Source organism: Protomyctophum parallelum, assembly GCF_964188405.1.
Source record: "Protomyctophum parallelum genome assembly, chromosome: 12".
In the NCBI taxonomy this organism is placed as follows: domain Eukaryota; kingdom Metazoa; phylum Chordata; class Actinopteri; order Myctophiformes; family Myctophidae; genus Protomyctophum; species Protomyctophum parallelum.
The window spans coordinates 9,821,501-9,893,589 of NC_139712.1; the positions used below are offsets into that span (position 1 = coordinate 9,821,501).

General features: G+C 44.2%; 3 protein-coding genes across 3 annotated transcripts in view; 2 read left to right on the forward strand and 1 right to left on the reverse strand.

Moving 5' to 3' along the window:
• fbxo45 (F-box protein 45) overlaps positions 1-7,450 on the reverse strand; it is a 17,502-nt gene extending 10,052 nt beyond the window's left edge. Inside the window, exons 1-2 of the mRNA XM_083778630.1 lie at positions 6,992-7,450; positions 3,877-4,151 (exon numbers count right to left, since the gene is read on the reverse strand). Coding sequence (XP_083634756.1) covers positions 3,877-4,151; positions 6,992-7,280 — 564 coding nt within the window. The 5' untranslated portion in view covers positions 7,281-7,450. The remainder of the gene's footprint in view (positions 1-3,876; positions 4,152-6,991) is intronic.
• Positions 7,451-12,938: 5,488 nt separating this feature from the next.
• Positions 12,939-40,438, forward strand: fam168b (family with sequence similarity 168 member B). The gene is made up of 7 exons (XM_083778633.1): positions 12,939-13,171; positions 18,581-18,676; positions 20,030-20,101; positions 25,256-25,401; positions 29,392-29,662; positions 36,456-36,583; positions 40,221-40,438. Exons 2-6 carry the CDS (start codon positions 18,607-18,609, stop codon positions 36,566-36,568), a joined length of 672 nt encoding a protein of 223 aa, XP_083634759.1. The 5' UTR covers positions 12,939-13,171; positions 18,581-18,606; the 3' UTR covers positions 36,569-36,583; positions 40,221-40,438.
• Positions 40,439-53,240: 12,802 nt separating this feature from the next.
• nrros (negative regulator of reactive oxygen species) lies at positions 53,241-66,786 on the forward strand (the record flags this gene model as incomplete). Its single annotated transcript, XM_083777614.1, has 8 exons — positions 53,241-53,402; positions 54,958-55,111; positions 56,545-56,805; positions 57,747-57,950; positions 60,376-60,542; positions 61,020-61,226; positions 64,042-64,391; positions 65,753-66,786. The coding sequence occupies exons 2-8, from the start codon at positions 55,004-55,006 to the stop codon at positions 66,784-66,786; spliced, it is 2,331 nt and encodes a 776-aa protein (XP_083633740.1). The 5' UTR covers positions 53,241-53,402; positions 54,958-55,003.
• Between the last annotated feature and the right edge of the window lie 5,303 nt (positions 66,787-72,089).

The window sequence follows — 72,089 nt, forward strand, 5'->3', positions numbered from 1 at the left end:
CTTACCAGTACCCTAGTCTATTCATTCATGTATCTCAAAAACCTGTTATGAAGAAACACAGTTTTGATAAAAAACACATCCAATGACATAGTTTTCCGGACTTGGTGCCTATGATATGTATAGAAATGTAGACTTGAATGTTTACTGTATTATATAAAAAAAAAAATTGGGTTCTTACCATCTACCGTTACAGAGTAAATCACAGTTGAAACTCGCTTAGTCAGAACATAAACCTCAGAATAGTGTAAAAAAATGACATGTATCTCGGATTGAAATAGTGCATTTTTATTTATTCTGACTACCAACATAATAAAATTATAATACATATATTACAGAAAATAAATAGGCCTACAGCCTAAAACAATTTAAAAAGAGGCTCAAACAGGAATTATTGCATAGATATAACCTGGAATGAGCGGGGAGCTGAGCCTTGTTTATGCCATGTATAGTGTTGGACTAAGGTATAACATTGTAGCGTTGTCTGTTTGTCTTTTTTCCACTCCTTGTTTTGTTTTTTCTCGTTGTCTGTTGTTTTTTGTTTGTTTAATTTTCTATTCTTCTATAAATGTCATTTGTTTGTTTTGTTTATATGTTGATTGTTATGCATATCTTCAACAGTATTTTGGAATACGTTGAGATAAGGATAGGCACTAATAAGCTTTAAGCTTCTGCCTATGCCTTTTCGATCACAAAAGAAAAAGTAAACTGTTTTTGTGTAATGTCTCCCTCTCAAAAGATCGAAATAAACTATTCATTCTACATACAAAACAGTTACGCCTCCCCCAGTGTCCCCAAACCACTGCAGTCCAGTTCTTGACGGTGTGTACTGTGTAGGCTAAATAGAAAACACAACTGCCCCCTGAAATGAATTAATGTATCTGGTTCAGTGTCGGAGAAGTCTTTTTCTTCTTCATCGTCATCATCAGCATCATCATCATCATCATGGTCCTCGGTCGTCCTCGTCCTCGCGGCTCGCCTGATGTATATACAAATAAAGACACATTTAGCTGTAGTCAGTGCTCGCTACTATATATGTCCATTACATGGTGTTTTTTACCCGGCGATCAAATACATTTATTGTGCTGCCGTGGGCCGATGCTACAAATAGCTAATAGTAATGCTAACTAATTAGCAGCTACATGGTCGGTTTGGGCTAATACCGACCCTTATATATTCTCCGATGACTGCTAGCGATCAAATGATTTTATTGTGCCGAGTCGTCGCTACAAATGGATGATTGTATAATTAGTATCACGTATGTATGTAACCATTTGTGCAGTGTTTGTTTTTTTAACTTTGCAGAGCTTCTGGAGCGCAGGCCGCAGCCTGTAACGCTAGCTACGCTCCAGAGGCTCGGCAAAGAAAAAAAAACACATTAGCTCAGCGGCCTGCCTTACCCCAGCGGCGCGGCAAACAGCCATTAGAAACTATAATACACACTGAATAGATATAGCATATAATGTTTCAGACAATAAGATTCTTACCATAGAAAAATCTGGTCACCCGTCCAGATCGTAGTACGGTGTCATCGCTCGAGCCAGGCCGGGAAGAGCGAACTCAGAAAGCCCGCAAGCAGCTGGCTTGCTCCCCATGCAGGCCAGGCATGCAGATCCCCAGGGGGCGGGCACGTTTTATAGCCAAGATGTGCGCGCGTGTTACGTGACACGGGATTTCTGGGTATTGCAGTTGGAATTTCAACAAAGGGACTTCACACAGCGATGCGGAGGTTATTAATATATCGATATTAATCAAGAAACAGAATCACGGGTTTTCCAGTGATTGCCCATTTACGGAACGCTATTACTTCACGGGTTTTCCCGTGATTGCTCTTCTAAGGGTTAAAGAGGATATTTCCAGAGCTGGGTCCCGCGCTGTTTTGAAGTGGCTACAAGTCAGACGGGGCAAACTACATCAGCGGCCGGGGGAGGGACCTTTGTTGGTAGAACAGATCTACAAGCTAACAACGTGTCACCAAGCAACACGTTGTTAGCTTGTAGATCTGTTCTATTTGTATGCGCAGTTGCGCACACATGGAAGATACCAAGTACACTCGCCACACAGGGTAAACTTTATATAGATAGGAGTAAAACACTATATGAAAAACAAAATAATCAAAACCTTTTTTAAATACAAAATTCAGCAAAATAAAGTTGTACAACCTCCCCCAAGCCAAAATAAAAATAAACATATCCCCCCCTCAGGCTCAAAAAATAGTTTAATGACCCCCCCCTTTTTTGCACCATACCAACCTTTGATAAATAACGATCAGTCCCTAAATCATGACAGTTTTCTGAAAAACCTATTTCTATTTCTATGTCAGTGGTGCTCAAACGTTTTCCATGTCAAGGACCCCAAACATTATAATGTAACACCGATGGCAGCGGAAACCATGCAAGGCTCCAACCTGCACATCAGGAGCAATCAGGGGGTTCAGTGTCTTGCTCAAGGACACTTCGACGCTAACTCTTCGGGAGCCCGGGTTCGAACTGGGAACCTTGTGGTTACCATCCGTTCACTCTACCGCTGAGCCACTGCCTCCCCACCTTGCTCTTGTAGATAGATAGGCATGTTACACAGACACGATTCCAGATCTTTAACCCATTTAGATTAGCTTTCTGAAAAACCCTCATGTTTCTATATCAGTCGTTCGTTAGAAACGTTCGCTCTGAAAGAATATATATTCAAAACTATAACACTGAAACATTCCAGGTGACTAAAACGCGACTAAAACGAAATGAATACCATTCAAGAGACTACGACTAAAACAAAAAAAAATCTAAATTTGCTGCCCTAAAAACAACACAACACTTTTTAATGTTTTTTTTTTATCCCACGATTTTGTAACCCATTTTTCACCCCTGTGTCAATCATCTAATGTGATCCTGGGCTCTACACACCCTCCGCCAACCTAGTCCCCATATATGGGGGACAAGGGGAGAGCAACGGACTTGAACTCATGCTTCCTTCATGCCTGAGTGTCCAAGTTGCTCCTTTACACCTGACAGGGGGGAGTTTCCCTGGTTGGACGTATAGCGCGTGGAAGGAACACGTTATTCCAACCAGTTCCTTTCCCCTCCATCAGGCGCCACGGGCTGGCCAGGGGGAGGCAGTTTAGTGACCAGGATTACTGCATGTTTTTTGTGAGGGTACCTACCCTAAAGGGGACGCGGGGAGAACATGCAAACTCCACACAGAAAGGCCCTTTCGCCAACCCCTGCCTTCGGGTATGGGCACTGATGACGCGGAGGAGGAAACACGCCACAAGCACCCACAGCGTCCCGAGCGGGAATCGAATCCAGGACCTTCTAGCTGTGAGGCGACAGCAGTGTTGTTTTCGTCGACTAAAACTAAGACGAAAAATGTTCGTCGACCACCTTTTTCCACTGACGAAAACTAATGGAAACTAAATGAAAACTAAGCTATGTTGACTAAAACTAAGACTAAATATACTGACAATTTCGTCGACAAATAGAAACTAGACTAAAATGTTAGGAAGGGACTAGTGGACAAGAGATCCAGTATAAGTCATTTTACACTTGGTTGCATGCTGAACGCGTCGCAGCTTGTAGATCGGCTATTTTCAGCAAGTGTAAAAACACTCATTACGACGGCATCAAGACCCGCCAAAACACATTTTAGTCGACTAAATCAACTGTAGATTTAGTCGACTAAAATCTCATGACATTTAGTCGACTAAAACTAGACTAACACTAAGACATTTCCAGGTGACTAAAACGTGACTAAAACTGAAAACCATTCAAGAGACTATGACTAAAACGAAGAAAATCTAAATTTCCTGCCCTAAAAACACCACTGACCACAACACACACACACACACACACACACACACACACACACACACACACACACACACACCTTGCTCTTGTACGTGGGCAGGTTGCACAGGATGTCGGAGCGCAGCGCCTCGTCGCTGAGCTGCCGGGCGATCAGGCCGCGCCACACCTCGCTGTTCTCGTCGGCCAGCACGGCGTTCCAGTGCCAGCACACCAGGGAGCACGGCCGCAGCGCCTCCAGCTCCAGGTAGGAGAAGATGTGCTCCAGGACGCGGCAGGGCAGACGGCCCGCCACCGCACTGCAGAGCCCCCCGGGATGGGGGCTGCTGCTGCTGCTGCCACCACTGCCTGAGGCACCTGATGATGCACAGGGTGGGTGGAAACAGTTAGTTAACTAACCGCACAACAGACCCCAGGATGGGGGCTGCAGCCACCGCCAGAGGCACCTCCTGATGCAGGGGTTTGGGTGGAAACAGTTAGTTAAGTTAGTTAACTAACCGCACAGACCCCAGGATGGGGGCTGCAGCCACCGCCAGAGGCACCTGATGCAGGAAACAGTTAGTTAAGTTAGTTAACTAACCGCACAGACCCCAGGATGGGGGCTGCAGCCACCGCCAGAGGCACCTGATGCAGGAAACAGTTAGTTAAGTTAGTTAACTAACCGCACAGACCCCAGGATGGGGGCTGCAGCCACTGCCAGAGGCACCTGATGCAGGAAACAGTTAGTTAGTTAGTTAACTAACCGCACAGACCCCAGGATGGGGGCTGCAGCCACCGCCAGGGGCACCTGATGGAGGAAACAGTTAGTTAGTTAGTTAACTAACCGCACAGACCCCAGGATGGGGGCTGCAGCCACCGCCAGAGGCACCTGATGCAGGAAACTGTTAGTTAGTTAGTTAACTAACCGCACAGACCCCGGGATGGGGGCTGCAGCCACCGCCAGGGGCACCTGATACAGGGGTTTGGGTGGAAACAGTTAGTTAACCCATTCTGACCCGAGATCAGATTCTAAGAATGTCTTCTACATACATCCCGACAGTTTTCAGAAAAAGCTATGTTTCTATGTCAGTCGTTCTTCGATTGTTCCAAAAATAGCAGACCTACAAGCTCGTAGCGCGCCACTCGGTGGCGCGCTATGAGCTTGTAGATCTGCTATTTTTCAATAGCTAAAGCATAACATGATGCGAACACCAAAAGGGGTTACCGCCCCCAATTTGGGTTAAGTTAGTTACAACTACCCCTAACCCGCCACCCCACCCCAGGGGTGGAACGTGTTTTGATTGATTGATTGATTGATTGAAGCATTTATTAACCCATTTTAGACCCGAGGACGATTGTACAAAATGTCTTCACAGTTTTATGAAAATCCTTATGTTTCTGTGTCAGTGGTTCTCAAATATTTTCATGTCAAAAGACCCCGAAAAAGATATGAAATTGACCGCCGACCCCCATCTGAAAATATGTTGTTCCAGGGACCACCCCCAGAAGCAAAGATTTGAGTTAAAAACGTTCGCTCTGAAATATATATTCAAAGATTTGTGCCACACTTTAACGATTTTTCAAAAGAATAGCAGATCTACAAGCTCATAGCGTGGCACAGAGTGCCGCGGCTATGAGCTTGTAGATCACAGAGTGCTACGAGCTTATAGATCTGCTATTTTTTAATAATATCTTGAAAATGTGAATATATAAATATATATTCTTTCAGAGCGAGTTTTTTAACTCAAATCTTTTGAAAACTTGTGAAATGGGACATTATGTACAATAAAGTACTTTATACGTTTGGTACATTTTGATGCCAATACTTAATGTAATTTTGCAATCTGGACTTTTACTTGTAATTGATCGATCGATTGATTTAATGAATTAATTAACAGTATTAACAGTTTATGCAGAATGGGTACAGTTCAAGGAAAACACAGGTCAATACAAACACAAAACTAAAAGCAGAAAAAGCACTATTAAATAGAAGACTTGTTTACATGAGGGTCCTCCATTTTCAATCGATCAGTGACAGAGTATTTCTATGTCGCAGTATTGATAAAGTGATCGGCACTCTTATCATACAATATCATCTCATTCCGACCAATCACAATTCGCATCCTCACCTTTCGTCTTCAATGTTTGTGTTTACACAAACGCTCAAAGCTGGCCATTGTTTACACACACACACACACACACACACACACACACACACACACACACACACACACACACACACACACACACACACACCAGTGTTGTTTTCGTCAACTAAAACTAAGACGAAAAATGTTCGTCGACTACCTTTTTCCACTGACTAAAACGAAATAAAAACGAAATAAAAACAAATCTATGATGACTAAAACTAAGACTAAATATACTGACAATTTCGTCGACAAATAAAAACTAGACTAAAATGTTAGGAAGGGACTAGTGGACAAGAGATCCAGTTTTATGCTGGGTTGCATGCGCGTTGCGAGATTGTAGATCTGCTATTTTCAGCATGCAACCAAAGTGTAAAATATGTCATTACAACGACATCAAGGCCTGTCGAAACACATTTTAGTCGACTAAAATCATATTACATTTAGTCGACTAAAACTAGACTAAACACTAGAACATTCCAGGTGACTATAATGTGACTAAAACTAAGTGAAAACTATTCAAGAGACTACGACTAAAACTAAAATAGAAATTTGCTGCCAAAAACAACACTGAATGGCATTCAATGTTTTTGTTTACACACACACACACACACACACACACACACACACACACACACCCTCAAAGCTGTACACACATAGAAGGGACCCCTCAAAAACCCTTGTTTACACCAGCGGGTCCTCCAATTGTCAAGTATTTCTATAGATACATTGTAGATTTGCAGTATTGACATTTTGACTTATCCCATTCTGAACGGGAACCCATTTTGGTGTCGGCGTCATGTTACGCTTTAGCAGTTTAGCTATTGAAAAATAGCAGATCTACAAGCTCATAGCGCGCCACCGAGTGGCGCGCTACGAGCTTGTAGGTCTGCCATTTTTTGAAAAATCGAAGAAACGACTGACATTTTTATAGAATCTGATCTCAGGTCAGAATGGGTTCATCAAAGACCAGTGTGTGTCCAGTGGAAACCCTCGTATGAATCTGATCTCAGGTCAGAATAGGATAAGTAATGTGTGTGTATTTTGTAAATAAATCACTGAGTCACTGACCTGCTCCTGCCACCCCGCCCGCCGTCGCCACCACCGCAGCAGCAGAAGCCCCATAGGAGGAGGGGGGAGAGGAGTTGTTGCTGCAGCCGGCGGAGGGTGCGCCCATGCCGGCTTGGGCGTTGGAGGAGGACGCGGCACCACCTCCACCTCCTCCAGAACCTCCTCCAGAAGAACCTCCACATACCCCTGCTCCTCCACCTCCTCCTCCTCCTCCCGACATCTTGTGGTGTATTATGGATGACGCCAGCCGACAGAAGACGTTTTTCTTTTTCTTCGCCGCCCACACCATAAATGTTGTGACATCTACGAGGAGAAGAATGAGAAGGAGAGGAATGCGCGGATGTGTAACATTTTGGGTTTTTTTAATATAAATACATTTGGCTGGCCCCCCGTTTGGATTTTTAACGTGCAAAATAAACAGAGAGAGTGAGAGAGAGACTGAGAGAGAGAGAGAGAGAGAGAGAGAGAGAGAGAGAGGGAGGAGCCTCCCTGCCTAGTGGCGTGGCGTGCAGTTGCAATGATGGCTGAAGAGAGATGGCGCTGGTTGGTGGTGGTGTTGCCACATTGTGGGGAAGAATCAGCGGCCAGGGTCTATGAAAATTGGCTTTTTTTGGAAAATAGCAGATCTACAAAATTAAGAAATGGAAAATGTATATAAATCTGGTATGGGGGTCCCTGGCACAATATATATATATATATATATATATTTTTTTTAAATAGGTGGGATCCTTCTTTGGACAATTACATTAATCTGGGCTGGGGTGGATTCAATGTGTGCGAATCACTGGTTTTCTGATAAATTGAAAATGGAGTACCCCAATGGAAACATTATGTGCTTTCTTGGCTCTATGAGCGGTGCCTGACCTCTCCGATGACCAGCTATAGTGTCCCTGATGTTATAGTAGTAGCCTATATCTCTATGTAAAAATAATTCATCTTTTGGGTTCGACGTCGCCCGGCGATAGTGGGCGAACGTTGGGCGATAGCCAATGAAATTCAAGCGACGCTCGCCGTTGGTCTCTAGTCTAAGGTCTCCCGCTGTTAAAACGTATACTCGAGCATCGGCCGACACGTCGCCCCAATCGCCCGAAAAGATGAATTATTTTTATCTTTTCGGGTGGCGTTTCCCCGGGCCACATTTCGACCATCGACCGTTCGCCTGCTATCGCTGCCTGGTAGTCGCCGGGTCCCATAGACACTAGGGTCCCATAGACAGTAGGGTCCCATAGAGAGTAGGGTCCCATAGACAGTAGGGTCCCATAGACAGTAGGGTCCCATAGAGAGTAGGGTCCCATAGACAGTAGGGTCCCATAGACAAATAATGCACTTCCGGAAAATTCGTCTGGCTGTGGCCCGCGGTTATACTGTGATATCTCCCCCGGTGCATATAGGGATATCCCTTTGGTCTAGTGGTTAAATAGTAGTATATAGAACATTGATATGATGTTTTGTTTTCTCGTTTTTGTTGTTTTTGTTCTTTTTTTTGTCTTGTTCCTGTTAACTGTATTGTCCTGTCTGTCTTTGTTTTTGTTTTATGTTACGTTTGTTTGTTTTTGTTTTGTCTTCTTGTTTGTTTTTCTCCCTTCTGTTTGCTTTGTTGTATTATTTTACCTATGAAAGTCATTTATCTGTTAGAAGGGTATAGGCACTATAAGCTTAGGCTTCAGCCTACACCTTGTTGGTGAATGTTTCTTTTGAGACGCGTTGTGAGCTTGTAGATCTGCTATTTTCAGCATTCAACCAAGTGTAAAATGACTTATACTGGATCTCTTGTCCACTAGTCCCTTCCTAACATTTTAGTCTAGTTTTTATTTGTCGACGAAATTGTCAGTATATTTAGTCTTAGTTTTAGTCATCATAGCACATCATAGTCTTCATTTAGTTTCCATTTGTTTTTGTCAGTGAAAAAAGGTAGTCGACGAACATTTTTCGTCTTCATTTTAGTCGACGAAAACAACACTGCTCTACTCTCTACTTAAACATGTTGGGAGTTCGAATCCCGGGCGTTACACACATGTATCCTTTGCCTCTCCGTGTCTGTTTGAGTGTACAGAACCAGGGCAGCGGTGTTGGTTGGCACTGTTGAGCAGCCTATACAGGGCCGGGACAAATTAGCCATTGGGCCAGTGCCCCGTGGGGGCCGCAATCTGAGAATCCCATCGTCAAAATATTCAGGAAAACAGCGCCTCCCCTGTTGTCAACAGTCTGTCTTGAGAAACTAGTGGGGCCGTGGCCCTGCAGGGGCCCTTGGGTCTCAGGGGCCCTTCGGGGGAAACTGGACCGTGAGGTATACTATAGGTTTGACACCACTGAAAAGGGCTCCTGCATGGGGCCCTTCATTGGCTGTTGATTTTGTTAAATTTAGGTTAAAAAGTTGCCACGGGCGCTAAGGGGGCCCGGCGAATATTACCGGCCCAGGGGCCCTCGTAGGGGTTAATCCGTCCCTGCTACAGGGCAGCTGTGTGAAAAGAGGAGTTAACCCATTCTGACCTGAGATCAGATTCATACGAGGTTTCCGCCGGACACACACTGGTCTGATGAACCCATTCTGACCCGAGATCAGATTCTAAAAATGTCAGTAGTTCTTCGATTTTTTTCAAAAATAGCAGACCTACAAGCTCGTATCGCGCCACTCGGTGGCGCAATATGAGCTTGTAGATCTGCTATTTTTAAATAGCTAAAGCATAACATGATGCCAACACCAAAATGGGTGCCCAGTCAGAATGGCAATTACGGGCACTGTATTTGCCCGTAAACCTCAAGTTTAGCAGCATATACAGTTAATATATATATATACGGTAATATACAGGTGTGACGGTACAATTCGGGAGTTTACCGGAGTTTGTTGGAAAGTTTAACGGGAGTTTCCTGAAATAATACACATCCGTATTCCAGGCTTTTTTGCGCAGCAGGCCCATTCACACTGACCACTATAAACAGTACAGTACAGTACAGTACAGTACAGTACAGTACAGTACAGTACAGTACAGTACAGTACAGTACAGTACAGTACAGTACAGTACCCCCACACACACATGTACTTCTCTCACATCTCAAATTATTATTTTGGCAAAAATATGCTTTTTAACTTGTCATTTACTTTTATGGATACAATTAAGCATTTTAAACCCTAAATGGGCTATACACGTCTGCATTTTATAATAGTGTGTCTGCAATTTACAATTTACAATTTAGGCATTTAGCAGACGCTCTTAATCCAGAGCGACTTACATTAAGCAAGAACAAAAAAGCATGGGAATACATCACATAAAAGCATTTATCATGAAACATGCGTAAGCTAAGAAAGTAACAGTGGAATATCTATATAATGAAGCTATACATATAAACTATACATCTATACTACTATGCTATACATGTACTATGACGTGCTATGACTACATACAATGCAATTATAGTGCTGTCTATATAACATGCTATAAGTCTGTATCAAATGCTATCTAAGTCTACAGAAATGCTATCTAAGGGGGTGGGGTAAGTGCTATGGGCCATGATGGAGTCTGTCTGTGAGGGTTGCGCACGTGCACGCAAATGTGTGTGAATGTGCATGTGCGCACGCATGTGTGTTATGGGGCGCCAAACACACACGTCAAAAAGTAGCACTATACAACACTGCTCAGTTCACACGGGTGTGATTTTCGAGGAAATAAAAGTCCCCTCCCCCTATTTTTCCATAGGCTACTGTACACGTCCCCCCCCTTCTTTTTTCATTTCTTTAACTGTATGATGATTTCCTTTTTTTCATATACCGGTAATTGTATATTCGTAAGTCTTTAACCCATTTTGGGCGGGCACGCCTTTTGGTGTCAGCATCATGTTATGCTTTAGCTATTTAAAAATAGCAGATCTACAAGCTTGAAGGTCTGCTATTTTCTGAAAAATCGAAGAACGACTGACATTTTTAGAATCTGATCTCAGGTCAGAATGGGTCAATCAGACCAGTGTGTGTCCAGTGGAAACCTCGTATGAATCTGATCTCAGGTCAGAATGGGTTAAATGTTCAGATGAATTGAAAATGGAGGACCCTGAGTCTCTTTTTTCTGGTTTCATCATTTTTCTGGTTTCAGCAGATTTTGTGTTGACCTGCACTTTCATTTTTTAACTGTACCCATTCTACAGACTGTGAATACAATTTTCAATCAACCAATCAATCAATCAATCAATCAATCAATCAATCAATCAATCAATCAATCAATCAATCAATCAATCAATCAATCAATCAATCAATCAATCAATCAATCAATCAATCAATCAATTAAATCTTCTATTATCTATAGAGCAGTAATAGGTTGGAATGCACTACCAAAGTGTATAACCAATACAAATACAAAATTCATCTTTAAAATCAAGTTAAAAGAACACCTTATGTAAACCATACTGCAGTAACCCTGGGAAAATAATAATTCAAATGTATAATGTGTTGAAAGTGATTTTTTTGCTATGTTTTTCTTAGTTTTTTATTTCTCCTATGTTTTTTATTTCTTATTTTATATTTTATTTTACTATATGTTTTATTTTGAGTTATAGTGTTTGTAAACACTTGTAAGTATTGCCTTTGTTAAATGTTAAATGTTTGTCTGTGTCGGACCCCAGGAAGACTAGCTTTTGTCAAGGCAAAAGCTAATGGGGATCTTTATAAACAATCAAACAATATCAATCAATCAATCCTTGTATTGAACTTTGCATTCCTGTGCAATTTTATTCTACAAACTGATAACTTTAAAAAAAAAAACAATCAATCAATCAATTTAAAACAACATAAACAAACCCCATAAGAAAAAAAAAACACAACCCTACCAATTATAACAAGCAAGCAAAACAAAAACAAAGCCCAATGTCGCTTATAATAAGCAGACATGGCAACACTGGCTGAAAGGAAGCGATGCGTCAAGGTCCTGGAAGAACCATAGAGTCACATCATGGGAAGAATAATTATGGATGACGTTTTTTTTTTTTTTTTTTTTTTTTTCCGATATGAAACGAGCACAACATTTAGAGACGAACAAAATCTACACATAAAAAAACAGGAAATCATGTAAAAAAAGGAAAATGTATTAGTGCTTTTTCTGGTTTTATCCTCTTTAATAACAGATTTTGTAATATTGACCTGTATTTTCCTTTGAACTGTACCCAGGAAAACACGGACATTGCTGTTCTTTGGAGTGGTTGCAGTAAGCAGTGTTGTTTTTGGCAGCAAATTTTTATTTTAGTTTTAGTCATAGTCTTTTGAATAGTTTTAATTTAGTTTTAGTCACATTTTAGTCACCTGGAATGTGATAGTGTTAGTCTAGTTTTAGTCGACTAAATGGCATGAGATTTTAGTCGACTAAATCTACAGTTGATTTAGTCGACTAAAATGTATTTTGGTGGGCATTGATGCCCACCAAATGACTGTTTTTACACTTGCTGAAAATAGCCGATCTGCTATTTTCAGCATGCAACCAAGTGTAAAATGACTTATACTGGATCTCTTGTCCACTAGTCCCTTCCTAACATTTTAGCCTAGTTTCTATTTGTTGACGAAATTGTCAGTATATTTAGTCTTAGTTTTAGTCATCATAGCACAGTTTTCATTTAGTTTCTATTTAGTTTTCGTCAGTGGAAAAAGGTAGTCGACGAACATTTTTCGTCTTAGTTTTAGTCGACGAAAACAACACTTTGCACCACTCAAAAAAAGAAAGAAAAAAAAAATCACGACAATCACTTGCCGATCACGTGACTAAACAGGCGGAAGTGACGTCACGTGCACGGCTCCGCCTCCCTCCTCTCCCAGAGAGCAGCACAGACAGTCACAGACAGTAGATAGATAGAGAGAGTTCAGTCAGTTGGTTTAGCAGCAGCAGCACAGCATCCTTCCAATCCATCCATCCTTTACGCACACACTACACAACACAACACGCACAACGCAATCCACACACACACACACACACACACACACACACACACACACACACACACTGTCTTTCTGGAGTAGGAGGGAGGGAGGAGGCGCACACAACAAAACACTCCATCTTTTATTTTTTTTACACTTTCCTTTACAGATCGGCGGAGCCGTGCTATAACGGCCACAACACACACACACACACACACACACACACACACACACACACACACACACTCTCTGCTTCAATACAGAGCAGCCAGCAGGACACAAACTCAACGGTACGTGCTCTGTGTAGTGTGTGTAGTGTGTGTGATGTGTAGTGTGTGTGGACTGTGTGTGTGTTCTGTGTGTGTGTGTGTGTGTGTGTGTGTGTGTACTATGTTGTGTGTGTGTGTGTGTGTGTGTGTGTGTGTGTGTGTGTGTGTGTTTGCATTGTGTATGTCTCTCAGAGAGTGGAGGAAGGGGGAGGAGTGTGTGTTTTGTGTTATTGCAGCAGCATATTAGGGGAAGGGGGGGCTCGCGTGGGGGGGGGGGGGTGGTATTACAGCTTGGGCTGCATACATCCCATAGCCCGGAGGGGTGGTGGGTCGGTCGTCGTGTGCTTTGATTGGCTAGCACAGCTGGCTGCGCTTCCCTTGTAAAAGCAGTGGGGTTTTTCAACCAGTGGTCCAAGGGACCACCGGTGGTCCTTGATGGATGGGGGTTCCAATCCAGGTGGTCCCCATATACAGCTAAATGATGGAGAGTTGGTAACCAAATGGACCCTTATTAGATCTTTAACTAATAATAATAATAATGTAACTCAAGAGTTACATTATTGTTGAACATCTGGCATTACATAATTTAATAATGACAAGAAGTCTACACGACTATCTCTCCTATGGTACCAACGTCAATACGGCATGGAATTGTGGGTCTGAGAGACAGTGGGCTGTATTTTGCGTGTCTTAACCCATTCTGACCTGAGATCAGATTCATACCAGGTTTCCGCCGGACACACACTGGTCTGATGAACCCATTCTGACCTGAGATCAGATTCTAAAAAAATGTCAGTCGCTCTTCGATTTTTCAAAAATAGCAGACCTACAAGCTCGTATCGCGCCACTCGGTGGCGCGATACGCTTGTAGATCTGCTATTTTTCAATAGCTAAAGCATAACATGATGCTGACACCAAAATGGGTGCCCGGTCAGAATGGGTTAAAGGGATTGTGACATTTAAAAAAAAGGTTTTGGAATTGTTCTTGTTTTTTTTAGGTTTTCTAATCTCAATTGCACCCAAAAAACATGAACTTTTAACATTCAGTAGATTTTCTGTGATCTGGGGTTTTCTGGCTCAAACAGGTGCTCTGATTTGCCGGCAGTAAGTGACATCACTTACTGCAAATCCCATATATGTCAATGGGATTTGCCAGCAGATGTCACTGTTTCACTGTGTGGCCTGTTTTCATTGTAGCTCAAAAGGGTTCCAAAAAACCCCAAAGAAAACTTCAGACCACAGAAAATCCACTGAATGTTCAAAGTTCAGGTTTTTTGGGTGTAATTGAGGTCATAAAAACTAAAAGACACACACAAAAACTAAAAGAAAAAAGAATAATAAATGAAAATGAATGTCATAAAACCTTTAAGTACCAGGTCTTATTCCCTAACTTGAGTAAACTAGCAGACCTGGAGGCATGACCAATGCTCTTTGGCCACTCAGAATAGCCAAATGGCATTGATCACGCCTCCAGGTCTTTAGTTTACTCAAGTATAGGGAATAAGACCTGGTACTTATAAGACACGCAAAATACAGCCCTAAACCTCATCAAATGGTTCCTTGGCTCAAATACCCAATAAATAATAACGGGCCTTGATATGAAAAGGGTTGAAATTAAACCACTGCTGTAAAGATATTATTATTTAGCATTTTGCCCCAGAAGAAAAGGGGGTTTAGTTTTTTGACAGCAAATTCTGATTTAGTTGTAGTGTTTTTATTTATTTTATTTTAGGGGTGATATCCCAGAGTTGAGGGTTTGTGCCTACATGTATGTATGTATGTTTGTAGGCACATATATTGACACGGGTCAATATAGTTTTATTTATTCGCAATAAAAACATTATAGGTCTACAGAAAATAAATTATAAAAAAATATGTGCAGGGATCTCACCTAATGAACAAGTTTAGTCCTGAGAACTGCTTCCACAAATGTATTCTAAATCATGACAGTTTTCAGAGAATCCTATGTTTTTATGTCAGTGGTGCTCAAAGTTTTTCATATATATATATATATATATATATATATATATATATATATGCTGTTCCAGGGACCTCCTCCCAGAAGCAAAGATTTGAGTTAAAAACGTTCGCTCTGAAATAATATATATTTTCACGATTTTTCAAAAATAGCAGATCTACAAGCTTGTAGATCTGCTATTTTTCAATAGCTAAAAGTACAGTATAACACAATTGCTTAACCCATTCTGACCTGAGATCAGATTAAAAAAATGTCTATTACATCCTGACAGTTTCATTATTAACCCATTCTGACCTGAGATCAGATTTAAAAAAAATGTCAGTCGTTCTTCGATTTTTCAAAAATAGCAGACCTACAAGCTCGTAGCGCGCCACTCGGTGGCGCGCTATGAGCTTGTAGATCTGCTATTTTTCAATAGCTAAAGCATAACATGATGCCGACACAAAAATGGGTGCCCGGTCAGAATGGGTTAAAACACCAAAAGGGGTTCCTGTCTGTTCAGAATTGGCTTTTTAAACATATTAATCAAACCTTTGTATCAACTCAAGGCCAATCCAAACAAATGCATACAGACAGACAGTGGTGCCTGGGTGTATATCGGAGCAAAAGATCAGCAGTTGTCATGACGACCAATAGTCAAATCACAGCAGAGCGTTCCTCGTGGCAATGGGATGCTGCTGCTGCTGCTGTGACTGGCTGCCCCCCCCCCCCCCCCCCCGGCCTGTTGACAGTAGACAGACTGTACTGTCCCATCACCAATGATCAATGTCACGGACGTCGTAGCGTACGGCATGGCATGTCACTCACATGAGGCTGTATAGTCCTTTTATTGCTAATGCTATGATTCATAATGTATGCAATATACGGAATGATGCACAATAACACAAACGTCACCAGAGACGAGAGATGTGAAATCACCGTATCTTTAGCCCGCCTGAGCTATGGCTTAAAAGGCTTGTGTTGTGGTACAGACTATAGTCCAGCAATGATTTGTACTTGTAATAGGTTATTATATTAATAACCGTTTTTGACATCAAAGGTCTATTATATATATATTCAGCATTTGAGCCCTGCACGGACCACCATTTGATGACATTTAGCCTCTCAGACCCATCTGAGCCACGGAACCACCGTTTGATGACATTTAGCCTCTCGGACCCATTTGAGCCACGGAACCACCGTTTGATGACATTTAGCCTCTCGGACCCATTTGAGCCACGGAACCACCGTTTGATGACATTTAGCCTCTCGGACCCATTTGAGCCACGGAACCACCGTTTGATGACATTTAGCCTCTCGGACCCATTTGAGCCACGGAACCACCATTTGATGACATTTAGCCTCTCAGACCCATTTGAGCCACGGAACTACCGTTTGATTACATTTAGCCTCTCGGACCCATTTGTGCCACGGAACCACCGTTTGATGACATTTAGCCTCTCAGACCCATTTGAGCCACGGAACCACCGTTTGATGACATTTAGCCTCTCAGACCCATCTGAGCCACGGACCACCATTTGATGACATTTAGCCTCTCAGACCCATTTGAGCCACAGAACCACCGTTTGATGACATTTAGCCTCTCGGACCCATTTGAGCCACGGAACCACCGTTTGATGACATTTAGCCTCTCAGACCCATTTGAGCCACGGAACCACCGTTTGATTACATTTAGCCTCTCGGACCCATTTGAGCCACGGACCACCATTTGATGACATTTAGCCTCTCAGACCCATTTGAGCCACGGAACCACCGTTTGATGACATTTAGCCTCTCAGACCCATTTGAGCCACGGAACCACCGTTTGATGACATTTAGCCCCTCAGACCCATTTGAGCCACAGAACCACCGTTTGATGACATTTAGCCTCTCGGACCCATTTGAGCCACGGAACCACCATTTGATGACATTTAGCCCCTCAGACCCGCCAAGACTTGGAATGTTTTGTTGTCGTTAGTTAAGATTTTGTCCACAACTCCATTCTGTATTGATGTTGGTACCATTAGAGACTAGAGAGATAACAGGCAGACGTTGATCAAAAAATATACAGACCCCCTTTCCACCGGTTGGTTCCCAATGGGAACCGGTTCAGTTCTTTTCCACCGGTTGGTTCCCAATGGGAACCAGTTCAGTTCTTTTCCACCGGTTGGTTCCCAATGGGAACCAGTTCAGTTCTGTTCCACCGGTTGGTTCCCAATGGGAACCAGTTCAGTTCTGTTCCACTGGTTGGTTCCCAATGGGAACCGGTTCAGTTCTTTTGGGTTCTTAGTCCATGAGCCAGAGCTCCATAATTGGTGGGAAAAACTAGACCTATATTAAATTGTTTATAGGATCGATACAAGTACATTAATACATGATAACTCTTCCACAGTATAGTATCATATTTTCAATAATTTTGCATATTTTCCTACATAATGCCTCATTTGCATATTTAAAAATGTAAAAATGTATAATACAATAAATCATTGTCTTCTTGTAAGTACTCAATTTGGGAAATTTCATGGTGATAATATTAATAATCTAATATAGGTATGGTTTTGCCCACTCGATTCATTAACGTTTCAATTTTGGAGCTCTGGCTCATGGACTAAGAACCACAAAGAACTGAACCGGTTCCCATTGGGAACCAACCGGTGGAAAAGGGGCCTCTGTGTAGACTTGTGTGTAAATTAAGTAATGCAGATGTTAAACAAAGCTTGCTTCTGATTCTTTATGACTATTATTCCTCTGTATTTGATGTATTACCATGTGTTGTTCTTGCTTACTGTAAATCGCTCAGGATTACGAGCGTCTGATAAATGCTCATATTGTTAATTGTCCTGGAGGAAAAAACAACAACCTAGCAGCAGTCGTAGAAAATAAAACAGAGGTCCTGGTCAAATAGAAAACAGTTGATTTGCAGCTCCTAGTCATTTGCCAGAACTTTAACCCATTTTGACCTGGGCACGATTCTACAAAATGTCTTCTAAATGACAGTTTTCTGGAAAAAAAAACCTATGTTCCTATATCAGTGGGTGCTCAACCTTTTTCATGTCAAGGACCCCCAGAATTATCAGAATTTGGCCACGGACCCCCATCTAAAGATATGTTGTTCCAGGGACCCCCCCCCCAGAAGCAAAGATTTGAGTTAAAGGCGTTCGCTGTGAAAGAATATACATTTAAAGATTTGCGCCACATTTTCAAGATTTTAAAAAAATGGCAGACCTACAAGCTCGTAGCCCGCGCTATATGAGCTTGTAGATCTTCTATTTTTCAATAGCTAAAGTATAACGTAATGCTTAAAACGCCAAAAGGGGTTCCCACCCCCAAAATGGGTTAATGTAAGTAGTATGAAGTAGTGTAAGATTTCTGGATATTTAGAAAACATTAACCTCGATATATTATATAATACAATATTAATAATATATCTCATTTGTTCTGTTCTGTTCTGTTCTGTGCTCTTTTAACTGCAGCTTCTTGCGAGCGTGCCGACGCCATTATGAATCCTGCCTACAGCCCCACACCAACAGGGCTCCCCTATGCCAACCAGAAGGGTGCACTCTACCCAGGTACTGTGTGTGTGTGTGTGTGTGTGTGTGTGTGTGTGTGTGTGTGTGTGTGTGTGTGTGTGTGAGAGAAATGTCAAGCTTGGCTAGCCATTTAGAACTGTGTGCTCGTGTGTGAGAGAGAGAGAGAGATTCAGGGCTGTATTTTGCGTGTCTTAACCCATTTTGGGTGTTAGCATCATGTCGTGCTTTAGCTATTGAAAAATAGCAGATCTACAAGCTCATAGCGCGCCACCGAGTGGCGCGCTACGAGCTTGTAGGTCTGCTATTTTTGAAAAATCGAAGAGCGACTGACATTTTTAGAATCTGATCTCGGGTCAGAATGGGTTAAGTACCAGGTCTTATTCCCTAACTTGAGTAAACTAAAGACCTGGAGGCGTGATCAATGCTCTTTGGCCACTCATAGAATAGCCAAAGGGCATTGATCCACGCCTCCAGGTCTTTAGTTTACTCAAGTTATAGGTAATAAGACCTGGTACTTAAGACACGCAAAATACAGCCCTCAGTGTCATAATAGTTGAGGGAGGGCGAGGTGAATTTACCGTCCCATGGTCCGACCGGTCGACCCATGAGCCACTGGCCGACCCGGTCACCTCCCTCCTCCCGGAATCGTTTTCTGTTTTCGAACGACAAGCTGACAGTTTCCGTGCCGGGAATGGATTACTCCAGGTTAATGTCGCTGCCATATCGGACATACGCGCCTTTTGTTTTATGTGTTTAATCCGACGTAATGTAAAAAATCACACACGTGTGAACTGAGTGGTGCAATTCCCCCCCCCCTCTCTCTCTCTCACTCTCTCTCATTAGAGTCACTACCCCTCTCACTGTTTCTGGCGCCCCCTACTGCTATTATTAAGTCACATACTCATGCTCACACAGACAGACACACACACAAACAAACAAACAAGTACAAGGACATTGCAAGCTGGTTGTAGGAGTGGTTTGCACCACTCAAAAATAAATAGAAAATCCTTCTTCGCCGCGGAGATAGAGAGTAGATGCATTTGTTTTGACGATGAAACCGGAAATCGGCACATGCTGTGGGCTGCTAGGGCTTCTGGGAAATTGAGGCCAATGCAAACGAATGGGGTTCAACGCCTCATGGAGGAGGGTCCTGTGCTGCGTCTTCCGGGTGTACCAAGATGGCGGGTGGTGCGCTCGTTCATAACAAACAGAGGAAGCTTTTTTCGCGGATTAAAAGCCCAAATAATTCAGCGTATGCTCTAAAGGTAATACAACAATCTCGGCAGTGAAGGGGGGTTGATTAAAAGTCTGGTAAATCGTTTTCAGCAGTCAAACTGTTAAAACGGATGTGATTAATTAAATCATTGTCCATATTTTCTCCCTGGACTGCAGGGTTCCCCATGGGCTTTGCGCCGGCATACCCCGCCAACATGTACCCAGGGGCCAACCCGGCCTTCCCTACAGGTAAGCACCAGTGTTGTTTTCGTCGACTAAAACTAAGACGAAAGATGTTCGTCGACTACCTTTTTTCACTGACTAAAACTAAATAAAGACAAATCCATGATGACTAAAACTAAGACTAAATATACTGACAATTTCGTCAACAAATAAAAACTAGACTAAAATGTTAGGAAGGGACTAGTGGACAAGAGATCCAGTTTTATGCTGGGTTGCATGCTGAAAATAGCAGATATACAATCTCACAACGTGTCGCGCTGCGACGCGTTGTGAGATTGTATATCTTACATTACAACGACATCAAGGCCTGTCAAAACACATTCTAGTCGACTAAATCAACTGTAGATTTAGTCGACTAAAATCGTATGACATTTAGTCGACTAAAACTAGACTAAACACTAGAACATTCCAGGTGACTAAAATGTGACTAAAACTAAGTGAAACTATTCAAGAGACTATGACTGAAACTAAAATAGAAATTTGCTGCCAAGGGTAGAGTAGAGTTTATTCATTTTGGTCATTATAACAAATCAATACACAGTGCCTGCTTTTTTTTTGTTTTTGCAAAAGAAACATTGAACAAAAAGGTGTAGGCTGAAGCCTATAGGCTTATAGTGCCTACCCCTCTAACAGATAAATGGCTTTCATAGGTAAAATAATACAACAAAGCAAACAGAAGGGGGGGGGGGGGAACAAGAAAACAAAACAAAAACAAACAAACATAACATAAAACAAAGACAGACAGGACAATACTGTTAACAGGAAGAAGACAAAAAAAAAGAACAAAAACGACAAAACTAAACACAAAGCGAGAAAACAAAACATCATCATAAACACTTGCCTCCCTACACTGACTAAAACTAAGACGAAAAATGTTCGTCGACTACCTATTTCCACTGAAGAAAACTAAATGGAAACTAAATGAAAACTGTGCTATGGCGACTAAAGCTAAGACTAAATATACCGACAATTTCGTCAACAAATAAAAACTAGACTAAAATGTTAGGAAGGGACTAGTGGACAAGAGGTACTAGTGGACAAGAGGTCCAGTATATGTCATTTTACACTTGGTTGCATGCTGAAAATAGCAGATCTAGATGTAGATCGGCTATTTTCAGCAAGTGTAAAATAAGTCATTATGACGGCAACAAGGCCCGACTAAATCACCTGTAGATTTAGTCGACTAAAATCTTATGACATTTAGTCGCCTAAAACTAGACTAACACTAAGACATTCCAGGTGACTAAAATGTGACTAAAACTAAATGAAGTTTCAGTCCAAAGACTATGACTAAAACTAAAATAGAAATTTGCTGCCAAAAACAACACTGGTCTGTTGAGAACTCACCTTTTTAGACGGGCCTTTCCATAGCCTGGCCTGGTTAAATGTTGATTGCTTATTTTTTTAACCCATTCTGACCGGGCACCCATTTTGGTATTGGCATCATGTTATGCTTTAGCTATTGAAAAATAGCAGATCTACAAGCTCATATCGCGCCACCGAGTGGCGCGATACGAGCTTGTAGGTCTGCTATTTTTGAAAAATCGAAGAGCGACTGACATTTTTAGAATCTGATCTCGGGTCAGAATGGGTTCATCAGACCAGTGTGTGTCCGGCGGAAACCTCGTATGAATCTGATCTCGGGTCAGAATGGGTTAACTGTATTTTGTCTTACTTTATGAGTGATTTAGTTCTTGATTTGTCTTATTGACTTGTTTTACTTTTGTTGTTGTTAACCCATTTTTGTGCGGGAACCCCTTTTGGTGTTTTAACTAAGCATTATGTTATAATAATAATAATAATAAGCTTTATTTGTGTTTACTTTACTTTCACACAGGGTTGCAGTTCAAAGTGCTTCACAGGCAGGATATACATCAAATGCTTTACAGTTAGGTCAAAGGTCATATAGGTTATATCAAACACGATACAAGACAAGACCGTGAATGTGCATGACATCAGACATCGAGATAAAAATAGGCATGAGAAGGTCCAGCATTTAAGATATTTGTTAAATGGACACTTATACATATATGTTAATGACGTTTAGAAGCTTTAGAACACTTCTCCTGGGGGTCTTTATGTGTGTAATATGTGGTTTTAGATATTTTAGATTGTAGCAGTGAGCCCAGTGTCTCTGATGTCATGGACACTGGGCTCACTACCTTCCTGGACTACAATTCCCATAATTCTTTGGTGCACTGCTCCTCCTTGTGTATAGGGGGAGAGCTGTCTTACTGAGACAACATGTAGTCCAGGAAGGAAGTGAGCCCAGTGTCCATGACATCAGAGACACTGGGCTCACTGCTACAATCTAAAAGATCTAAAACCACATATTACACACATAAAGACCCCCAGGAAAGTGTTCTAAAGCTTCTAAACGTCATTAACATATATTTTTTTGCAAAAAGGGTGAAGTGTCCCTTTTAAGAGAAAAATATATAATCGAATAATAATAAAATACATTTATTTGAAGCCTCAATAAAGTGCTACGGCAGGGTGGAGATCGAAGGCTAATCTGAAGAGGTGTGTTTTTTTAGTTTGTGTTTGAATATGTTGGTGGATAAAACGAGAATGCTGCCTCTCCCTATTTTCTTTCGTGGTTTTTCTTTTCTTTTGTGGTTTAGTAAACCTGCTGTTGAGGATCTTTTTTTTTTTTTAATATATATATATATATTTTATCCCACGATTTTGTAACCCATTTTTCACCCCTGTGTCAATCATCTAATGTGATCCTGGGCTCTACACACCCTCCGCCAACCTAGTCCCCATATATGGGGGACAAAGGGGAGAGCAACGGACTTGAACTCATGCTTCCTTCATGCCTGAGTGTCCCAAGTTGCTCCTTTTACACCTGACAGGGGGGAGTTTCCCTGGTTGGATGTCGTAGCGCGTGGCAGGAACACGTTATTCCAACCAGTTCCTTTCCCCTCCATCAGGCGCCCCGGCTGGCCAGGGGGAGGCAGTTTAGAGACCAGGATTACTGCATGTTTTTTGTGAGGGTACCTACCCTAGGGGACACGGGGAGAACATGTGAGGGTACCTACCCTAGGGGACACGGGGAGAACATGCAAACTCCACTCCTGTTGAGTATCTTAGTGTTCTGGATGGAGTGTATGATGGTAGGAGATCTGTTATGTATGCAGGGCCTTGGCTGTTGAGTGCTTTGTAAACTATAAGTAGTACCTTTAAAATCTATTCTCTGGGAGACTGGAAGCCAGTGGAGGGTGTGTAATACTGGTGTGATGTGTTCTCTTTTCTTTGTTTTCGTTAATAATCTATAGCAGCAGAGTTTTGTATGAGTTGTAGTCTGTTTACAGTAAGGGCATTTTATCAGGTATTTGACTAATCTGGGAACTAAATCGGTACCAAGAAATGTCTTCACCAATGTGTTTCTAAATGTGTCTAATAACATGTACTAAAAGTTTGAAATTCAACTCCTGTGGGAAATTGAGTTATTAGCATAATATGTGACCATATACCCATAACATCCTATATAAGGCCAAAAAGTCCAAATTTAATCATTCTTTCAGTAGCATGTGACATATGAAACGAGGGGGTTTTCATGATTCTGAATCCATTCCAAGCATTAGTTTTGCACAAAAAACACTCCTTGGGAGGAAAACGGCCATAGCCGTCATCACAAACGTGATGAGGTCAGCACATTTGGTGCAAGTGGATATGGCCTAAATTAGCCCAAGGAGTGTTTTTTTGTGCAAAACGAATGCTTGGAATGGATTCAGAATCATGAAAACACCCTAGTTTTTTTTTATACGACTTTTTGGCCTTATATAGGATGTTATGGGTATGGTCACATATTATGCTAATAACTCAATTTCCCACAGGAGTTGAATTTCAAACTTTTAGTACATGTTATTAGACACATTTAGAAACACATTGGTGAAGACATTTCTTGTTAACGATTTAGTTCCCAGATTTTTCATAGATTTCTCTTACTATTATGGCCATTTTTGGTAATCCTGTGTTGCAGTCATCTAGGCGACTATAGTGACAAAAGCGTGGATGTTTTTTTTTTCAGCATCTGGTTGTGTTAGGAAGGGTAGTAACTTGGCTATATTTCTGAGATGGAAAAAAAATGCAATTTTGGTTATTTTTGTTGATGTGTGGGATGTGAAGTTGAGGTCTGAATCTATGATTACTCCGAGGCTGGTTACTTGTGGTTTAAACCCATTCTGACCGGGCACCCATTTTGGTGTCGGCATCATGTTATGCTTTAGCTATTGAAAAATAGCAGATCTACAAGCTCATATCGCGCCACCGAGTGGCGCGATACGAGCTTGTAGGTCTGCTATTTTTTTGAAAAATCGAAGAACGACTGACATTTTTAGAAACTGATCTCAGGTCAGAATGGGTTAATCAGACCAGTGTGTGTCCAGTGGAAACCTCGTGTGAATCTGATCTCAGGTCAGAATGGTTTAAACCCACGCTTGCTAGATGTCCTAGACAGAGTTCATCACCTGATCTCTTTTTAGCTTGGGGCCTACCAGTAGCACCTCTGTTTTATTTCCGTTTAGTTTGAATAGGTTTGTGCTCATCCACTCGGACGACTGCTATTGAAAAATAGCAGATCTACAAATCTCGTACGAGCCTGTAGGTCTGCGGCACAAATCTTTGAATATATATTCTTTCAGAGCGAATGTTTTATTTATTTATTTTGACGTCGTGGGGCCTAAATGGGTTACTTTGTGACTGTAATTGTCAGTGAAAGGTGCTCTATGAATAAACTTTACTTACTTACTTACTTCTCGACCGCGGTCGAAAAATGATGATGATCATTAACCCATTTTGGGTCGGAACCCCTTTTGGTGTCGGCATCATGTTACGCTTTAGCTATTTAAAAATAGCAGATCTACAAGCTCATAGCGCGCCACCGAGTGGCGCGCTACGAGCTTGTAGGTCTGCTATTTTTGAAAAGTCGACAGAACGACCGACTGACATAGAAACATAGCTTTTTGCAGAAAACCGTCAGGATGTAGAAGAACATTTTTTTGAATCGTTCCCAGGTCAAAATGGGTTAAATAGCGGCATGGGGACCCCCTGGAACTCCCTTAGGGGGGGGGGGGGGGGTTCCCGGGACCCCCACTTTAGGAGTGTACACTTATTTGATCTCTGCCCTCCCTCCCTCCCTCCCTCCCTGTGCAGGCTACGCTCCCGGCGCGCCCTTCAAGATGTCCTGCTCTCCCAACGCGGGGAACCTCCCCCCCTACGCCTCGTCCCCTAACCCCTACCAGACGGCCATCTACCCGCTGAGGAGCGCCTTCCCCCACCAACAGAACCCCTACGCCCAGGTCAGTACCCCTCTGAGGAGCGCCTTCCCCCACCAACAGAACCCCTACGCCCAGGTCAGTACCCCTCTGAGGAGTGCCTTCCCCCACCAACAGAACCCCTACGCCCAGGTCAGTACCCCTCTGAGGAGTGCCTTCCCCCACCAACAGAACCCCTACGCCCAGGTCAGTACCCTCCTGAGGAGCGCCTTCCCCCACCAACAGAACCCCTACGCCCAGGTCAGTACCCTCCTGAGGAGCGCCTTCCCCCACCAACAGAACCCCTACGCCCAGGTCAGTACCCTGCCGAGGAGCGCCTTCCCCCCACCAACAGAACCCCTACGCCCAGGTCAGTACACTCTGAGGAGCGCCTTCCCCCACCAACAGAACCCCTACGCCCAGGTCAGTACCCCCTCTGAGGAGCGCCTTCCCCCACCAACAGAACCCCTACGCCCAGGTCAGTACCCCTCTGAGGAGCGCCTTCCCCCACCAACAGAACCCCTACGCCCAGGTCAGTGTGTACACGGGCCGTACGTACGCGCACCGAGAAACGCCGCGAGAGTCGACGCTTTGATTAGTGTCGCGTAGCTATAGACCACGATTCCACAATTACAATTTACAATTTAGGCATTTAGCAGACGCTCTTAATCCAGAGCGACTTACATTAAGCAAGAACAAGAAAGCATGGGAATACATCACATAAAAAAGCATTTATCATGAAACATGCGTAAGCTAAGAACGTAACAGTGGAATATCTATATAATGAAACTATACATATATATACTACTATGCTATACATAATTATGTACTATGGCGTGCTATGACTACATACAATGCAATTATAGTGCTGTCTACACATAACCTGCTATAAGTCTGTATCAAATGCTATCTAAGTCTACAGAAATGCTATCTAAGGGGGTGGGGTAAGTGATATGGGCCGTGATGGAGTCTGAAAAGTTGGGTTTTCAGACTACGGCGGAAGATTGGGAGTGATGCTGCAGTTCTGACTGCAATGGGAAGTGCATTCCCACAGTTTTGGAGCCAGAAGGGAGAAGAGTTTGGGAACGTGTGGAGCGTTGTCGTCCCGGCGTTTTTAGTGAGGGTACTTCCAGCTTCCCCGCGTTGGCTGATCTGAGTGCGCGGGAGGGTTTGTAGGGTTCGATCATACTTGCAAGATATGGGGGAGCCATACCTTTGGTTGCTTTGAATGCCAGCATCAGAGTTTTGTATTCTGTGCGGGCAGCGACCGGGAGACAGTGGAGGGAGCGGAGCAGGGGGGAGACATGTGACAATGCTTTAAGGCGGGCCTTGATGCCGTCGTAATGGAGGATTTTACACATGCTGAAAATAGCCGATCTACAAGCTCACAACGCGTCGTACTGCGACGCGTTGCGAGTTACAGCATGCAACCAAGTGGAAAATTACTTTTTCTGGATCTCTTGTCCACTATAGTCCCTCCCTTCCTATAACATTTTAGTCTAGTTTTTATGTGTTGACGAAATTGTCAGTATATTTAGTCATCGTAGCTTAGTTTTCATTTATTTTCTATTTGGTTTTCCTCAGTGGAAAAGAAAATGTAGTCGACGAACATTTTTCGTCTTAGTTTTAGTCGACGGAAACACCACTGCAGTGTGCCTGCATGTATATAACCCTCTGTCTCTCTCTCTCTGTCTCTCTCTCTGTCTCTCTCTCTCTCTCTCTCTCTCTCTCTCTCTCTCTCTCTCTCTCTGTCTCTCTCTGTCTCAATTTTCATTTTTTCATTTCATTTTCAAAAGGCTTTATTGGCATGATAAATATGTTCTACATTGCCAAAGCGTACATACAACAAAACAAAAGTCAACAAACATCCCAACAATAATGAACAACAAGCAATACAGTTAACAATGAAAATAAATTAACAAACATAAACATGACAGCAACTTAATGACCCTGTTCAGACAGATATACCTGTCTCTGCTGTCCACTGTCTGTCCCTCAGACAGATATACCTGTCTCTACTGTCCACTGTCTGTCCCTCAGACAGATATACCTGTCTCTGCTGTCCACTGGCTGTCCCTCAGACAGATATACCTGTCTCTGCTGTCCACTGTCTGTCCCTCAGACAGATATACCTGTCTCTGCTGTCCACTGTCTGTCCCTCAGACAGATATACCTGTCTCTGCTGTCCACTGGCTGTCCCTCAGACAGATATACCTGTCTCTACTGTCCACTGTCTGTCCCTCAGACAGATATACCTGTCTCTGCTGTCCACTGTCTGTCCCTCAGACAGATATACCTGTCTCTGCTGTCCACTGTCTGTCCCTCAGACAGATATACCTGTCTCTGCTGTCCACTGGCTGTCCCTCAGACAGATATACCTGTCTCTGCTGTCCACTGTCTGTCCCTCAGACAGATATACCTGTCTCTGCTGTCCACTGTCTGTCCCTCAGACAGATATACCTGTCTCTTCTGTCCACTGTCTGTCCCTCAGACAGATATACCTGTCTCTTCTGTCCACTGTCTGTCCCTCAGACAGATATACCTGTCTCTACTGTCCACTGTCTGTCCCTCAGACAGATATACCTGTCTCTACTGTCCACTGTCTGTCCCTCAGACAGATATACCTGTCTCTACTGTCCACTGGCTGTCCCTCAGACAGATATACCTGTCTCTACTGTCCACTGGCTGTCCCTCAGACAGATATACCTGTCTCTTCTGTCCACTGTCTGTCCCTCAGACAGATATACCTGTCTCTTCTGTCCACTGGCTGTCCCTCAGACAGATATACCTGTCTCTTCTGTCCACTGTCTGTCCCTCAGTTGATGACAACTCCACACGTATTTTGCTGCCAAAACTGTGCATTTGGACTGTTCTCCCAGAACATAATTGGAGTGATGAGTTATTAGTAATGGTGGATTCAAATTCTTTATATTTTTCCTTAAATTTAGGGAAGAACGATTCTCTGTTGTCCTTATACTTGTCGCATTGTAATTGTAACACAAAGTGTAGCTCTGTCTCCAGCTCCCCTTGAGAGCAGAGTGAACACAGTCTGTCTTCTCTGGGCAGCCACTTCTGTCTGTGTCTGTGTCAGTTCTGTCTGTGTCTGCCTGTTTCTACTGCCAGGCGGTGGTCGCTGAGTCTGTACATAATAGTCAACATCTTCCTCAGTTTTGGATCAGTAACGGTGGTCGGGTCATTTGCCACTGTGTATTCTCGGGTTGAGGGCCAAATAGCATTCTGATTTACTTTGGGTCAGTGTTGTTCTTGGCAGCAAATTTCTATTTAAGTTTTAGTCGTTGTCTCTTGAATAGTTTTCACTTAGTTTTAGTCACATTTTAGCCGCCTGGAATGTTCTAGTGTTTAGTCCAGTTTTAGTCGACTACATGTCATACGATTTTAGTCGACTACATCTACAGTTGACTTAGTCGACTAAAATGTGTTTTGACAGGCCTTGATGTCGTTGTAATGACATATGTTACACTGTGGTTGCATGCTGAAAATAGCAGATATTCAATCTCACTGCGACGCGTTGTGAGATTGTAGATCTGCTATTTTCAGCATGCAACCCAGCATAAAACTGGATCTCTTGTCCACTATAGTCCCTTCCTAACATTTTAGTCTAGTTTTTATTTGTCGACGAAATTGTCAGTATATTTAGCCTTAGTTTTAGTCACCATAGATTCGTTTTTATTTAGTTTTAGTCAGTGAAAAAAGGTAGTCGACGAACATTCTTCGTCTTAGTTTTAGTCGACGAAAACGACGCTGCTTTGGGTTTTTGTTGTGTTTTTCCAATATGTCTCTCTCTCTCTCTCTCTCTCTCTCTCTCTCTCTCTCTCTCTCTCTCTCTCTCTCTCTCCCTCTCTCTCTCTCCAGGCCCTGCTAGCATCTATAGTATGATGATGATATGTCTCTCTCTCTCTCTCTCTCTCTCTCTCTCTCTCTCTCTCTCTCTCCAGGCCCTGCTAGCATCTATAGTATGATGATAATATGTCTCTCTCTCTCTCTCTCTCTCTCTCTCCCCCTCTCTATCTCCAGGCGCTGCTAGCGTCGCATCAACAGGCGGCGTACTTCACGCAGCCCCTCTACGCGGCCGCGGCGGCCGCCCCGCCCCCCCACGTCATCCACCACACGACGGTGGTGCAGCCCAACGGGATGCCCCACGGCGCCGCCGCCGTGCCCATGTATGCCCCCCCCCACCACCACCACCACCCCCACCACCCCCACCACCACCACATGCACCAGAGGGGGGGAGGGGGGGGCATCACCATGGGCATGGTGGCCGGGACCACCATGGCCATGTCCGCCGGTGAGTGGTACCTTTTTTTACTTTATTTGTTAGCATTGGTGTTAGCATCATGCTATGCTTTAGCTATTTGAAAAACAGCAGATCTACAAGCTCGTAGCGCGCCACCGAGTGGCGCGCTACGAGCTTGTAGGTCTGCTGTTTTTGAAAAATCATGAACATGTCACCATGGGCATGGTGGCCGGTGAGTGGCACCTTTTTTTTTTTTACTTTATTTGTTTATTTTGGACAAGGACAATGCATGTTAACCCATTCTGACCTGAGATCAGATTCATACGGAGGTTTCCACTGGACACACACTGGTCTGATGAACCCATTCTGACCTGAGATCAGATTCTAGAAAATGTCACAGTCGTTCTTCGATTTTTCAAAAAAATAGCAGACCTGTGAGCTTGTAGATCTGCTATTTTTCAACAGCTAAAGCACGACATGATGCTAACACCAAAATGGGTTCCCGTTCAGAATGGGTTAACCCATTCTGACCTGAGATCAGATTCATACGGAGGTTTCCACTGGACACACACTGGTCTGATGAACCCATTCTGACCTGAGATCAGATTCTAGAAAATGTCACAGTCGTTCTTCGATTTTTCAAAAAAATAGCAGACCTACAAGCTCGCAGCGCGCCACTCGGTGGCGCGCTGTGAGCTTGTAGATCTGCTATTTTTCAACAGCTAAAGCATAAGATGATGCTGACACCAAAATGGGTTCCCGTTCAGAATGGGTTAGACACATTTACTGCTACCATTCATTGAGAAATTAGGACCTAATTCACGCCAGCATTTTTTTTTTAATTTGAGCTCTTATTTTGAATAGCCGACATTTTGCCTCGACCGGAAGTGGGCTTATATCCCGGCCAGCTTTACGTTTGCCAAGGCAACCTTTGTTTACATGATCAATCTATGCCGTTGCAAATTTAGACCTTCACAGCGTCGGCTCTGTGCCGTCAAAGAAACGCTGTTTTGACCAAAAAATGCCATCTGGGAACAAGGAATAGGAGATACAGGCGATTGAAAGAAACGGATAGAATGGATTCTCATGGCGACGACGATCTAAGATGAACGATCCTGTGCTGTGCTAACAACACAGCTATAGCTAACCGGCTAACGTGAGTAGCATTATGGGTCGCTCGATCGAATGCACTATAAAAGCGCAATTGCCGAAGGGCTTCGGCAATGGCGGTGAACGTAAAAACACCGGATATAGCACAGTTGTTAATTTTCATCCGCAGTCCTCACAGGAAACACAAGACGGAAAAAACAGACAGTCAAAACAGTGGAATACATTTACATTTACATTAAGGGAACACGGCATGAAAAATAAATACACCTAAAATAACTAAAAGCACATGTTTGTGTTTGTCTTAGTTGAAGGATTCCCATCACCAGTTCAAACAAAGCCACTGGTCGAATCGACATGCCTTTCACCTCATTTCATCTTCGTCTTAGAAAATGGGCAATCGTAATGGACAGAATTAAAATTATGAAGATGGAAGAAATGGAGAGAGATTGACCCATTCTGAACGGGAACCCATTTTGGTGTTGGCATCACGTTGTGCTTTAGCTATTGAAAAATAGCAGATCTACAAGCTCGTAGCGCGCCACCGAGTGGCGCGCTACGAGCTTGTAGGTCTGCTATTTATTTTTTTATCGAAGAACGACTGACATTTTTAGAATCTGATCTCAGGTCAGAATGGGTTAATCAGACCAGTGTGTGTCCAGTGGAAACCTCGTATGAATCTGATCTCAGGTCAGAATGGTACAGTACAAAAATGGGGAGAACCTTTCAGTCGGCACCATGACCTGTATTGGCTGTGATATCGGAGGTAAATTGGAGAAATTGTAAACCAGCCTGTCTAGACAAACAAACACACACACACACACACACACACACACACACACTAAGGCTGTCCCCAAACATTCAAGGTTCGAATGTTCGCTCGTTAGGGTTGGCACTCGAATCTTAATTAATGGGCTTGAACCATTCGTTTTTTTTATTTAATTTTAATTAAAAAATATATATATTTATTAATTATTTTTTATTTTATTTTCCTTTTTTATTAACTTGAAAATATATCTCGGCGAGAATGCGATGTGAACGTGTAAAAAAAAGTAAGTTTCTAGTGCATTCCTGTCAGAAGTTATGATTTTTTAAAGAAATCTCTCCTTGTTCTGCTGTGCACATTAATTTGGTGATTGGAGACTGACGCATCTCTCTCTCTCTCTCTCTCACACACACACACACACACACACACACACACACACACACACACACACACACACACACACACACACACACACACACACACACACACGCCAGCATGATCGCTGATAGGGGGAACTGTTCTTACCAGTAGCAGCCATAATATATTAGCATATGCTCTCTAGCATGATAGCATCACAAAAGGAGTGAACTCTGATCATTGTTAAGCAAAACTGTCACGGAGGATCTGCTTTTTCCCTGTGCCCACTTCTTCTGAAGCCGCATTCATACACAGGTGGAACAAATTAACGAGGAACAGCTAACGAGCAACGCGCAGATCAGCTGTTTTCGTGGTGTGTGTGTGTGTTGTGAGAGACGAGAGAGATTTATAAAGAGCGGGGGAGACGCGCTGATATCTCAATGGTTATTTTTTTCATTAATTAGAAAAGTGTGTGTGTGTGTGTGTGTGTGTGTGTGTGTGTGTGTGTGTGTGTGTGTGTGTGTGTGTGTGTGTGTGTGTGTGTGTGTGTGTGTGTGTGTGTGTGTGTGTGTGTGTGTGTGTGTGTGTGTGTGTTGGAAGGGACGAGAGAAGAGCGGGGGAGACGCGCTGTGCGCTCTGATCCAGACGGTTATTTTTTAATTAATTAAAAACAAATGGTCCGAATGTTCACTCGGAAATTCCTGCCGAAGTTCGAGTCCTAAAATAAGGGCTAGGGTACAGCCTTAACACACACACACACACACACACACACACAGTGAAGGGGGGGGGGGGGGGGGACCACCATGGCCATGGTGTCATGGAGTCTGCGCTGATTTGGGGACTGCCATGGTTTTCACCAGAGGAGAAAAACCCTGGTTGGACGTAGCGTGTGGAAGGAACACGTTATTCCAACCAGTTCCTTTCCCCTCTAATTGTCGGTATTGCGTACTATTTGCATTGTATTTGTCGGTATTCCCTGCTATTTGCATTGTATTTGTCGGTATTGCGTACCCATTGTATCTGTCGGTATTGCGTACCCATTGTATTTGTCGGTATTGCGTACTCATTGTATTTGTCGGTATTGCGTACTCATTGTATTTGTCGGTATTGCGTACTCATTGTATTTGTCGGTATTGCGTACTCATTGTATTTGTCGGTATTGCGTACTCATTGTATTTGTCGGTATTGCGTACCTATTGTATTTGTCGGTATTGCGTACTCATTGTATTTGTCGGTATTGCGTACCTATTGTATTTGTCGGTATTGCGTACTCATTGTATCTGTCAGTATTGCGTACTCATTGTATTTGTCGGTATTGCGTACCTATTGTATTTGTCGGTATTGCGTACTCATTGTATTTGTCGGTATTGCGTACTCATTGTATTTGTCGGTATTGCATACTCATTGTATTTGTCGGTATTGCGTACTCATTGTATTTGACAGTATTGCGTACTATTTGCATTGTATTTGTCGGTATTGCGTACTATTTGCATTGTATTTGTCGGTATTGCGTACTATTTGCATTGTATTTGTCGGTATTGCGTACTATTTGCATTGTATCTGTCGGTATTGCGTACCCATTGTATTTGTCGGTATTGCGTACTCATTGTATCTGTCGGTATTGCGTACTCATTGTATTTGTCGGTATTGCGTACCCATTGTATTTGTCGGTATTGCGTACTCATTGTATTTGTCAGTATTGCGTACCCATTGTATTTGTCGGTATTGCGTACCTATTGTGTTTGTCGGTATTGCGTACCCATTGTATTTGTCGGTATTGCGTACCTATTGTATTTGTCGGTATTGCGTACTCATTGTATTTGTCGGTATTGCGTACCTATTGTATCTGTCGGTATTGCGTACCTATTGTATCTGTCGGTATTGCGTACCTATTGTATTTGTCGGTATTGCGTACCCATTGTATTTGTCGGTATTGCGTACCTATTGTATTTGTCGGTATTGCGTACTCATTGTATTTGTCGGTATTGCGTACCCATTGTATTTGTCGGTATTGCGTACCTATTGTATTTGTCGGTATTGCGTACCCATTGTATCTGTCGGTATTGCGTACCTATTGTATTTGTCGGTATTGCGTACCTATTGTATTTGTCGGTATTGCGTACCCATTGTATTTGTCGGTATTGCGTACCTATTGTATTTGTCGGTATGTGTGTGTGTGTGTGTGTGTGTGTGTGTGTGTGTGTGTGTGTGTGTGTGTGTGTGTGTGTTGGAAGGGATGAGAGAAGAGCGGGGGAGACGCGCTGTGCGCTCTGATCCAGACGGTTATTTTTTAATTAATTAAAAACAAATGGTCCGAATGTTCACTCGGAAATTCCTGCCGAAGTTCGAGTCCTAAAATAAGGGCTAGGGTACAGCCTTAACACACACACACACACACACACACACACAGTGAAGGGGGGGGGGGGGGGGGGGGACCACCATGGCCATGGTGTCATGGAGTCTGCGCTGATTTGGGGACTGCCATGGTTTTCACCAGAGGAGAAAAACCCTGGTTGGACGTAGCGTGTGGAAGGAACACGTTATTCCAACCAGTTCCTTTCCCCTCTAATTGTCGGTATTGCGTACTATTTGCATTGTATTTGTCGGTATTCCCTGCTATTTGCATTGTATTTGTCGGTATTGCGTACCCATTGTATCTGTCGGTATTGCGTACCCATTGTATTTGTCGGTATTGCGTACTCATTGTATTTGTCGGTATTGCGTACTCATTGTATTTGTCGGTATTGCGTACTCATTGTATTTGTCGGTATTGCGTACTCATTGTATTTGTCGGTATTGCGTACCTATTGTATTTGTCGGTATTGCGTACCCATTGTATTTGTCGGTATTGCGTACTCATTGTATCTGTCGGTATTGCGTACCCATTGTATCTGTCGGTATTGCGTACCTATTGTATTTGTCGGTATTGCGTACCTATTGTATCTGTCGGTATTGCGTACCTATTGTATTTGTCGGTATTGCGTACCCATTGTATTTGTCGGTATTGCGTACCTATTGTATCTGTCGGTATTGCGTACCTATTGTATTTGTCGGTATTGCGTACTCATTGTATCTGTCGGTATTGCGTACTCATTGTATCTGTCGGTATTGCGTACTCATTGTATTTGTCGGTATTGCGTACCTATTGTATCTGTCGGTATTGCGTACTGATTGTATCTGTCGGTATTGCGTACTCATTGTATTTGTCGGTATTGCGTACTCATTGTATATGTCGGTATTGCGTACCCATTGTATTTGTCTGTATTGCATACTCATTGTATTTGTCGGTATTGCGTACCTATTGTATCTGTCGGTATTGCGTACTCATTGTATATGTCGGTATTGCGTACTCATTGTATCTGTCGGTATTGCGTACTCATTGTATCTGTCGGTATTGCGTACCCATTGTATTTGTCGGTATTGCGTACTCATTGTATTTGTCGGTATTGCGTACTCATTGTATTTGTCGGTATTGCGTACCCATTGTATTTGTCGGTATTGCATAATCATTGTATTTGTCGGTATTGCGTACTCATTGTATTTGTCGGTATTGCGTACTCATTGTATTTGTCGGTATTGCGTACCTATTGTATTTGTCGATAGTGCGTACCTATTGTATTTGTCGGTATTGCGTACTCATTGTATTTGTCGGTATTGCGTACCTATTGTATCTGTCGGTATTGCGTACCTATTGTATTTGTCGGTATTGCGTACCTATTGTATTTGTCGGTATTGCGTACCCATTGTATTTGTCGGTATTGCGTACCTATTGTATTTGTCGGTATTGCGTACCCATTGTATCTGTCGGTATTGCGTACCTATTGTATCTGTCGGTATTGCGTACCTATTGTATTTGTCGGTATTGCGTACCCATTGTATCTGTCGGTATTGCGTACCTATTGTATCTGTCGGTATTACGTACCCATTGTATCTGTCGGTATTGCGTACCTATTGTATTTGTCGGTATTGCGTACCTATTGTATTTGTCGGTATTGCGTACCCATTGTATCTGTCGGTATTGCGTACCTATTGTATTTGTCGGTATTGCGTACCTATTGTATCTGTCGGTATTGCGTACCCATTGTATCTGTCGGTATTGCGTACCTATTGTATCTGTCGGTATTGCGTACCCATTGTATCTGTCGGTATTGCGTACCTATTGTATTTGTCGGTATTGCGTACCCATTGTATTTGTCGGTATTGCGTACCCATTGTATTTGTCGGTATTGCGTACCTATTGTTTTTGTCGGTATTGCGTACCCATTGTATCTGTCGGTATTGCGTACCCATTGTATTTGTCGGTATTGCGTACCTATTGTATTTGTCGGTATTGCGTACCCATTGTATCTGTCGGTATTGCGTACCCATTGTATCTGTCGGTATTGCGTACCCATTGTATCTGTCGGTATTGCGTACCCATTGTATTGCGTACCTATTGTATTCGTCGGTATTGCGTACTATTTGCATTGTATTTGTCGGTATTGTGTACTATTTGCATTGTATTCATCGGTATTGTGTACTATTTGCATTGTATTTGTCGGTATTGCGTACTATTTGCATTGTATTTGTCGGTATTGCGTACTGATTGTATTCGTCGTGACTCCTCCCCCTCAGGAACCCTGCTGACGACTCATTCGCCGGCCCCCGTCTCCCCTCACCCGGTCACGATGCCCACATATCGCCCCCCGGGCACGCCCACCTACAGTTATGTGCCCCCGCAGTGGTGAACACCGGGCAGGCTGGTGAGTACTGTTTTTTTACCTACCACCGGTAGCCAAAAAAATTTTTGAACCCATTAACCCATTCTGACCTGAGATCAGATTCATACGAGGTTTCCACTGGACACACGCACACTGGTCTGATTTAACCCATTCTGACCTGAGATCAGATTCTATAAAAAATGTCAGCCGTTCTTCGATTTAAAAAAAAATAGCAGACCTACAAGCTCGTAGCGCGCCACTCGGTGGCGCGCTACGAGCTTGTAGATCTGCTATTTTTCAATGGCTAAAGCATAACATGAGGCTAACGCCAAAATGGGTTCCCGTTCAGAATGGGGTAATGATATTATTACCAGGGCTGCACACAACGTTTTTGGTCTAGTACTGGTCGCCGGATGGATAAAAGAGGGATGAATAACTTATAGCAAAACGATATTTATTGGATGAGTGTAAGAGTCAATGGAGGGTATTGCAACTCTAGATTTAGCCCTAGAATGGCTCTTGTTGTAGATTCATCCCATTATTTAAAAATATCTAAATTTGCTAAAATCTAGGTCCGTGTGTGTGGTCCAGCCCTATGGAAATACATATTCTAATAAAAACAACTTCATACTTCCTAAGGATAATATGAGCATCAAAACAATATTTAGATTTTTTTATTATTTTGTATATAAATAACCTAATCTACTGAGCTTGCAGATCAGCTATTTTGTTTAAAACATGTGACACATCGTACGGCGAAGCATACATCCGGCTTCCCTTGTGTTTTTAGCTGAAGCGACGTACGTAGTCAGACAGTCAGACACACATGGCTCCTCGGTGCAAAAATAAACAGTGTACACTACCCGACGTTACGATAATAAGGGACAGTACAGTATGGCGAGACACAGTGTTCATGTTGGGCAGCAGCAGTGCCAGTCCGCAATGCTTTAAAGGTTTTATGACATTCATTTATTTTTCTCTTTCTTTTTTCTTTTAGGTTTTATGACCTCAATTACACCCCAAAAAAACCTGAACTTTGAACATTCAGTGGATTTTCTGTGGTCTGAAGTTTTCTTTGGGGTTTTTTGGAAGCCTTTTGAGCTACAATGAAAACAGGCAACACAGTGAAAACAGTGACATCTGCTGGCAAATCCCATTGACATATATGGGATTTGCAGTAAGTGATGTCACTTACTGCCGGCAAAATCAGAGCACCTGTTTGAGCCAGAAAACCCCAGATCACAGAAAGTCTACTGAATGTTAAAAGTTCATGTTTTTTTGGGTGCAATTGAGATTAGAAAACCTAAAAAAAAACAAGAACAATTCCAAAACCTTTTTTTTTATGTCACAATCCCTTTAACCCATTCTGACCTGAGATCAGATTCTAAAAATGTCTTCTACATCCTGACAGTTTTCTGAAAAAGCTATGTTTCTAAGTCAGTCGTTCTTCGGTTTTTCAAAAAATAGCAGACCTACAAGCTCGTAGCGCGCCACTCGGTGGCGCGCTATGAGCTTGTAGATCTGCTATTTTTCAATGGCTAAAGCATAACATAATGCTAACACCAAAAGGGGTTCCCGCGCAAAATGGGTTAAACTCTTCCCACTCCACGATGTCGGAACTAAAACCTCAGTAGGCTACCCGTAAAAAGTCGGTGGCCGGTGCCTATAGGCTGTGAGAGACGGCATCGCACACGAGCCAACCACGCTGCTCCAGCACCCCGGAAAACAAACGCAAGCACAGCGGCGAATGGGAAGAGTGCAAAAAAGCGTCCAAAGCATGCCCTGGGGACTACAGTATAGCTTTGCTATCTGAAACGGAGAAGACGAAACTATTTGTGTCAGGTTTTCTCAGTGGTAAAACTCCTGTCCAGTGTCCTCCTGCTGTCAACCGCCCTCCTCCCAGCTCCCAGCAGAGAAAGCAGCATGGAATCCTCCCCCCTTTTGAGTAAGGACGCGCTAGCCTGGTTAATAAACCAGACTAATATCGCACGGACCGCGGGATATTAGTCTGGGGAGGCTCAGCTTGGATTTCATTTCCAGGGGGGGGGGGCGGGTTGAAACATTTTCTCTTTGACGCAATTGGTCAGAGCTACTGTCAGTCAAAGGTCTCAAGCGTTGAAAGTCACGTTACCAAAGTCCGCCCATATTGCATACCGTGTCCCGATTGGCCGCCCCATTTCTCTGGTGTAGGAAACGGGCGTATATACAATTGAGCCTCTCCAGACCGTAATCCGCCCGGCAGGCAATTTTTTTTTGTTGCCAACGGCTGATTCGGTCTGGTTTATTAACCAGGCTAAGGACGCGCTGTGATTGGCCCACAATGGCCAGTGCACTTGTGCAAGACGTGCTTGTGTATTGGGCCACTGGCCAGTAAGCCACTTTGAGTGGCAGTCGGTTGGAAAATGCTCTCGCCACAGAATTGACTACCAGTATTCTGGCCATAAATAATCATTCTGGGTCCGGCCCCCGGCTGTTGGTATACGCAGAAGCGCTTCCCGGCGCCTGATTGACAGCGCATTTTGAATTTTGACGACGCATGCGCGCTGCTGGCGCACCGCTTATGTGCAGCCCTGATTATTACACCTGTAATCATTGGGATGTGAATGAATGGCCTTTTCTCTCTCTCTCTCTCTCTCTCTCTCTCTCTCTGTCTCTCTCTCTCCTTCTCTCTCTCTCTCTCTCTCTCTCTCTCTCTCTCTCTGTCTCTCTCTCTCCTTCTCTCTCTCTCTCTCTCTCTCTCTCTCTCTCTCTCTCTCTCTCTCTCTCTCTCTCTCTCCCCCCCCCCCCCCCCCCCCCCCCCCTCAGGTCTTATGCAGGCATTATGCTATACTTTAGCTATTGAAAAATAGCAGATCTACAAGCTCATAGCGCGCCACTCTACGAGCTCTGCTATTTTTGAAAAGTCGTGAAAATGTGCCTCAAATCTTTGAATATTCTTTTCACGGAGGTCGAAAAAAATGTTTTTTTTTTTTTCAATTTCGACGTCAGGCCTAAATGGGTTAACCCTCTAAGACCCAGCGTTGCTTTTTAGCAACAATTTTATTTTATTTAATTACAAAATGATTATTTATTTTTCTGTTCTTTTTACACCTAAACGTCACCAGTGATGTTCATTGCAATGCCATTTCAATGCCATTGGTCATGATATTTGCATATAAATACCCCCCCCCACAGAGGCTGAAATTCACACAAATTAAAAATGTCTGGACTCTGTGCAATTTTGAATTTTTTTTAACCTAAGACTTTTGACCTTTACCCTAATAAAAGTAGGTACAATAATTGTAATATATGTTTTTTGTGATCATTAGAATGTCTAGAACATGTTTTATTCATTATTGTGAAAGATATCCCCAAAATGTAAATTATGAATTTATTATATTATTATATAATTATTATAAATTTTTCATCAAACTTTTTTTTTTTAACATATTTTTTTAGTCTTAGTCCTAGTAGTACAAAGTAATAGTAAGGTTGAAATCTATTTTTTGCACGTAGAAATGAATGCGGGTGTTGGAGGGTTTAATGATATTATTCCACCTGTACTCATTGGGATGAATGAATGGATGTTCCCCTCTCTCTCTCCCTCTCTCTCTCCCTCTCTCTCTCTCTCTCTCTCTCTCCCTCCCCCTCTCTCTCCCCCTCTCTCTCTCTCTCTCTCTCTCTCTCTCTCTCTCCTCAGGTCAGGCGACGGTAGACACTACATTCACACTAAACTACAGTCCAGTGTTATCGTCGTGTTTTCCTGTTTTTTTTACACACTTCGGGGGTGGTGTCGACCGGCCCTCTGACCTCTGACCCCCAGACGCTGTCCGGCCTCTGGTTGCACTTCCTTCCAGCATAATGTGAATTTATTCTGAAGCCCAACCGAACCACGTAGAAAAGAGGCCAGTCTCGGAACCAAGAGGAGGGTTGAAATAGACCACTCTAGACCCCCCCCCCCAATGCCCCCCCCTCCCCAATGCCCCCCTCCCATTAACCCATTCTGAACGGGAACCCATTTTGGTGTCAGCATCATGTTATGCTTTAGCTATTGAAAAATAGCAGATCTACAAGCTCATAGCTTGAGCTTGTAGGTCTGCTATTTTTGAAAAAAATCGAAGAACAACTGACATTTTTTAGAATCAGATCTCAGGTCAGAATGGGTTCATCAGACCAGTGTGTGTGTCCCAGTGGAAACCTCGTATGAATCTGATCTCAGGTCAGAATGGGTTAATGAAATGCGGCTTCCCAGCACTCCATTATACGACTGCAGCATAACTGGCATCAAAATGGCTCTTTTCTTTTTATATATATTATTATTATTATTATTATTGTTATTGCCGGCGGCTTGTTTAACCCATCCTGACCTGAGATCAGATTCATACGAGGTTTCCACTGGACACACACTACTGGTCTGATTATAACCCATTCTGACCTGAGATCAGATTAAAAAAAAAAAATGTCAGTCGTTCTTCGATTTTTTTCAAAAAAATAGCAGATCTACAAGCTCGTAGCGCGCTATGAGCTTGTAGATCTGCTATTTTTCAACAGCTAAAGCATAACATGATGCTATAACACCAAAATGGGTTCCCGATCAGAATGGGTTAATGACGAACGAGACATGATGGGAGGGTTTGTTTGGTTGTTTTATTTTTTATTTCATTTCATTTTCGGGAGGCAATCATATTATCGATATCGTTTGAATGCGTCATTGCATGTACATTATTATAAATTATATGAGATTAATGCTCATCTCAAATCTACCTGCTGTGACTGACGTGCATATAGGCAACAACATTCTGACCTGAGATCAGATTCATACGAGGTTTCCCACTGGGACACACACACTGGTCTGATTATAACCCATTCTGACCTGAGATCAGATTCTAAAAAAAATATGTCAGTCGTTCTTCGATTATTTTCAAATAAATAGCAGACCTACAAGCTCGTATCGCGCCACTCGGTGGCGCGCTATGAGCTTGTAGATCTGCTATTTTTCAATAGCTAAAGCACGACATGATGCTAACACCAAAATGGGTAAATATGTAATTGGTGTCAATTTGGGGGTCCTTGACATGAAAAGCTTTGGAAACCACTGGTCTAGGCAGTATGGAAACGTACGTCAGTCATCATCATCATAATAATAATAATAATAATAATAATAATGATTATTATTATTAACATCATCATCTCTCTTTTAGCCTGAATTATTCTAGAAAGGGGAACGAAGAAAGGGCATGAAATGAAAACCTCTATGATGAAGAAAGACGTTTTTTTTTTTTTTAAGAAACGTACACAGTACACACATACTGTACATACTGTACCTTGTTATTATCTGACTGGATCAAAGGAGAGGCAGCTAGTCCAGGCTGTCAGTACAAACTTACCGCTAGTACACGCAACCTGTGTGTGTGTGTGTGTGTGTGTGTGTGTGTGTGTGTGTGTGTGTGTGTGTGTGTGTGTGTGTGTGTGTGTGTGTGTGTGTGTGTGTGTGTGTGTGTGTGAGACTGAGGTTATTCAAATTGGCGGCGCTGATACACAAGTTGTTAACCCATTCTGACCTGAGATCAGATTCATACGAGGTTTCCACTGGACACACACACACACTGGTCTGATTAACCCATTCTGACCCGAGATCAGATTCTAAAAAAATGTCAGTCGTTCTTCGATTTTTCAAAAATAGCTAAAGCATAACATGATGCCAACACCAAAATGGGTTCCCGTTCAGAATGGGTTAATTATATTATTTAATTCTGAAGCACTACAGGTATAAAGTCACTGCTAACATTTGTACCTTTTGTGCACACACACACACACACACACACACACACGTACGTGTGACTGCCACTGCTGAAGAATAGGAACTAATTGTGTGTTAGAACCATTTTACTTCTTTTTTCTTTTTAGCTGTTTTTACCTCAAGGTTCCAGAATTACCATAAATGTTGTTATAGTCTCAACATTTGCTTTTTATATGTTGCCTCAGTCATATCCCTTAAATAATCGTTTTTTTTTTTTGTAAATGTTATATTGTTTTTTTTGTTTTGTTTTTTTATTTTTTTATTTTTTTTTGGTTCTTGTTTTGTATTCTAAAATGTAAAGAAAGACCAAAAATAAAAACCATTATGAGAAAAAAAAAGGTCTGTTGTATTCGTCTTTACATTTATATTTCATACCAGCCACAATCTGTTAGGCAGTGTTGATTTCGTCGACTAAAAACTAAGACGAAAAATGTTCGTCGACTACCTTTTTTCTTTGTTTTTATATATTTTTTATCCCACGATTGTGTAACCCATTTTTCACCCCTGTGTCAATCATCTAATGTGATCCTGGGCTCTACACACCCTCCACCAACCTAGTCCCCATATATGGGGACAAGGGGAGAGCAACGGACTTGAACTCATGCTTCCTTCATGCCTGAGTGTCCAAGTTGCTCCTTTACACCTGACAGGGGGGAGTTTCCCTGGTTGGACGTATAGCGCGTGGAAGGAACACGTTATTCCAACCAGTTCGTTTCCCCTCCATCAGGCGCCCCGGCTGGCCAGGGGGAGGCAGTTTTTGACTACCTTTTTTCACTGCCGGAAACTATATGAAGACTAAGCTATGATGACTAAAACTAAATATAACTATACTAAATATACTGACAATTTCGTCAAATAAAAACTAGACAAATGTTATGAAGGGACTAGTGGACAAGAGATCCACTATAAGACATTTTACACTTGGTTGTATGCTGAAAATAACCGATCTACAAGCTTGTAGATCGGCTATTTTCAGCAAGTGGAAAATCAGTCATTACGACGGCATCAAAGGCCCGCCAAAACGCATTTTAGTCGACTGAATAAACTGTAGATTTAGTCGACTACAATCTTATGATATTTAGTCGACTAAAACTAGACTAACGCTAAGACATTCCAGGTGACTAAAATGTGACTGAAACTAAATGAAAACTATTCGAGAGACTAAATGACTTAAAAATAAAAATTTGCTGTCAAAAACAACACTGGTGTTTTAGGCTGTAGTTCAACTCCTGCATGGAGGAGTTGAACTACTTAGATACTAAACTACAAGATAACTAAATTAACTTAAAGGACAACTTTTTTTTTCAACCAAGGTTCATGTTTTAGGTTGTTATTAGAGAAACTAAAAGGTGAGTGTTAATTTTCTTTCATTTGCTGCTTTCTTTTGTTTTGGGGATTTTAGCAGTTTTTGACAGGGGGGCGGGGGCATTCGAGCATGGGGCTAAATATGTATTTCTTTACAAAATATTATGGCGATTATTTTTTATTATTATTTACTATAGTCCTAATAAACCCCAAGAAATTACATCTGACCACAAAAGATCACGGGATCTACTGAATGTGACAAACTGACATATTGAGCCTATACACACAGTATAAGCCTTCCCCCCAGTAGGCTACCTTCACATTCAGTAGATCCTGTGATCTTCTGTGGCCATATGTATTTTCCTGGGGTTTATTAGGACTATAGTAAATGATACAAAAATAAATCACCATAAAATGTTGTAAAAAAATACATATTTAGCCCCATGCTCGAATGCCCCCGCCCCCCTGTCAAAAAAGCTGAAATCCCCTAAACGAAAGAAAGCAGCAAATGAAGAAAGAAATTAAGACTCATCTTTTACTTTCTCTAATAACAACCTAAAACATGAACCTTGGTTGAAAAAAACTAAAGTTGTCCTTTAACTACATAAGAAATGTCGCGGGGGGTGAGTTGGTAAAGGGGCGAGTGGTTTGGTATCCGCTCGAACCACTCAACAAATAACGTTGACGTTTATTTGAGTAATAAACATTTAAGGAATGCTTCCACTATAGAACTAAGACTGCTGTCCATGGTGCTGAAAACAGAAAATGATTGTGATTGTTAACTACTTTAGCTGGGGACCCCTGGAGCGCCCCGTCACAGACCTCCTGGGGGGCCCCGGACCCCACCTTGAGAACTAATAATTTCATACAGATATAGGCTACTACCTCACATACTGCATGTTGCGCCCACAAGGGGGCAATGTTTGTCATGCTTTTTTTTTAAACCTGTAGGCCTAGACAGTGCTGTCTACTGTGTTGTTTTTGGCAGCAAATTTCTATTTTAGTTTCAGTCATTAGTCTCCTGAATAGTTTTCACTTAGTCTTAGTCACATTTTAGTCACCTGGAATGTCTTAGTGTTAGTCTAGCTAAATGATAGTTAGGGGGTCCTTGAGAGAGTTCCAGGGGGTCCCCAGCTAAATGATAGTTATAGGAACCCAACGGACCCTTATGGGTCTGTAACTCTTGAGAGTGTACAAATGGAACCCAACAACGGACCCGGTTCCATTTTGTACACTCTCAGAGTTAAATTAACATTCTTTAACCCATTCTGACCTGAGATCAGATTCATACGAGCTTTCCGCTGGACACACACTGGTCTGATTAACCCATTCTGACCTGAGATCAGATTCTAAAAATGTCAGTCGCTCTTCGATTTTTTTAAAATAGCAAACCTACAAGCTCGTATCGCGCCACCGAGTGGCGCGATACGAGCTTGTAGATCTGCTATTTTTCAATAGCTAAAGCATAACATGATGCTGACACCAAAATGGGTGCCCGTTCAGAATGGGTTAAAAGTTCTATACCTTTGAGTAAAGATCAGTGTGGAAGGAGGTAAGAAGGTTCTTATAAGAACCTTAAAGAGGATCCAATCCAAGGTGCAGGTGAGGTAGAACAGTCATTTTATTTCTGTGGAATGCACTTCCCGTCGCAGTCAGAACTGCAGCCTCACTCCCAATCTTCCGCCGTAGTCTGAAAACCCAGCTTTTCAGACTCCAGCACTTACCCTACCCCCTTAGATAGCATTTCCGTAGACTTAGATAGTATCTGATACAGACTTATAGCAATAATAGCATGTTATGTAGACGGCACTATAATTGCATTGTATGTAGCCATAGCACGTCATAGTACATATGTAAAGCATAGTATAGTATATATGTATAGTTTATATGTATATAGTTTCATTATATAGATATTCCACTGTTACGTTCTTAGCTTACGCATGTTTCATGATAAATGCTTTTATGTGATTGTATGTGATGTATGATGCTTTTTTTGTTCTTGCTTAATGTAAATCGCTCTGGATTAAGAGCGTCTGCTAAATGCCTAAATTGTAAATTGTCCTGAATGGGCCTTTATCAGGGTCATGTGATTAATTAATGATGGTGATGATAATAATAGGCAGTGACAGAAGTCACACAGGGAGGCACTCTGCTGGCCCTTGTGTGTGTGTGTGTGTGTGTGTGTGTGTGTGTGTGTGTGTGTGTGTGTGTGTGTGTGTGTGTGTGTGTGTGTGTGTGTGTGTGTGTGTGTGTGTGTGTGTGTGTGTGTGTGTGTGTGTGTGTGTGTGTGTGTGTGTGTGCGTGCGTGCGTGCGTGCGTGCGTGCGTGCGTGCGTGCGTGTGTGTGCGTGCGCACGTGAAAACGGGAAGGAAACTTCACAAGCTGCACTCACTCCACTTCCTGGTTCTAATTCCCTATTGTCACATGACCCACGTGCGAGTTTCCGTGCAGGAAGAACTAAATGCCCTTTTCTACTTTCTGCACTATTTGATGGAGTTCAGCAGTGTAGATGTAAATGTGTGTCTACTGTATGTATTACTGTACTATTATCATTTTACCCATTTAGACCTGACACATGTCTTTGGCAGTGTGTCCTGCTATAGTCTCATTCTCCTGGTGTCTTTGGCTAGTGTCCTGCTATAGTCTCATTCTCCTGGTGTCTTTGGCTAGCAGTGTTGGGGAGTATTAAGCTACATGTAGCTGAGCTACGTAGCTGAGCTACATTTTGCTGTAGCTTGTGGTATTTTAGCTACATTCATATTTGTGTACCTCGTCAAGTAGCTCAGCTACCTTTTGGGTCATTTTTTGTAGCTTAGCTACTCAAGTTACAAGCTACAATTTTGGGCAATAACATGAAAGAAATATATTAATTTTGACCATTGGTTGCTGTGTTAATTCTTGTACTAGAACCCCCTTTGAAAAATCAAGGACTGTTCCTTTTTCTGATTGTTTTGAGGGCATATCAGCACTTGACAGCTGCCTCTAATTGGCCTCTGATTGGCCCTGGTATCACAGGGTGGGAGGGGTCTCCCAGGGGGGAGCAGGGGTCTCCTAGAGGGGAGGAGGGGTCTCCCAGAGGGGAGCAGGGGGAGGAGGGGTCTCCCAGAGGGGAGCAGGGTGGGGGGGTCTCCCAGAGGGGAGCAGGGGGAGGAGGGGTCTCCCAGAGGGGAGCAGGGTGGGTGGGTCTCCCAGAGGGGAGCAGGGTGAGGAGGGGTCTCCCAGAGGGGAGCAGGGTGGGGGGGTCTCCCAGAGGGGAGCAGGGTGGGGGGGTCTCCCAGAGGGGAGCAGGGTGAGGAGGGGTCTCCCAGAGGGGAGCAGGGTGGGGGGGTCTCCCAGAGGGGAGCAGGGTGAGGAGGGGTCTTCCAGAGGGGAGCAGGGTGGGGGGGTCTCCCAGAGGGGAGCAGGATGAGGAGGGGTCTCCCAGAGGGGAGCAGGTTGGGGGGGTCTCCCAGAGGGGAGCAGGGGGAGGAGGGGTCTCCCAGAGGGGAGCAGGGTGGGAGGGGAATCCCAGAGGAGAGCAGGGGGAGGAGGGGTCTCCCCGAGGGGAGCAGGGTGGGAGGGGTCTCCCAGAGGGGAGGAGGGGTCTCCCAGAGGGGAGGGGTCTCCCAGAGGGGAGGAGGGGTCTCCCGCATGTACATTCTCAATTTAACGCTGAAAAATAAAAAGTAGCTGAGCTACTTTGAGCTACTTTTTCCATGTAGCTGTAGCTTTACAAGCTACATCTCTCCAGGGGTAGCTATGTAGCTTGATCAAGCTACTGCCATGGTGAGCTACTTGTAGCTTTACAAGCTACTTGTAGCTTTACAAGCTACGCTTTCAAAGTAACTTGCCCAACACTGTTGGCTAGTGTGTCCTGCTATAGTCTCATTCTCCTGGTGTCTTTGGCAGTGTCCTGCTATAGTCTCATTCTCCTGGTGTCTTTGGCAGTGTGTCCTGCTATAGTCTCATTCTCCTGGTGTCTTTGGCAGTGTCCTGCTATAGTCTCATTCTCCTGGTGTCTTTGGCTAGTGTCCTGCTATAGTCTCATTCTCCTGGTGTCTTTGGCAGTGTCCTGCTATAGTCTCATTCTCCTGGTGTCTTTGGCAGTGTCCTGCTATAGTCTCATTCTCCTGGTGTCTTTGGCAGTGTCCTGCTATAGTCTCATTCTCCTGGTGTCTTTGGCTAGTGTCCTGCTATAGTCTCATTCTCCTGGTGTCTTTGGCAGTGTGTCCTGCTATAGTCTCATTCTCCTGGTGTCTTTGGCAGTGTCCTGCTATAGTCTCATTCTCCTGGTGTCTTTGGCAGTGTCCTGCTATAGTCTCATTCTCCTGGTGTCTTTGGCAGTGTGTCCTGCTATAGTCTCATTCTCTTGGTGTCTTTGGCAGTGTCCTGCTATAGTCTCATTCTCCTGGTGTCTAGCAGTGTCCTGCTATAGTCTCATTCTCCTGGTGTCTTTGGCAGTGTCCTGCTATAGTCTCATTCTCCTGGTGTCTTTGGCAGTGTCTCTGCTATAGTCTCATTCTCCTGGTGTCTTTGGCAGTGTCCTGCTATAGTCTCATTCTCCTGGTGTCTTTGGCAGTGTGTCCTGCTATAGTCTCATTCTCCTGGTGTCTTTGGCAGTGTCCTGCTATAGTCTCATTCTCCTGGTGTCTTTGGCAGTGTCCTGCTATAGTCTCATTCTCCTGGTGTCTTTGGCAGTGTCCTGCTATAGTCTCATTCTCCTGGTGTCTTTGGCAGTGTCCTGCTATAGTCTCATTCTCCTGGTGTCTTTGGCTAGTGTCCTGCTATAGTCTCATTCTCCTGGTGTCTTTGGCAGTGTCCTGCTATAGTCTCATTCTCCTGGTGTCTTTGGCAGTGTCCTGCTATAGTCTCATTCTCCCGGTGTCTTTGGCTAGTGTCCTGCTATAGTCTCATTCTCCTGGTGTCTTTGGCAGTGTGTCCTGCTATAGTCTCATTCTCCTGGTGTCTGTGGCAGTGTCCTGCTATAGTCTCATTCTCCTGGTGTCTTTGGCTAGTGTCCTGCTATAGTCTCATTCTCCTGGTGTCTTTGGCAGTGTCCTGCTATAGTCTCATTCTCCTGGTGTCTTTGGCAGTGTCCTGCTATAGTCTCATTCTCCTGGTGTCTTTGGCAGTGTGTCCTGCTATAGTCTCATTCTCCTGGTGTCTTTGGCAGTGTCCTGCTATAGTCTCATTCTCCTGGTGTCTTTGACAGTGTCTCTGCTATAGTCTCATTCTCCTGGTGTCTTTGGCAGTGTGTCCTGCTATAGTCTCATTCTCCTGGTGTCTTTGGTAGTGTCCTGCTATAGTCTCATTCTCCTGGTGTCTTTGACAGTGTCTCTGCTATAGTCTCATTCTCCTGGTGTCTTTGGCAGTGTGTCCTGCTATAGTCTCATTCTCCTGGTGTCTTTGGCAGTGTGTCCTGCTATAGTCTCATTCTCCTGGTGTCTTTGGCAGTGTCCTGCTATAGTCTCATTCTCCTGGTGTCTTTGACAGTGTCTCTGCTATAGTCTCATTCTCCTGGTGTCTTTGGCTAGTGTCCTGCTATAGTCTCATTCTCCTGGTGTCTTTGGCAGTGTCCTGCTATAGTCTCATTCTCCTGGTGTCTTTGGCAGTGTCCTGCTATAGTCTCATTCTCCTGGTGTCTTTGGCAGTGTCCTGCTATAGTCTCATTCTCCTGGTGTCTTTGGCAGTGTCCTGCTATAGTCTCATTCTCCTGGTGTCTTTGGCAGTGTCCTGCTATAGTCTCATTCTCCTGGTGTCTTTGGCAGTGTGTCCTGCTATAGTCTCATTCTCCTGGCCGCTACAGTATATTTTCTGGCTCACCCTTGGTATTCCCTCATACAGGGTATTGTTGGTAACTCTTGCTGATGTTAAGTAGGCCTACTACAGACCTAGAGAGGAGATTGGAGTTCCATACACTGGTCATGCCATTCAGGGCCCTCCATTCAGGTCCCTCCATTCAGGGCCCTCCATTCAGGGCCCTCCATTCAGGGCCCTCCATGCAGGGCCCTCCATGCAGGGCCCTCCATGCAGGGCCCACCATTCAGGGCCCTCCATTCAGGGCCCTCCATTCAGGGCCCTCCATTCAGGGCCCTCCATTCAGGGCCCTCCATTCAGGGCCCTCCATTCAGGGCCCTCCATTCAGGGCCCTCCATTCAGGGCCCTCCATTCAGGGCCCTCCATTCAGGGCCCTCCATTCAGGGCCCTCCATTCAGGGCCCTCCATGCAGGGCCCTCCATTCAGGGCCCTCCATTCAGGGCCCTCCATTCAGGGCCCTCCATTCAGGGCCCTCCATGCAGGGCCCTCCATGCAGGGCCCTCCATGCAGGGCCCACCATTCAGGGCCCTCCACGCAGGGCCCTCCACGCAGGGCCCTCCATGCAGGGCCCTCCACGCAGGGCCCTCCATTCAGGGCCCTCCATTCAGGGCCCTCCATGCAGGGCCCTCCATGCAGGGCCCACCATTCAGGGCCCTCCACGCAGGGCCCTCCACGCAGGGCCCTCCATGCAGGGCCCTCCATTCAGGTCCCTCCATTCAGGGCCCTCCATTCAGGGCCCTCCACGCAGGGCCCTCCATGCAGGGCCCTCCATGCAGGGCCCTCCATTCAGGGCCCTCCATTCAGGGCCCTCCATTCAGGGCCCTCCATGCAGGGCCCTCCATTCAGGGCCCTCCATTCAGGGCCCTCCATTCAGGGCCCTCCATGCAGGGACGTATAACTGACCATTCGGTTGCCCTATACTCGTGGGATATTTGTGCTGCCGATACCCTCCCGACGAGAGCGCTGCTATTCCTCATCCAGATCGGCTATTTTCGCTGTTTGTGAGGACGCACACACGGCCGCTCGTTATTATGCAGTGGAGAAATGTGTTATTATGAGGGTCGGCTTGGCACTTCTTGGCACATTTTGTTGCCCCCCTCGGCGCGTTGCCCCCCTCGGCGAGTTGCCCCCCTCGGCGCGTTGCCCTCCTCGGCGAGTTGCCCCCCTCGGCGCGTTGCCCCCCTCGGCGTGTTGCCCCCCTCGGCGCGTTGCCCCCCTCGGCGTGTTGCCCCCCTCGGCGCGTTGCCCCCCTCGGCGCGTTGCCCTCCTCGGCGCGTTGCCCCCCTCGGCGCGTTGCCCTCCTCGGCGCGTTGCCCCCCTCGGCGCGTTGCCCTCCTCGGCGCGTTGCCCCCCTCGGCGCGTTGCCCCCCTCGGCGTGTTGCCCCCCTCGGCGAGTTGCCCTCCTCGGCGCGTTGCCCCCCTCGGCGCGTTGCCCCCCTCGGCGCGTTGCCCCCCTCGGCGCGTTGCCCCCCTCGGCGCGTTGCCCCCCTCGGCGCGTTGCCCTCCTCGGCGCGTTGCCCCCCTTGGCGCGTTGCCCCCCTCGGCGCGTTGCCCCCCTCGGCGCGTTGCCCTCCTCGGCGCGTTGCCCCCCTCGGCGCGTTGCCCTCCTCGGCGCGTTGCCCTCCTCGGCGCGTTGCCCTCCTCGGCGCGTTGCCCCCCTCGGCGCGTTGCCCTCCTCGGCGCGTTGCCCTCCTCGGCGCGTTGCCCTCCTCGGCGCGTTGCCCTCCTCGGCGCGTTGCCCCCCTCGGCGCGTTGCCCTCCTCGGCGCGTTGCCCTCCTCGGCGCGTTGCCCTCCTCGGCGCGTTGCCCCCCTCGGCGCGTTGCCCCCCTCGGCGCGTTGCCCTCCTCGGCGCGTTGCCCCCCTCGGCGCGTTGCCCTCCTCGGCGCGTTGCCCCCCTCGGCGCGTTGCCCCCCTCGGCGCGTTGCCCCCCTCGGCGCGTTGCCCCCCTCGGCGCGTTGCCCTATACTCGCAGTGCGTATTTTGCGCGTATAGGTATAGCGACGGCCCTGCCTCCATGCGAGGGCCTTCCTCACTTCCAGGTCTTGCTGCGTTGAGTTGACCCTTTTCCTCCGAGGTGGGGGAACGCCTGGCGAGGCGAGGTTGAGTTGACCCATACGACGCAGGGCAGGTATATACTTGAAGTCCTTGACTTCCTTCAGCACACGCACTTCCTCCTGTTGTGAGAGGTGGATGTTCCGGTGAGACGTTATATAGACCGCGATATAACCTCCGTTTTCTTTGGCATTTAGCCTAATTAATTAAGAGAGGCCAACCAATTGGCAGTTGGCACCACTCCAACTCCACTCTATGATAAGAGCACCCATCACTTCACACGGTGACACGGGTGTGTTTATTTTTTACAAATCACTAAATAATGTACTTTATTTATCATGATTAGCCTATAAATAAACTCTAGACCAAGATGTGACAGTCTAAATGGTGCATTTATATATAGCGCCTTTATCCAAGGCGCTTTACATAGATTGTGCATTACATTCACCCATTCACACACACACACATTCACACACCTTTACATAGATTGTGCATTACATTCACCCATTCACACACACACACATTCACACACCTTTACATAGATTGTGCATTACATTCACCCATTCACACACACACACATTCACACACCTTTACATAGATTGTGCATTACATTCACACACACACACACACATTCACACACCTTTACATAGATTGGGCATTACATTCACCCATTCACACACACATTCACACACCTTTACATAGATTGGGCATTACATTCACCCATTCATACACCGATTGCGGCAGAAGCCTGCATGCAAGGTACCAACCAGCACATCGGGAGCAATTTGGGGTTCAGTGTCTTGCCCAAGGACACTTCGACATGTAGACAGGAGGAGGAGCCGGCTAGGATTCGAACCACCGACCCACGGATCATTGGACGACCTGCTCTGCCTCTTGAGCCATGCACAGTCACTGGCAGTTTGTCTACACCATGTCTGACAATAATAAAAAAAAACAGTTCTTATAGACTTATCCGCCACATATCACAGGATATGCATGGTGATGGTGGCGCTAGAGAGCTGCACACAAACATGGTGAAATAATTGTAACGGTTGAGAGAATCACTGACACTGTGGTAACCTATGGCGACTATAGCAGGAAGGCTAGGGTGTGATCGTTATAAAGTGGTTTCCTCTCTCTCTCTCTCTCCCTCTCCCCCCCCTCTCTCTCTCTCTCTCTCCACCCCCCCCCCCCTCTCTCTCTCTCTCTCTCTCTCTCTCTCTCTCTCTCTCTCTCTCTCCCTCTCTCTCTCTCTCTCTCTCTCTCTCTCTCTCTCTCTCTCTCTCTCTCTCTCCCTCTCTCTCTCTCTCTCTCTCTCTCTGGTAAAGTCGGCTTGCTCATCAACACCCAGGGGGTGTGACATGTTCGTGTTGGCTTTTGCGGTCGTGTGTAGAAGAGCGCAGCGCTTCTTTCTTTGCACAGCATGCACTTCACACCCCACACACTTCACACACACACACACACACACACACACACACACACACACACACACACACACACACACACACACACAGGGGACCGATCTTGTCCTGTTTGTTGGGGCTTTGTGATGATTGATGAGAGAACAGAGCTGGAGTTCTAACTATACTCGCTGCTAGACTAGAGACTAGAGAGAGAGATGGATGCTTTTTTTCCGAATGAAGTCCAACATGTGACTTTTAGCTTTCCGTTGTAAGTAACCTCTCTGCTTGCCTGCTGCTTCCGCCACTACAATACAAGTCAGAGAGAGAGAGACAGAGAGAGAGACTGTTAACAGAACTGACAGGGAGAGAGAGAGAGAGAGAGAGAGAGACAGTTAACAGAACTGACAGGCTCTTCTCTGCTCCGCTGAACCGGGTCAGTGAAGCAGCGGTATGGTCAGCCTCTGGCCATCCGTCGCATGCAGTGTCTCTTCGGGATTACCACGACCACACCACCACACCACCTGAGTGAGTATCTCCTATACCTCTGCAGTATTGTCTATAATGTCATGTGCTTCTATGATGAATTGAAAATGGAGGACCCCTGTATATGTAAACAAGTCTAATTCTCCCTGGTTTTGATATCCTCTATAGCCCTGAAACATGACTGCCATGATGATTATCATACGAGCGTCATGTGAACCATGGCTAGATATATATCCTCTTTAGCAGTTTGTGTAGGATAGTATTGACCTGTTGATGCATGTTCCAATCAATCAATTAATCAATCAATCAATCAATCAATTAATCAATCAATATCTGCACCTGCAGTGTGCCCTGGCTGTAGCCTATTATTATGTTACGGTCAGGTGAAAAGAATACAGTAAAGCGATAAATTTAATATACTTAGGCTATAAACTGGTTATGATTTGCATCACCATTAATGCTTTTGAACTCTCTTGTCTGTTCTGGTTGAGTTGAATGTTGCCTATTATGGCAGTGGTTCTCAAGGGTGTATTTTAACATAACGTATACTTTAGCTGGGGACCCCCTGGGAGAACCCCCCCCCCCCCCCCCCCCCCATGAAGGACCCCTGGTTGTTTGGAAACCACTGGCCCTTAATGGCTGGATAGATGGACATTGATCAACTGTTTAAATGTTATAGAAACAGAACATCGCATCGTCCTCCATCTTTTATTTATACAAATATACAAAAAGAAAATGCCTGAAAAGGCATTTTACTAAACCACTAATCATTCTGAATGGGGTAAATTATGTAGGGTTGCAGGTCACTTTGAATACATTACTACAACGTAGTAATGTATAGGCTAGGCAGATCTACAAGCTCGAGCTTGTAGATCTGCTATTTTTCAACCCATTCTGAACGGGAACCCATTTTGGTGTCGGCATCATGTTATGCTTTAGCTATTGAAAAATAGCAGATCTACAAGCTCATAGCGCGCCACCGAGTGGCGCGCTACGAGCTTGTAGGTCTGCTATTTTTTGAAAAATCGAAGAACGACTGACATTTTTTAGAATCTGATCTCAGGTCAGAATGGGTTAAAACACCAAAAGGGGTTCCCACCCCCAGTACATGCTGTCAGTGTCAGTGGGCCTTGAATGGACCCAAATCCGTTGTATATAGCGCCCACGCCAGTGGAACTCTCTCTTCCACCTCATGTCAGTCAGAGCTTCCCAAGCCTGGCCTGTGTTTTAAAAATCACAACGAATGAAAGCTCACTTTGTACTCATTGGGTGTTCGAACAGAAACAACTGATTCTGCATTTGTCTTTGTTGCCATATTTATGATGTATTGTTGTTTTTGCCCTTATTGGTATTTTAGTATTTTCTTTCTTTCTTTCTTTCTTTCTTTCTTTCTTTCTTTCTTTCTTTCTCTCTCTCTCTCTCTCTCTCTCTCTCCCTCCCTCCCTCCCTCCCCCCCTCCCTCCCTCCCCCCTCCCTCCCTCCCTCCCTCCCCCCCTCCCTCCCTCCCCCCTCCCTCCCTCCCTCCCTCCCTCCCTCCCTCCCTCCCTCCTTCCTTCCTTCCTCCCTCCCTTCCTTCCTTCCTTCCTTCCTTGCGTAGTGCCACGGGCTCAGCTTCGGGCACAGCCAGGAGGACGTTAATTAAGATGGTCTGCCTCCTCTTCGGCGCCGTGTTCAGCATCCTGATGACCCCCGCCGCCTCCTCCTCCGGCCTGCCCCCACCACCCCCCCCCCAGCCCCACCTCTGCCAGCTGGTGAGTGGCGAAGGTCTCTCTGTAACCCATTTTAGACCTGAGAACAGATTCTACAAATACCTTCTAAATCCTGACGGTTTTCTGAAAAACACCATGTTTCTATGTGTCGGTGGTTCTCAAACATTTTCATGTCAAGGACCCCCAAAAACGACCGCGATGTGGTATTTATATTTTTATCAGCTAATTAAAAAAATTAAAGTCGATTGGTGGGAACTACTGTATAGCAGACAAAAGGCCCTTTCTTCTTCTTCTTCTTCTTCTTCTTTCTTCGACCGTTGCAAAATCACTAAACCAAACCTGAACAGGCAGGAACCCCAGAAAGTGGATGCTTTGGTTTGTGGGGACTGGGAGGGAGGGAGCACAGTTTGGTTTGTGGGGACAGGGAGGGAGGGAGCACAGTTTGACCACACATTGTTGCTAAGATAAGATCAATGATGAGCGCCGTGCACACCACACACACACACACACACGCACACGCACACACACACACACACACACACACACACACGCATGCACGCACATGCACACACGCACTTCAATTTCTTTAGTCCACATTTATAAAATATTTTTTTCAGTTGCTTCTGATGCCCAACGCACTTTAAACATCGGTCCCAGTGCTGCTTGAATCCAAACTCGAGTGCGCAGAATGTACAGAAGTTTAGACACAGCGTTACTGTCAAAGTGTCCTTGAGCAAGACACTGAACCCCCTAATTGCTCCCGATGTGCTGGTCGGTGCCTTGCATGGTTTCCGCCGCCATCGGTGTGTGAATGTGTGTGTGAATGGGTGAATGTATAATGCACAATCTATTTGAAGCGCCTTGGATAAAGGCGCTATATATAAATGCACCATTTACCATTTACACACACACCCACGAATAGTATACCATACACATTTGACACCAGTGTTGTTTTTGGCAGCAAATTTCTATTTTAGTTTTAGTCATAATAGTCTATTGAATAGTTTCCACTTAGTTTTAGTCACATTTTAGTCACCTGGAATGTTCTAGTGTTTAGTCTAGTTTTAGTCGACTAAATGTCATACGATTTTAGTCGACTAAATCTACAGTTGATTCAGTCGACTAAAATGTGTTTTGACAGGCCTTGATGTCGTTGTAATGACATACTTTACACTTTGGTTGCATGCTGAAAATAGCAGATATACAATCTGTATATCTGCTATTTTCAGCATGCAACCCAGCATAAAACTGGATATCTTGTCCACTAGTCCCTTACTGACATTTCTAGTCTAGTTTTTATTTGTTGACGAAATTGTCAGTATATTTAGTCTTAGTTTTAGTCATCATAGATTCGTTTTTATTTAGTTTTTATTTAGTTTTAGTCAGTGAAAAAAAGGTAGTCGACGAACATTTTTCGTCTTAGTTTTAGTCGACGAAAACAACACTGTTTGACACTCTGTCTGTTTTCATCACAGGTCCAAAGAACGGCTCTGTGCGATCACGGCGCGCTCTCCTCGGCTCCCTCCGACCTCCCCGACGACCTGGAGGAGCTCCAGCTCAACCACAACGCCATCAGGACGCTGGCGGAGCGCTCCCTCGCCCGCTACGCCTCGCTACGGACGCTGAGCCTGGCCGCCAATCGCCTGGAGACGCTGGAGGCGCGCGCCTTCGGCGGCGGCTCTCCGAGAATAGAGTGTCTCAATTTAGCGGAGAACAGTCTCCACGTCGGATACCAGGTAAGGATCGGGGCGATTGTTTATCATGATTAACCCATTCTGACCTGAGATCAGATTCATACGAGGTTTCCACTGGACATGCACACACACTGGTCTGATTAACCCATTCTGACCTGAGATCAGATTCTAAAAATGTCAGTCGCTCTTCGATTTTTCAAAAATAGCAGACCTACAAGCTCGTATCGCGCCACTCGGTGGCGCGATACGAGCTTGTAGGTCTGCTATTTTTCAATAGCTAAAGCATAACATGATGCTGACACCAAAATGGGTGCCCGGTCAGAATGGGTTAAAATAAAAAAAACCCTCTCACAATATTCGTATTATAACTGAAACTAACATTTCTTTTGACAGGCCCAGTTTTAACCCTGTAAGACCCGGATTAATTTCTACTTGCAAAAAAGAGATTTCAACCTTACTACTACTTTGTACCACTATAGGACTAGGAGTCGGACTACTAGAAAAAGAAAAAAAAAATGATGAAAGTTTTATGCACATTTATAATAATTATATAATAATATAATAAATTAATAATTTACATTTGCGGGATATCTTTCACAATAATGAATAAAACATGCTATAGACATTCTAATGATCACAAAAAAACATATATTACAATTATTTTACTTATACTTACGCCCAGAGATTTTTAATTTGTGTGAATTTCCGCCTCTGTGGGGGGTATTTATATGCAAATATCATGACCAATGGCATTGCAATGAACATCACTGGATGACGATTAGGTGAAAAAAAAGAACAGAAAAAAATTATAATAATTAAGTAATTCATTAAAATAAAAATTTTACCGAAAAGCAACACTGGGTCTTACAGGGTAAGCATAATTAGTATTATCATGATAGCGTTGATAATAATCGCAGTCATCTCTTTGCCACAGTATAACGGTGACAGTGTAACGTTCCCTCCGTCCCTCTGACCAACACCAGGAGACGGGCCGGGCCCTGCGCAGCCTGCCGCGGCTCCGGGTTCTGGACCTGTCGCGCAACGAGCTGGACGACGAGGCGGCCCACGACCTCCTCCAGAACCTGACCTCCCTGGAGCGGCTGGACCTCTCCGGGAACGTCCTGCTGCGTCTGGACGAGACCTCCTTCCTCCGCGGCCTCCGGCAGCTCCAAGAACTGGACCTGCAGGTTTTACAGTTGTTGTTTTTCTTTAAATATATTTTTTTATCCCACGATTTTTGTAACCCATTTTCCACCCCTGTGTCAATCATCTAATGTGATCCTGGGCTCTACACACCCTCCACCAACCTAGTCCCCATATATGGGGGACAAGGGGAGAGCAACGGACTTGAACTCATGCTTCCTTCATGCCTGAGTGTCCAAGTTGCTCCTTTCCACCTGACAGGGGGGAGTTTCCCTGGTTGGACGTAGCGTAGCGCGTGGAAGGAACACGTTATTCCAAACAAGTTCCTTTCCCCTCCATCAGGCGCCCCGGCTGGCCAGGGGGAGGCAGTATATAGACCAGTTCCTTTCCCCTCCATCAGGCGCCCCGGCTGGCCAGGGGGAGGCAGTATAGAGACCAGTTCCTTTCCCCTCCATCAGGCGCCCCGGCTGGCCAGGGGGAGGCAGTTTAGTGACCAGGATTACTGCATGTTTTTTGTGAGGGTACCTACCCTAGGGGACACGGGGAGAACATGCAAACTCCACACAGAAAGGCCCTTTCGCCAACCCCGCCTTCGAGGTATATGGGCACTGATGTTGTACACTAAAATGTATTTTGGCGGGCCTTGATGCCGTCGAAATGACAGATTTTACACTTGAAAATAGCCGATCTACTTGTAGATCGGCTTGTAGATCGGGCTTGTAGATCGGCTATTTTCAGCATGCAACCAAGTGTAAAATGACTTATACTGGATCTCTTGTCTACTAGTCCATTTTAGTCTAGTTTTCATTTATTGACGAAACTGTCAGTATATTTAGTCTTAGTTTTAGTCATCATAGCACAGTTTTCATTTAGTTTCCATTTAGTTTTCGTCAGTGAAAAAAGGTAGTCGACGAACATTTTTCGTCTTAGTTTTAGTCGACGAAAACAACACTGCTGCAGGTACAGTAGTATAGTAGTAATAATGAATTGCAATTTTTATTTGCGCTTTTCTATGCACTACGTGTCTTTACTCAAAGCGCTTTTACAACGGTTCATTCATTCATACTCCTGATTCCCTTAGTTTTATGAGGAATTTCTATACATATATATACTGTCCAAAAGATTGTTTTTTGCTAAGGTTTGAAACATGACTTGCATACAGTGTTGTTTTTGGCAGCAAATTTTGATTTTAGTTTTAGTCATAGTCTTTTGAATAGTTTTCATTTAGTTTTAGTCACATTTTAGTCACCTGGAATGTGTCAGTGTTAAGTCTAGTTTTAGTCTTTTAGACTAAAATGTATTTTGGTGGGCCTTGATGCCGTCGTAAGGACTGTTTTTACACTTGCTGAAAATAGCCGATCTACAAGCTCACAACGGTGCTTGTAGATCGGCTATTTTCAGCATGCAACCAAGTGTAAAATGACTTATACTGGATCTCTTGTCCACTAGTCCCTTCCTAACATTTCAGTCTAGTTTTTATTTGTTGACGAAATTGTCAGTATATTTAGTCTTAGTTTTAGTCATCATATCACAGTTTTCATTTAGTTTCCATTTATTTTTCTTCAGTGGAAAAAGTCGACGAACATTTTTCGTCTTAGTTTTAGTCGACGAAAACAACACTGCTTGCATATGCCTGTAATTCCTTTAGTATGTGGTTCAGTGTGCTAAAGTTATATTACTATAGCCTGTTACCTACACTAGGGCCTCTATTGTTCAGTTACCGGCCAACACCCAACTGTATTCATTTTGGCTTTCCTTCATATCCCATATTTTGTATATTCCTGTCACTATTTCAGATACCATTCGCTCATAAACAACCCTGTATGTCTGTACAACTGTCAACAACATATAAAGCATTCATAAACACCATCAAGAGCTACTATTTTTCACATGAAGCGGCGAACAGTCGACGCCAGCGTCCTCACTTCCCACCCCCCAATCCAACCCTTGATGCTGAGTGTCAAGCAGGGAGGCACTGGGTCCCGTTATTTAGAGTCTTTGGTATTTGACCCGGCCGGGGATCGAACCCCCGACCTCCCAGTCTCAGGGCGTCGCGCTGCGACGCGTTGTGAGCTTGTAGATCTGCTATTTTCAGCATGCAACCAAGTGTAAAATGACTTATACTGGATCTCTTGTCCACTAGTCCCTGTCTAACATTTTTGTCTAGTTTTTATCTGTTGACGAAATTGTTAGTACATTTAGTCTTAGTTTTAGTCATCATATCTTAGTTTTCATTTAGTTTCCATTTAGTTTTAGTCAGTGGAAAAAGGTAGCCGACGAACATTTTTCGCATTAGTTTTAGTCGACAAAAACAACACTGTTCACAACGCGTCGCATCAAGGCCCGCCAAAATACATTTTGTTCGACTAAATCAACCGTATAGATTAAAAATCTTCGAGGTGACTAAAATGTGACTAAAACTATTCAAGAGACTATTATGACTAAAACTACCCCTACTACGCCCCACAGGGTAACATGCTGTTCGAGATCGACGGGGCGTTCGACGGCGGCGTGCTGCCTCGCCTGCGGAGGCTCAACCTGGCGTTCAACTTCCTGCCGTGTCTGACCGACTTCCACATGACCCAGCTGGTGCTGCTCAACGCCAGCCACAACGCCATCGAGTGGTTCGTCGCCAGGTTAGGACACTTTGGGGCTTTTTTTAGGGGCACTAACTGGCCCCTCCTATATGCCCCTCCTAGCTTTCCAGGTTTGTGTGTGAACACAAACATTTTGTGATGATTTGAATTGGCTGAGCAGGCCAAGGTCATCGGGATCGGGACTCGAACCCGCGACACACTGTCAGGCAGGCACCCCCAGTATGGTTTAGTTTTAGTTTGTAGGCTATTGATTCTTTTGAGCGGCCACCGAGTGGCGCGCTACGAGCTTGTAGGTCTGCTATTTTTGAAAAACCGAAGAACGACATTTTTAGAATCTGATCTCGGGTCAGAATGGGGTTAATCAGACCAGTGTGTGTCCAGTGGAAACCTCGTATGAATCTGATCTCAGGTCAGAATGGGTTAATATAGTTTTTAAATTTAGTTCAGTTTACAATTTTACTTCTCGTTACTTCTGGTGACCTCTAATACCGTTGGTGTTTGGGGCGCCCCCTGCAGGCAGGACCCGGCGATGGCCGTGTTCCGCTTGGAGACGCTGGACCTGAGCGACAACAGGCTGCTGTTCTTCCCCTTCCTGCCCAGCAGGAGTCGCCTGCGGAACCTCCACCTGTCCCGCAACGCCATCCGCTTCTACGAGCACCTGGCCGACCCAAACGCCACCGCCGAGACCGCCGACACCCACCACAACTGGACCACCAGCGTCCGGTAAACTAGCGGTGATTTCGTAGACTAAAGGCCTAGTCATAGTCCAGTTTTAGGTGGTAAGGTGACCACCAAAACGGTGGTTAGTAAAAACAGAGATGTGTTTGGGGTGAGCGGTGAGTCTCTTACCACCGCGGCTCAGTGACGTCATGTTGTAGTTCACCGCGGCTCAGTGACGTCATGTTGTAGTTTTAGTAAAAACAGAGATGTGTTTGGGGTGAGCGGTGAGTCTCTTACCACCGCGGCTCAGTGACGTCATGTTGTAGTTTTAGTAAAAACAGAGAGGTGTGTTTGGGTGAGAGGTGAGTCTCTTACCACCGCGGCTCAGTGACGTCATGTTGTAGTTTTAGTAAAAACAGAGAGATGTGTTTGGGGTGAGCGGTGAGTCTCTTACCACCGCGGCTCAGTGACGTCATGTTGTAGTTTTAGTAAAAACAGAGAGATGTGTTTGGGGTGAGTGGTGAGTCTCTTACCACCGCGGCTCAGTGACGTCATGTTGTAGTTTTAGTAAAAACAGAGAGATGTGTTTGGGGTGAGCGGTGAGTCTCTTACCACCGCGGCTCAGTGACGTCATGTTGTAGTTTTAGTAAAAACAGAGAGGTGTGTTTGGGGTGAGCGGTGAGTCTCTTACCACCGCGGCTCAGTGACGTCATGTTGTAGTTTTAGTAAAAACAGAGAGATGTGTTTGGGGTGAGCGGTGAGTCTCTTACCACCGCGGCTCAGTGACGTCATGTTGTAGTTTTAGTAAAAACAGAGAGATGTGTTTGGGGTGAGCGGTGAGTCTCTTACCACCGCGGCTCAGTGACGTCATGTTGTAGTTTTAGTAAAAACAGAGAGATGTGTTTGGGGTGACCGGTGAGTCTCTTACCACCGCGGCTCAGTGACGTCATGTTGTAGTTTTAGTAAAAACAGAGAGATGTGTTTGGGGTGAGCGGTGAGTCTCTTACCACCGCGGCTCAGTGACGTCATGTTGTAGTTTTAGTAAAAACAGAGAGATGTGTTTGGGGTGAGCGGTGAGTCTCTTACCACCGCGGCTCAGTGACGTCATGTTGTAGTTTTAGTAAAAACAGAGAGGTGTGTTTGGGGTGAGCGGTGAGTCTCTTACCACCGCGGCTCAGTGACGTCATGTTGTAGTTTTAGTAAAAACAGAGAGATGTGTTTGGGTGAGCGGTGAGGCTCAGTGACGTCATTTTGTAGTTTTCGGTGGTCACTTCTTTCACCGAAAACTGGACTATGAATTAGCCATAAAAATATGACGACTGGACTAACTTTAAAACCTAGGAAAACAAAATAAAAACTAAGCTACCATGACTAAAGCTAAGACTACATATACTGACAATTCCATAAACAAATTAAAAACTAGGCTCAAATGTTAGGGAGGGTCTATAGTGGAGAAGAGATCCAGCAGAACTAAAAGTCAAGCCATTTTATGTTATGCTTGGTTGCATGCTGAAAATAGCAGATCTACAAGCTCAGAACGCGTCCTGCTCCGATGCATTGTGAGCTTGCAGATCGGCTATTTGTGTAAAAATCGGCCATTACCACGCAATCACGGCACCGCCAAAAAATACATTTCAGTCGACTAAGAATCAACTGTATAGATTTAGTCGACCGACGTTAGACTTAACAGTAAAACATTTCAGATGACTAAAATATTTAGACACTAAACTCCTCCAAACTGAATCTAGATGGATTTTTTATTTAAAGTCTGTCAATCCAGGTGGCTTGAATGAAGATCTCTCCCTCCAGTGCTACCTATGAAGGAAAAAGTGATTGTATGAGTCTGTCAACATGTGATGTATGCAATATTCTTGTTTCCTATAATAACTGTGATTTTGTACATCCTTTCTGTAATGTCCACGCCCACAATCTGGTGATGTCACCAATTAGTAATTCTCAGCACCTGAGCTGTATTGTTTTGGACCCATTCTGACCTGAGATCAGATTCTAAAAATGTCTTCTTACATCCTGACACTTTTCTGAAAAAGCTATGTTTCTATGTCAGTTGTTCTTCGATAAAAAAAAAAAATAGCAGACCTACAAGCTCTTAGCGCGCCACTCGGTGGCGCGCTATGAGCTTGTAGATCTGCTATTTTTCAATAGCTAAAGCATAACATGATGCCAACACCAAAATGGGTTCCCGACCCAGAATGGGTTAGAGTAAGTAAGTAAGTTCTTTGTCTGTGAAAAACCATAGCACTGACGAAGGTCTGAGGACCCAAACGTTTGCTGTTTAATCGCACCACGAGCACAGAGCACCATAAAAGCATGTTAAAATAAAAGAATAAATATTTTTTTATAAGTCTCAGTCTAAGGAGTTTTACTTTTTCTATACGGTGAGCGAGTCTTTTCCTGTCAAAGTTTCCCTTTTTTCTCAGTACTTCAGATGACTAACATGACCAACGACAAAAAAATCCCATATCTGCTGGGCGAAGTACAACAATGTGCAAACACAGCAGCAAGATTTGTGAGTTGCTGTGATAGGAGAAGGATATCAAATGGAACACAACCACCCTAAAGACTAAGCATTGTGTATATTCCTGCACTATACCTGCATCGAGTGACCTGGGTACATAGAATTAGATCTATTGAAGATTCTGACCTTCAAATGTACATCATTTTTGTATTGATTGTATTGCTGTATTGTTGTATTGTTCTTTCTGCTTTGGCAATGTAAACGTATGTTTTCTCATGCCAATAAAGCCCTTTGAATTGAATTGAATTGAATTGACTAAAATATGAAATAAAAAAAATCCCCAAAAAATTCCAAAGTTCCAAAATTTTCAAAAATCTAAAACGTCGCTGTCCTAAACCCCAGGTACTACAACCTCCGTGGGAACGTCACCAACGTGACGGCCGACCTGTGGGACGAGGGTGACCTCCACGGGGACCTCTCCTCGCTCCACCTCCTGGACCTCAGCGGGAACCAGATCGACTACTTCCCGCGCGGCTTCGTGGCCCGCATGCCGGCGCTGTCGACGCTCCGCGTCGCCACCAACTGCCTGGAGGGCGCGCTGCGACTGGACCACGCTGCGCCGGGCCCGGGCCCGGGCCCGGGCCCGGGCGGCCACTTCTTCTCCGACCTCGGCCGCGGCCTGCGCGAGCTGGACGTGAGCGACAACCGCCTGCGAGAGGTGGCGGTGACGACGACGACGGCGGACCACGGCGGTAGGGCTGCGAGTCTTTAGGTGTCCCACGATACGATTTGATTCCGATTCTTGGGGTGACGATTCGATTCTAACCCTCTAAGACCCAGCGTTGCTTTTTAGCAACAATTTTATTTTATTTAATTACTAAATTATTATTATTTTTTTCTGTTCTTTTTTCACCTAAACGTCATCAGTGATGTTCATTGCAATGCCATTTCAATGCCATTGGTCATGATATTTGCATATAAATACCCCCCACAGAGGCTGAAATTCACACAAATTATAAATGTCTGGACTCAAAGTACACTAAAAGTAGGTACAATAAAGTAGGTACAATAATTGTAATATATGTTTTTTTGTGATCATTAGAATGTCTAGAACATGTTTTATTCATTATTGTGAAAGATATCCCCCAAATGTAAATTATTAATTTATTATATTATTATATCATTATTATATAATTATTATAAATTTTCCATCAAACTTTATTTTTTTATTTTTTAGTGTCAGTCCTAGTAGTACAAAGTAGTAGTAAGGTTGAAATCTATTTTTTGTAGAAAGTAGAAATTAATGCGGGTGTTTTTGTTTTATTAAAAACAATTAAATAGAATTGTAGCATGATCTACTCCAGTCTTCTGGCATGAAAGCAGAGTACATTTAGTAAAAAAGCTCGTATAATTGTAAAGGTTTTATCAACTGAATGAGGTTAAAGGTTAAATCCAAGAGTAAGAACATGTCTCATTTATTTAGCTTGCACAGATTTGAACCAGTACAAAAGTTACAAAATCTCTTCTCACTCAATACCAGAACAATACATTAGTATTAAAACAGGTGTAAAATAAATACAATTGGCAGGCTTAGCTTAGCTGGTAGTAAATGCACTATGCAGAAACCTTAGAGTATATATTTCTAGAGAAGGCACCCAGAGGAAACCCTGAGGCGAAATGGACATAGTGGCCGGATTTGGTAGTGCAGCTCGAGCCAGCGCTGCTCCGTTGACTATCATTGCGCACGTTCATGTGATTGGGGCCATGACACATGAACGAATGTTTCATACGTGAACGCGCACAAACGGCACAATGATAGTCAACGGCAGCGCGTTCATGTGTTTGTAACCAATCAATCCCAGAATGCACTCTGTTCCTACCAGGAAGGAGGAGTGAATCCGCCTCATGCGCTTTTGAGCAACTTAATGCAAGTGGATGGGAGGAGAACTCGGGTGTCTTCTCTATAGATATATAACTCTATGGCAGAAACCCAGGCCATAATGCATTGCATGCACAGGTACATTTTGTGCAAGAAAAAAAAAAGAAAAAGAAAAATAGATTTTTGGAAAATTAGAATCGCGATTCTAACTCGAATCGATTTTTTTCTTGACAGGCCTACACGGCGGCGTGCTCGGAAACCTGACGTACCTCAACCTCAGCCTGAACGCCCTGCGGTCGCTGCCCTCGGGGTTCCTCTCGTCTCTGCCCGGCCTCCTCTCGGTAGACCTCAGCTACAACCCCCAGCTCGGCGGTCGTCTGTTCTGTCCGGACGACGGAGAAGACGTCGGCGGAAGTAGCGGAATTAGCGGAAGTAGCGCAAGTAGCGCCGCGTCGGACTGCGCGGCGTGGAGCGTCAACGGCAGCTCCTCCCTGACGCGGCTCTACCTCAGAGGCTGCGGCGTGGAGAGGCTGCCGACGTCGGCGTTCGCGGGCCTGTTGTCCCTGACGCACCTGGACCTCTCCGACAACAACGCCCTCGCCCTGGGGGGGATGGACCTCGAAGGCGAACCGCCGCCCGGGGGGGCGATACGAGCGCTGAGCGGGACGCTGCGACACCTCGGCCTGGGCAGCACGGGGCACGCCGCGACGACGTCGCAACCGTCGTTCGACTTCTCCCCGTTCCGCAAGCTGGAGTATCTGGACCTGTCCAACAACTCCCTGGCTCGCTTCCCGGCCTCGCTGGCCGCGAACACCGCCGGTCTTCGGGTTCTGGTTCTGGACCTGAGGGACAACAAACTGACCACCATCCCCCAGACCTCGGGTCTTCCTCAGCTCCGGAGGGTCTTCCTCGGCGGGAACCCGTTCAACTGCTGCCTCGGCATGGAGTCATGGGGCGACGCCGCGTTCGCCGCACGTTGGGCGCAGACGACGCTGCTGAGCGTGGTGGACGTCGAGGACGTCGTGTGCGAGGACCTCTCGGGGCGGACGCACCGGGCGCTGCTCGACCGCCTGCCGTTAGGTTCGTGCGGCGGCGGCCGCGGGGGCGAGGAGGAGGACGGCGAGTCCGTCCTCTGGTACTTCCTGCTCGTCGTGCCCGTCTTCGTGTCGTTCCTGGGCGTCTCGGTCGTCTTCTGTCTGACTTTCAGGCCCCGGCTGCTGCTGAGGAAGACCATCAAGAAGAAGTGTTTTAAGTCCACGCCGTACTAATGATTGATTGATTGAAATATGTATTAACAGTTTGCAGAATTACAGTGCATTTCAAGCACAAACTCAATACAAAGACTGTTAACTGTGAGTGGACGACCCCAATTAAGCATTACACTTGTTTACAACAGGGTCCACCATGTTCAATTCATCAAAACATTTAGAGACATACAAATAGACACTTCTATGTAGTCAAAGAACAGAACAGGAATTCATCATAAAGGAAGCAAAAAGGGAAAAGAAACATAATTATACAGTGAGGGGAAAGGGGTAGATAATATAAGAGGCTTTGTGAATACCTTGTGAAGACATTTTTTGAGTAAAAAAGAGAAGAGAATTGATGTGGAGTTTGAAGTCCGTCATTTGTTTTTTATGGTCCTCGATAACTGTTAAAGTGTTGCAGGGAATTATCGCTCACGTTTAGCAAATTAAATAAGGTATGGGTCGTCTGACATAGTGTGTGTGTGTGTGTGTGTGTGTGTGTGTGTGTGTGTGTGTGTGTGTGTGTGTGTGTGTGTGTGTGTGTGTGTGTGTGTGTGTGTGTGTGTGTGTGTGTGTGTGTGACTGTGTGTGTGTGTGTGTGTGTGTGTGTGTGTGACTGTGTGTGTGTGTGTGTGTGTGTGTGTGTGTGTGTGTTGTGCACTGTGGCAAAGTGTGGTTCTAATTCTAAAGAAACGTTACACCTAGATCGAGTCTTGATGCAAACATGTGGTTCCGCAATCCGTTTGTCTTGTGGGACACTGTGTGTGTGTGTGTGTGTGTGTGTGTGTGTGTGTGTGTGTGGTGTGGTGTGTGCAGTGTGTGTGGGCGCGTGCTCACGCACACAGTGCACACGCGAGCACACATTATGCAGAAGTGGTGTGTGATGCAAGTTGCTATTTAAGCAGCAGAGGAAACTTGAAATTTCCTGTTTTGCAGAAACTGCCCAGTTCTGTACCTCGGGGGGGGGGGGGGGGAGGAGGGGGGGGGGGTGGGGGAGGAGGAGGGGGGGGTTTGCGGTTTCCTTGAGAAACAGCTGGGCCGGGCGCTTTGTCAATGAATCCTCTCTACGGCGTCCTCAGACCAGCCCTCCATCGGCGTCTCCTAGTCATCTCGGTTCTCCAACGTCTAACCCATTCTGACCTGAGATCAGATTCTAAAAGTGTCTGTTTGAAAATGACAGTTTTCTGAAAAAAAGCTATGTGTTTCTATGTCAGTCGTTCTTCGATTTCTTTCAAAAATAGCAGACCTACAAGCTCGGTGTACGAGCTTGTAGGTCTGCTATTTTTTAAAGATCGTGAAAATATGCCTCAAATTTGAAATATATATTTTTAACTCAAATCTTAGCTTCTGGGGGGGGGGGGGAGGTCCCTTGAACAACATATTTTCAGATGGGGGTCTCGGAGGCCAATTACAGATAATTTTTGGGGTCCTTGACATGAAATAATGAGTGATATAGGCCTATAGAAACATAGGGTATTTCAGAAAACTGTCAGGATTTAGAAGACATCATTTTTCATGCCTAAGTGGGTTGAACTGTTTTCGAGGCTTTATTAACACATTTATCTGGGGACCCCCTGGTCTGGAATCCCCTTAAGGACCCCCCCTAGGTAGGGAGGGGGTCCCTATATACTAGACCCCATTTGAACCAGTGACTGCCTTACGTTACGACAGCAATGGTTAAGCCATATCAGCTCATCGCAGCTCTTATCAAACATCACTGCACAACATCCTGTGCTCTGTGAGTCTTGCTACAGCAGCCTACTGCAGTGGGTGGGACACTTTAACCCATTCTGACCTGAGATCAGATTCATACGAGGGTTTCCACTGGGACACACACTGGTCTTGATTAACCCATTCTGACCTGAGATCAGATTCTAAAAATGTCAGTCGTTCATCGATTTTTTTTCAAAAATAGCAGACCTACAAGCTCGTAGCGCGCCACTCGGTGGCGCGCTATGAGCTTGTAGATCTGCTATTTTTCAATAGCTAAAGCATAACGTGATGCTGACACCAGAATGGGTTCCCGTTCAGAATGGGTTAACGATGGAGAGGGGCCCCTCTCCGTCTTCAGACCCTCTGAGGGGCCACTGTATATCTCCACACTCACTCCAGAGGGGCCACAACAGCCCACTATACGCATATTTCTGTCGTAGCAAAAAAAATAGCCGATCAGCTATTTATTTTTTTGCTATATTTGAATTGAAATCTTGACTTGTTCTTTTGCTATTTTTTTAATTGGAATCCTGAAAAGTAACATTTTTATTTGATTTCAAATGCATTTTTATAGTTATTAACTTAAAAGTTTGTTTCTAGCGAAAATGTAACTAATTCGGCAGCAGTAACATTAGCGTTTTCTCTCAGTCAGTTGATTCTTCTTAACCCATTCTGAACGGGAACCCATTTTGGTGTTGGCATCATGTTATGCTTTAGCTATTGAAAAATGGCAGATCTACAAGCTCGTAGCGCGCCACCGAGTGGCGCGCTACGAGCTTGTAGGTCTGCTATTTTTGAAAAATCGAAGAGCGACTGACATTTTTTAGAATCTGATCTCAGGTCAGAATGGGTTAATATCCATATGAGTGAAGCGGCCTATGTGCCATATATATTATTTTTCAAACACAGTTCTTATATGAGGCGTAAAAGTACATGAACCCGTGGATTTGCGCCCTCTACCGAGCAGTGTTGTTTTCGTCGACTAAAACTAAGACGAAAAATGTTCGTCGACTACCTTTTTCCACTGAGGAAAACTAAATGGAAACTAAATTAAAACTATGCTATGGTGACTAAAACTAAGACTAAAATATACTGACAATTTCGTCAACAAATTAAAACTAGACTAAAATGTTATGAAGGGACTAGTGGACAACAGATCCAGTATAAGCCATTTTACACTTGGTTGCATGCTGAAAATAGCCGATCTACAAGCTTGTGAGCTTGTAGATCGGCTATTATCAGCAAGTGTAAAATAAGTCATTATGACGGCAACAAGGCCGGCAAAAAATACATTTTAGTCGACTAAATCAACTGTAGATTTAGTCGACTAAAATCTTATGACATTTAGTCGACTAAAACTAGACTAACACTAAGACATTCCGGGTGACTAAGATGTGACTAAGACTAAGTGAAAACTATTCAGGAAAGACTATGACTAAAACTAAAATAGAAATTTGCTGCCAAAAACAACACATGCTACCGAGTTTGCACTGACTTGACTTCAGTGTTGTTTTTGGCAGCAAATTTTGATTTTAGTTTTAGTCATAGTCTTTTGAATAGTTTTAATTTAGTTTTAGTCACATTTTAGTCACCTGGAATGTGTCGGTGTTAGTCTAGTTTTAGTCGACTAAATGTCGTGAGATTTTAGTCGACTAAATCTACGGTTGATTTAGTCGACTAAAATGTATTTTGGTGGGCATTGATGCCGTCGTATAGGGACTGTTTTTACACTTGCTGAAAATAGCCGATCTACAAGCTCACAACGCGTCGCAGTGCAACCAAGTGTAAAATGGAGAGATGACTTACTGGATCTGTTGTCCACTAGTCCCTTCCTAACATTTTAGTCTAGTTTTTATTTGTTGACGAAATTGTCAGTATATTTAGTCTTAGTTTTAGTCATCGTAGCTTAGTTTTCATTTAGTTTCCATTTAGTTTTCTTCAGTGGAAAAAGGTAGTCGACGAACATTTTTCGTCTTAGTTTTAGTCGACGAAAACAACACAGCTTGACTTGACATCCTCGTCATGGCTCCCTGCTGCGTGAAGCCGAGCTGTGCCAGATGGCTTACCCTGAGTGCACTTAGACCTAACCCAGGAGGTAAGCCGAATACCGCCGTGCGGTGACGCTCTGGTTGGTGGTGGTGGTCGGAACAGAGCGAGAGAGAGAGAGAGAGAGAGAGAGAGAGAGAGAGAGAGAGAGAGCGATAAACCAGAAGCCTCGCTATGAAGCTGCATCTAGGGATACCGAACCCACCCCTATCACATTCTTGCCATTTAAAATATGTGACAGTTTCTGTCAGTTTTGTGCATGTCTGTGAAAGCAGGGAATCGTAGCTTCAAATTGACATATTGGTTGTTCAGTTTGACCCACCAGTTTTGGGAGATATGGCTTATAGAGTAATGTCTTGCAGAGAAACGGAGAGTTGAGAAAACAGGCTTGAAAAAGGTTCACTTCTGTGGTCTCTAACATTACACCTATAGCTACATGTTTAAGCATTTATTTCATATTTACATGTCTTCTGTGGTCTCTAACATTACACCTAGCTACATGTTTAAGCATTTATTTCATATTTACATGTCTTCTGTGGACTCTAACATTACACCTATAGCTACATGTTTAAGCATTTATTTCATATTTACATGTCTTCTGTGGACTCTAACATTACACCTATAGCTACATGTTTAAGCATTTATTTCATATTTACATGTCTTCTGTGGTCTCTAACATTACACCTATAGCTACATGTTTAAGCATTTATTTCATATGTACATGTCTTCTGTGGTCTCTAACATTACACCTATAGCTACATGTTTAAGCATTTATTTCATATTTACATGTCTTCTGTGGTCTCTAACATTACACCTAGTTACATGTTTAAGCATTTATTTCATATTTACATGTCTTCTGTGGTCTCTAACATTACACCTATAGCTACATGTTTAAGCATTTATTTCATATTTACATGTCTTCTGTGGTCTCTAACATTACACCTAGTTACATGTTTAAGCATTTATTTCATATTTACATGTCTTCTGTGGTCTCTAACATTACACCTATAGCTACATGTTTAAGCATTTATTTCATATGTACATGTCTTCTGTGGTCTCTAACATTACACCTATAGCTACATGTTTAAGCATTTATTTCATATTTACATGTCTTCTGTGGTCTCTAACATTACACCTAGCTACATGTTTAAGCATTTATTTCATATTTACATGTCTTCTGTGGTCTCTAACATTACACCTAGCTACATGTTTAAGCATTTATTTCATATTTACATGTCTTCTGTGGTCTCTAACATTACACCTAGCTACATGTTTAAGAATTTATTTCATATTTACATGTCTTCTGTGGTCTCTAACATTACACCTAGTTACATGTTTAAGCATTTATTTCATATTTACATGTCTTCTGTGGTCTCTAACATTACACCTATAGCTACATGTTTAAGCATTTATTTCATATGTACATGTCTTCTGTGGTCTCTAACATTACACCTATAGCTACATGTTTAAGCATTTATTTCATATTTACATGTCTTCTGTGGTCTCTAACATTACACCTAGCTACATGTTTAAGCATTTATTTCATATTTACATGTCTTCTGTGG

Coding starts and splice junctions, on each gene's coding strand:
- fam168b (XM_083778633.1), top strand. CDS start 18,607: ATGAATCCTGCCTACAGCCCCACACCAACAGGGCTCCCCTATGCCAAC. Junction 18,677..20,029: donor GAAGGGTGCACTCTACCCAG/GTACTGTGTGTG, acceptor CCTGGACTGCAG/GGTTCCCCATGGGCTTTGCG. Junction 20,102..25,255: donor CAACCCGGCCTTCCCTACAG/GTAAGCACCAGT, acceptor CTCCCTGTGCAG/GCTACGCTCCCGGCGCGCCC.